At 37.7% G+C, this 72089-nt stretch overlaps 1 protein-coding gene across 1 annotated transcript; it reads right to left on the minus strand.

Annotated features, from left to right (window-relative positions):
* Nucleotides 1-621: 621 nt before the first annotated feature.
* On the minus strand, nt 622-36161 carry SLCO4C1 (solute carrier organic anion transporter family member 4C1). The gene is made up of 14 exons (XM_014055624.2): nt 35684-36161; nt 35046-35352; nt 27899-28162; nt 19560-19754; nt 17379-17475; nt 15910-16031; nt 14075-14181; nt 10448-10592; nt 7760-7955; nt 5598-5751; nt 4260-4441; nt 3448-3512; nt 1864-2001; nt 622-893 (listed from the first exon to the last, which is right to left on the minus strand). Exons 2-14 carry the CDS (start codon nt 35263-35265, stop codon nt 772-774), a joined length of 2007 nt encoding a protein of 668 aa, XP_013911099.2. The 5' UTR covers nt 35266-35352; nt 35684-36161; the 3' UTR covers nt 622-771.
* Between the last annotated feature and the right edge of the window lie 35928 nt (nt 36162-72089).

Genomic DNA, 72089 nt, shown 5'->3' on the forward strand with positions numbered 1-72089 from the left:
GGATGGTGGGGAATTCCACCACTTGGATGAGAAGTGAAACATCTTCAAAGAAAAACCAGAAAGTCCAGTTGCCTCTTGAAAAAGTACCTTTAAGACAATCGTGACCTGGATGATTGATAATCATAGACATGATTGACATTTGACATTTGAACAATCTGATATTTTGAGGTGGGGACATTAATTTTGAAAGCTGCCTCTGAATACATACCAGAGTAGAAATGGAGAGCTTAATAAAATACTTAAAGGGATAATTTTTAAATGTATTAATATGAAAAAAATAGAAACTACTTGGTTAGTAGTCATGTTAACAGATTTAATTTTATTTCATTTTGTTTTTATCTTGGTCCATAATCCTTTAAGTGTTCTGAGTCCTAATAGGCAAGATCGTGGCACTCAGATTAAAAGATTGAGCTTCCTTTTACAGGCCAAAATTGGAGGTGTTGTGTCTTATGTGACTACTGGCATGTCCCATGGAAATCTCTTATCTTCCTACAACCAATTCAATGAGTTTCTAAAATTGATTTTTGGTTAAAATATTTAGACATTCTAAACTACAAAAATCATACTATTCTCTTGAGTGAGTAAAAAGTTTCATGTGACTGAGATACGCTTGAAGTAAAATGGATTTAGAGTAAAAGTGTGTTTATTTTTTTAAAAAAAGAATTAAATGACTTGCTCAAAGTCCTCCAGTGCTGGTACTCAGAAGCTGCCATTGGACATCACTGACATTTTTTCTTTGATGTTCTCTAGAAAGAATAGTTTGTTCCTCATTCAAAGACGTACTGAAGAGATTGTTTGATCTTGTCTCTTCGAATCTGCAATATCTGGGGGAGGCTTATATAACATATATGATGTGATAGTAAAAATTAGAGAAATTACTTTGGAACATGCACCTGCAAAAATAAATTAAACAAAAAATAAATTAAACATTGATCATAATTTATCTTCTTGGTTTAAGAGAGAGAAAAACACAACCTTCTAGGCTGCCATTATATCAATAGTTTTTATATGTATCCAATAGGACCTGCACTGCTTAAAAGTCTGAATAAACAAGACTTGAAAATTATATAGGAGCTCCCATCCTCTGATCTCTGCCAATTAACACTTTTCTTTGATTAAAACTGCCAAACTGGTGTTTGATCCATTTAGCCTGTAATTAATTAATATTAGATTGTTTCAATATAAATTTCAAATAATTATGGTTCTGGGCTTGAATTGGCTCAGTTAGACAACTTACAAGGTGATCTCTATTACAGGGTAGCTTTCAACTTATGACTGTAATGGTTCCTCCCATTGCAGTCATAAATAATTGCAGTCATTGAGTGAGATGCCCACATGATTGCCTTGCTCAATGATCACTACTGTGGCTCTCCTAAGTGTGGTCATTAAGTGACTGTGCAGGTCATTAAATGAATGAAGCAAAAGATCTACCTACCAAAGGGGAGCAGGAAATTCTGTTCTATGCACAGAAGGAAATTACTTACTTAAGTCCATCTATCTTAATGTTGCCAATATTGACAAACACTGATTGATTTGACGTGTATTTTGTTTATATACCAAAGAAATGGGAGAATGAAGTAAATTGAACTGGCTCGCCCGTCAGGCCTGGGGATAGGATAGTTACCCCTCCCGAATGATGAATGTATGTTGCTTGCTATTTTATTACATGTTTCTGTCTTAATGTTTGTATTCCCCCTTCCCAGTTTTGTGTGAGCCGCCCTGAGTCCCCTCGGGGAAAAGGGCGGCCTACAAATACTAATAAAATTCTAAAAAAAAAAAAAAAAAAAAATTCTAAATTATAAAAGTATAAGCTAATCCCTTCAGCATATTTTCGTAATGTTTATGGAAAACAAAGACACTTACTTATACCAAAGAGCAAATATGCCATTTTGGAGTTGTTATAGGTCCAACATGCTCCTTTACGTCCACATCTATCTATAGACCAGAGAGTGCAAGAATGGTCTATTGAGACCCCAAAAAGGATCGGGCCAGGAATAGTGCCTGCAAAAGATGGAGTGATACAAAATTATAACAAAATACCAGCCTCGGATGAATGAAACTATAAAATAGAAAATAAAGATTTAGAGAGTTTTATAAATGTAAACATGCAAATTATCTCAGCAAGAAACCCCTTGTGAAGGTTGCAGGCAAATCATTTACTGGGTTTTTGCGTAAAATTTTATGTGCCTTAAAGGTAGCCATTTTTAGTTCTCCCCCCTCCTCCCACCAAGTGTTTCATAAGAGCTAAATCTTCAAAGTGGCTAAAATATTTAAGATGTTGGCAATCTCATTCCTAAATTTTGCAAATTCTCATCAACAAACAACATTTCATGTGGTTTCACATAAAATTGTCAACATTGCAAGTAAGGTGGTTTTGTGGATACTTCAAAATCTTTTTTTGTTTTAAATCTCATTGTTAGGGAGTCGGTCTAGGTATTAGCTAGGGATGAATGAATCCTTGATGCTTCCTTAACCACTGATGTTCCTCAGGAACTACTTATACAGTTTTTCTGATACACAGTCTCTTTTTATGGAAACCAGGTTTTCCTGAAATGTGAAATACGTTTTCCTGGCTGCAGTTTATTTCATAAAGGCTGTGTAACCACCAGTGATTGCTTACTCGACCTTTTAACCCTATTCAGAAAATAGATCAGCTTCCTTTTAAAAAGTACTATCTTTTTCAGTTAGGTCAAGACCTAGAATCTGTTCTCCTGTTTAACTTCCTCTTCTTCTTCCAGAAAATATGGCACAAATAATGCCAGCAATTTCTTACTGCCTCTGTGCATAGTTTGACAGCCCAGTTTTTTTGGCCAACAGAGAAGCTAACACAGCAGCATGATTTTGGGGAGATTAGAGAAAGCTATACAGGCTTTTGTGAGTTGCTTTGGAGAAGAAGAAGATGTGATTAAGAAGATTACTTACAAACAGAGGTCTTTGAAAATAAAGAATGCATGCTATAGAATTATAACATATTGCAGTAAAGTTGTATTGTATAGTTTGACATTTTATTATAAGGAGCAAAATGAAAAGCAGACTATATTTTGGGGATAAGAAAAAAAAACTATCTTCCTGTTTTTAGCAGACTTGTATAAAGCAATGCATGTTTTAAAAAATGGGAACTTGGGCTAAAAGTTCTCAATGAAGGATTTTCAGTCAAATTTATGGTGGTCAAAGCCAACCAGGAAGGGATGTATTTCCAATAATAATAGTAAAATTTGGAATAGTTCTCTCTCTACTATAATCTTCATAGTACCTAGTAGATCAAAACAAGGGCAATATTTTAATAAACTATTACTCATGTGTACTTTGAAGAAGAAAAAATGATGGTCAACAGGAACCACTTTCAAATTTTTCATCAAATTTGATCAGCCCCTTAAATCTATAGTCCTTATAGATTTATAATATTATTCCTACCATGAAATTTCTTTCGTGAAGTTTTAAACTTACCTAGAATTCGTAGAAACAGCATATGAACACCTAAAGCAAATGATCTGTGATTTTCTGGCACACATCTGTAAATCAAAGTTAATTTCAACATTTAATATGATATATACTATCCTTCAACGGATACTATGATATGATTGCTATTATTTTAACTATGCAATGTATTTCTTGAAATTGCAAGGTTCAAACAGAAGGCAAAACTAATACTAAAGAAAAACTGTCTTCAGGGGAAATATCATTATAGAGACATTATGCAAGACTATTATGCTGACGTTTAGAACAATTAATCAGTGTAATGACTTGCCTCCAGAAATTTGGGTGCCACAACGCTGAAGGTTTTTAAGAAGTGATTCTATACCATTTGTCTGAAATGTTATAGAATGTCCTGCTTGAGCAGGAGGTGAGACTAGAAAACCTGCAACGTCCCTTCCAATTCTGTTATTCTATTATTCTTTTTGGTTATATTTTAATTCTTAGCTATAGTTAGAAATTCTGTTTGAATATATTCAGCTCAATGTTTCAAATAGCTGGACATCCCAGTACTTTTGTGGAGAATCTACTGCTGACCTTTGCATTCTTGAACACTTTCTTCAACACTAGGTTGTCAATTTAATTTCCCAGAATGCCCTAGCACCAGGAAGCAGACTCAGGTTTTCTCATTTGCATATTATAGAAATAATTTCCTCACTGTACAAATAGTTTGGCGTGTTTGCAAAGGAATGGTAGAAGAAACAAGTTCATTCTTTTTAATAAAAATCCTACACTGTATTCCGTTTTACAAAATTTTTAAAAAATAAAAGTAGCCTTATAACTACCTGAGAATGGCCACAGTTGTTGGTGTAACGGCCATAAACGTAAAAACAACCGCAAAAAAGAAGAAGCTAAGGAACCAAGGTAGGACTGTGCACTTAGATTTACATTTTCCAGAAGTGGCTCCGTGGAAGGTATTCTCAATTTCAAGTATGGGATTCCCAACACAGGAACAATTGCTGTAGTGCTATAAATCGTGCGTTAAAAAATACAGATAAACAAAATAAGTAATTTGTCCAAAATTAATTGAAAATTCATTCAATGGCAAAATAAATTGATTTCAAAAGGTTACAGATATACACAGACAACATATAGCAAGACTGAATAACTAACTATTCAGCCAGTTGTAAAATAAAAATTGTTCTTGTAGCAGGAGAGTTCTATTTCTAAAAGTAATTGTGGAACATTTGGTGATCATGGATCTACCTTCATATCAAAATATACTGTATGTTCAGCCCGTTCAGTGGCCCTTAAATAAACCAATGGCACCATATCTAAATTCTAGGTATGATATCCATTTCCATATATGGATCTTTTCTCTAAAATCCAAATAGCTGTTCTTCAGTTCTCCACTTTGCATTTATGTCAACAGAGAATATTAGGAACACATTAAGTTCCTGGCATTTTCTGATCTTGGTTGTTTTCCTGCAGATGTTTGGTTACCAGGCTATAGGAAAACAACCAAATTTAGATAATACCAAAAAACCAACAGTTCAACACTGAGTTACATATTATTCTCTGCTAAACTGAAATAAAATGTTGCAGCTCTTAATATAATTGCTCTTATTCAGTAATTAGTCTAGCAAGTCATGCCCTTATTAAGTATAGATATTTCATTTGTCTTCCTATGCCCCCTTGTTACTGTCTGGGGTATTTATCTGATTTTTTTCCCAAGTAGTCCAACTTAGCTACTGACTTGCCCAAAGTTCAATGTATTGCTAATGATACCAACTGATAATTATAATGATTTGGTTTATTTTCCAAAGCACCAGCAGGCAAAACAAGAAACAATGGATGGGAACTAATCAAAGAGAGAAACAACCTGGAATTAAGGAGACAAAAAGTGAGGACAATTAACCAGTGGAACAGCTTGCCATCAGAAGTTGTGGGTGCTTCATCACTGGAGGTTTTTAAGAAGAGACTGGACTTGTATGAAATGGTATAGGTTCAACTTGTTTGAAATGGTATGCTTGAGCTAGGGACTGGATTAGAAGACATCTAAAGTCCCTTCCAGCTCTATTCTGATTGATACATTTTAAACCAGACACATGGCTAAGTCATTTTTAACATTCAGAACTTAGATTTGATGTAGAGTGAGCATCCACTTTCATAGCATAACATACCCTTCCATGCTTTTGAGGAACCACAGCAGTACATCCTGCATAACATGGAGAAAAATACTGGACTTCATCTGCACCACAGATGGGCAAAAAGTCTGAACGCAAACATCTACAATGGGTATTGCAGGGTGCTGTTAAGTTTGATAACATGCCTGTCCTGAAACAGAGAAATAATACATATATGAAATAAAGAATAAACTTTCCATAATAGCATGTTTTCATTCATTAATAACCATGAACAATTGGAGCTAAATATTTCTAAAGTCACTGCAATGTGCATGAGAATTTTTTTTAAAAAAAAGTTATATTCTTCATTTTGTAAAGAAATGGGAGACTACTGAAGTTCATGGAGATGGTTTCTAGGTAGCCATTGACTTAAGATGGCAATTGAGACTGGAGTTTTTATTGATAAGCAACGTGGTCATAAAACATGTCACATGATCACATCACTCAGCAATGACAAGACCTACAGTCCATCTTACCATTGCTAAGTGAGGCTCATGAATCACTAAGTGAGCACCTCTCATAATTTCCTACTGGCTTCCAACAAGCAATCTCAGTGGGGAAGCCACCAGGAAGTTGCAAGTCTCAGGCAGTTAGCATAGCAGGCCATCAAGCAGCTGGTGGCTGCAACAAGATGGGGGCAAGGGGATGAATTGGTGGCTGGGGAGCTGTGGCATGAGTGAGGCAGGGCTTGGGATGGCTGCTGCTGGGTGGGAGAGGGTGTATAAGAATCTGCAAGTGGCCAGAAAGGCACAATACAAGCACAGCAAGGCTTGTGAAGGTTTGCAGAGTGGTATTCTACTGGTTCGGACCAGTTCACCCGAACCAATAGCAGAAATCCCAGGTGGCCCCCACCCACCTGCGCCCGGCTCTATGGCATCCTATTTAGGCCATTTTTTCACCAAAAGCACATGTGTGGAAGGCTGTGCACATGTACAGAGGTGGGGCTTGCAAGCAAAGTGAGCATGTGCGCAAGCTCACATTTGTGAACAGGTAGGGAGGTACGCCCTGGAGTGGCGTATGAGTGTGTGGGTGGCAGGGGAGGCATGGCATGAACATAGTGGAGATTGGAGTAGGTGCTGCTGGTTGGAGGAATGTGTGTGAGGATGGACGAGTGGCTGGTTCGGAGGTGAGTGCAGCAAGGTTCAGGGAGAGTGTGTGGGTGAGGGAGACATACCTGAGCAACTTCCTTTTCCAATAAGAAAGCCAGCAGGGAAGATCACAAATGGTGATCATATGATCACTGCAACCATCATAAGTATAAACCAGTTGCCAAGTGCCCAGATTGTGATCACATGACTGTGGATATACAGGTAGTCCTCAACTTATAACAGTTCATTTAGTGACCATTCAAAGTTACAACAGCCCTGAAAAAAAGTGACTTAGGACAATTTTTCACATTTATGACTATTTCAACATCCCCATGTTCATGTTGATAAAACCTAGATGCTTGGCAACTGGCTATTATTTATGACGGCGGCAGCGTCCCAGTGATTACCCTTTCTGACCTTCGGACAAGCAAAGTCAATGGGGAAGCCAAATTCACTTAACAACCATGTTACTAAGTTAATAACAACAGTGATTCACATCTGTGGCAAGAAAGGTCATAAAATGGGGCAAAATTCACTTAAATGTTTTGCTTAATTGTAAGTTGAGGACTACCAGCATTGGGGCAGCTTTTAAAGAGTTTGAGGACTGATTATAACTCCCACCTATTCAGCTTTGTTCTTACTTTGAATGGATGCTGAATGGGGGATTGTTAACTGAGCACTACCTGTAGTGTCATTGGGAGAAGGAATGAGAACTAATTTACAAAACAAGCATGCAAATGAAAAGTGAATGGATTCACAAAAATAATAAGCTCTGATGATGTAGAGTATAATGAATAGTTGTAGTTGTTTTATTTGTCTTATGTCTTCTACTTTTTCTTATTTGTTTTCTATGCTTTGCATGATGCCACTTTTCCCACAAAGATAGTGTGATGGAAATATATTATGAATACTGTTTTCATCAACATCAATACGAGCAATTTTGATTTAATGTTTCATGTCTGAGATGTATAAAAATATAAAGCATAAAATGAATTCTGAAGAATGTTTGATTTAATTCCCCATCCTGTGGCCGTTATATATTTCAACATATACTTTTAATCATATACTTGCCCATTATATGTTTCAGAAACACCAGCAAATGGTTCATTCCCACAGTTAGCAAATGCAAACACCATGTTTAATAGTAGTGCCAGCGTACAAGTAGCAATAATAAACTTGATTATAGTTTTGCAATTCATTTGCAGCTTGGAAATTAAGGTACCACTTATGATTTGGCCAATTGCTGCGCCTGGGATTAAGACAAGTCCTAACAAGAAAATAAAGGAAAACAGTTATCAAAGTAATAATTTCACTTAAAATAAAACAATAAATATATTCACTACTAAAAAGAGAACTAAACATGGTTATATTGTTGTTATGATAAGCAATCATTCTTTTACTTTTCTATCTCTGTGCATTTTTATTTTTTTATTAATTATGACTAAAAAAGAAATGGGTTTGGAATGCTAATCTGTGAAAAAAAATACATTTTCATGCAGTTACTGGTTACTTATATAGCTGTGTCACACAAAGAAGCTTAGCATATCTATATGACTGAATCAATTAACCCAATTTCAAAATTTATATAACACACTGAACCATAAACCTAGCTCTCACACTGTGTTTGCACAACACACTGAGCTAAAAAGTATCCAGTTGGCCAGTTTATAGTTCAATGTTTTTTGAAAATAGTTACTACGGTGAGATAAAAGTACAAACACCAATATCCCCACTGTTAAATAATCTCTAAATACTTATTAAATTCATCTTTCAGAGTTTATGGGCTTGATTGGCACAAACAAATTTTATTTTTGCTTTCCATGTGCTTGGCTATTAAAGCTTCATTTCATATATGAAATAATTATGCCAGTTCACTTAACTGGTTGTTTCATGAGATTACACATGTGTGAATCAGCTTTAAGATATAAAATGCCAAAGATCTGATCCTCTGTGATCACATCTGTACTTCTCTCCTGACTGGCATGTTCTCTCACTCAGTAACATGTTCCTGATTTTAAGTACAAGAAAGCAGGTAGAAAGAGCAACTGGAGGCAGTTCCAGGCTCCTTACCTTCCATTCAAGATGCCATCCCAGTAAACCAATTGTTAATCAAGGGTGTCAAACAATGAACACGGCACTGAAATGCCATTTTACAGAAATGTTTTTTGTTTGCTCAGAGTGCTTAAAAAAGATCAACTGATAGTTCACAGAACCAGATGTGAAAAGATGGGCCAATCCTTATCATTGTCACTTGTTTAGTTAATATTATTATTGGGTTTTTTGCAGATGGAAATATTTATATTGGATTTATGCAACCTAATTACTTTCAAACCTGGTTTTCCTTAAATCTATAGTTCTTTTTGTCAACCTTATCAGAAGTATATTATTCATTTGTACATTACAATCTGACGTGTAAAATACATGTGCTAAATCTTGCACTTTTTGCTTTACAATGCTAAAAATCATTTGCAAAAATAAATCTACATGCTCCCATTCATTATCATTAGCATATGGTGTTGTTACATTAGCCAGGAGACCACAGTGCTATTGTAGAGCTGTAGTTTGACTACTACCACCAGAAAGAAAGACAAATGGTTCTTTCTGCAGTGTTACCTGAGGCCCCCTCCCTTCCCTTAAGCCATCTTTCAAACAGGTATCACAATCAGGAAGGTTCAAGAGCCAGACAGACTCTGACTGCCTGCATGGAGCACCACTCTTCTCCCCAATGAAGTGCTAGAGTCTCAAACTATAAGTATCCATTTTAATAGGGTTTCTTTTTTTGTGGGAAGCCAATCCAAATAGAAGCTACAACAATATATGTTGCATCCTAAGAGATACTACTTTTCTATCTGCTACCTCATATTGATTTGAGTTTTATGGGGACGATCTACTTAACAGTTTCTGACCTTTTTTTTTTTTTAGAAACTGCATCCTTTTCCCAATTTGATTACCATAAATGGAAAGGCAAGCTTGAAAATAAATATTTTTTAAAAATCAGAAAATCCTGTTATAACCATTAAGCAAAAACCAAATATGAAATTATTAGGGCCTACTTGAAACATTTTATGAACTGAGGATCCAGGCTTCCTTCACTCCCCACCCTGAGTCCAGAATGGGACAACTTTCCATAATTAACTCATTGCCACAATTCACCATGGCTAACTAGCTGCAGGATAATTTGCCATGGCCAACTCGCTATAGGACAACTTGCTGGTGGACAATTTAACAATTCTATTTAATTATTTAAAATGAAATAAAAAATATTTTAATTTTTGCCATTCACATTTCATTCTGCCCCTCCTTTTGCATCCTTTCTTCAATAATTCTATTCCACTATTTCTTTGATATTAGTGTAACTCTTCTCTTGCTGCGAGTTGTCCTGCGGCGAGTTGGTCATGATGAATTGACCATGGTGAATTGTCATAGACCTCCCCGCCAAGTCAGTGCCCCTCAAGGGACAATAACCTGAAGAACAGTAAATATTGCTTGGATTCCCAAATTATTCTGATTAGTTTATCAAAGAAAACATATTTTTCTGGACATAAAATCCACAGAATTCAATAGGATAGTTTCTAATAAAACTCTTAAAACTCTAGCCTTTCTTTCCATTGTTTAGTTTTCTTTTTTCCCAAAGTATTAAATCCCATCATTAACAAAAATTAAAAGGGTATTTGTATTTGAGTATTTGAGTATTTATTAATACTTATAGGCCGCCCTTTTCCCTGAGGGGACTTGTGTAGAATGAAGCAAATACATTACCTCCTAAAGTAGCTGAATAGCTAGATGTAAATCCGAACTGATTTTCTATAAATTTAGGCAAGAAAGTTGCAAAACCAGTAGCGACTAAAGCTTCTAATGCAGCAGCGATTACAAGAAACATCAACACAGGATTTCTCAGTAGCATCTAGAAAAGGAGAGTTGATTAAGTTCCATCTACGTATTTTAGTTAGATTCCTTAAATCAATGTTATGTTACATACATAGTGCCTGCTTAGATTATTGCACAAAGAAATTGATCTATTTTTTCAGAATGCATTTCATTATAACATCACTTTTGCTATTCAATCTATCATTTTAAAATTGTAAGAAATGTTATCTCCTTCTCCATCTCTTCAATGAAAAACAAGAGAACATTAAGAAGAAAAAAATCTTCTTAGTGGACTATTTGGCCAGAAAGACTCCAGGTCTACCTATTATCATGCTGATTAATCCAATTATTTGAATCTATATCCTGAGTTTCAGCTACTCAAATTCAGTTTGAGATTTAAAATTCATTTAAGCCATTCTAGAATTAATATTTACCCCCATTTTTATATGACTACCTTGGATATATTTATGAATAAACTTTAGAAACATTCTGTTCTTTTCAAAACAAAACAAAAATCCCTCCTGCTAATCAACTACCCTTTTTGTTGATTTTCCACATATCTGAGCCACTATTTTAGCTTCCTTGATCCTGTCAAGAGATAAAGATGTCAAGATACAGGTGAGTAATGCCTAATTTTCACTTTTGCACAAGTTAACAAAGGGGGGGGGTCAAACAGAGGTAGAAAAAACACAGGGTTTCTGACTGAAACATGGCAATTTAACCAGATTTTTTTTTTAGAATCCATGACAATAATCCCACACAAATGTATACACATACAGTACATATATATATATGAAGAATTGCATTAGCTAATATTTTTCTCTTCTTTCTTCCTTTTCTATTTGGTTTTTAAAATTCAGCAAGTTGCAGGCCATAGAGCTACTACAGTCTTGACAAATCTCTTAAAGTAGACTCTCAAACTGTTTCATCACAAAAGGTGATTGCTTCAGAACTCAAATATTAAAATGTGTAGAAATCTGGTTCATGGGCCACAAACAAGTTGTCGGAGGTTTCCTTTTATAAATATACTTTTTATAAATATAGTTTGGCTGGTTTGACAACAGTGCGTCCATGAAAACAGAAAAATGTTGGTCATTTCCTCATCTAGGCACAGCATACGGAGCCAGGATATTAGGTGGAGTTACCCCCCTCACTCCCGTAATAACTTAGTAAGATTAAGCTATCATTGCCTCTTTTCTTGAACAGAAGCTTTTACTGCCATCAGTTGCAGTAAGAAATCATCATGAGGGTGTCAACTTCTTTCTGCTTGTGCTGATGAAAACAGCCAACGGCTATGATTTCTATCAAGGCTTGCAGGGGCATGGAAGGAAATGAGATGAAACTGTCAAACTCATCCCTTAGCTGGTACTTAATTTTAAAATCATTTAATTTAGTATCTAACCGGCCCTCAAGAAGTGTTGAAAACAAACATTATTAGAGTGGCCATAAACTGGAACAGGCAATTAGAGCTGTTGATGTAATCTGCAAAGATATACTGGGTAATAAAAGTTATTATTCATGGTTAATACATTTATCCTTTTTATTATGTTTTTAACTTATCTTTTTTTTTCAAATAATGTGCCTTAGTGATCAAATATCTATTAAAAATCAAAGGATAATTGAATTTTAGAGCTGCAAGAGGTCTAGGGGTGGCATTTAGTTCAGTCTTTTGCTTAAAGCATCATTTACAGTTCAGGAATCTTGCAACACACCATCCTTAACAGATGGTCTTTATTTAAATGCCTTACAACTTTCTGAAACAATTTATTCCACTCCAACTAGATCTTCCCATTAGGAATGTGTTCTAATGAAGAGCAACTGTATTCCCAATGCCAAACTCCTCTGGCACTTGTCAGAAGCTTTGGTCTCATGTTTTGGTTCATTTTGAGATCTTTATTTTTTTAAAAAATAAGAAATTATATCTGCAAGTAAACTCAGATTCTAGCATCATTTTGATTTCCAAAAAATACTTATCAACCTTGTATTTGTTCTTTAGGCATACATAGGAAATAAAAATAGGTGACTGCAACACCTGAGTGTTTTTGGGGGGAAATGTGACTACTTCCCAGAAAAATATATATACAAGTTTTGAATTGATGGGTTTTATCTATGGGATGACAGATAATGGGGAGCAATCTCATCAGTTTTTTGTTTGCTTATTTTCTAGTTAATAAGTATTTTGTGATTGGACACATCTTTGTGGCAGCTGTTTTAATCAGCACACATATATGAAAATCCAAACATCTATCAACTCAAAAGGCAGGGGTCCTGTGCTTAAACCTTTCAAACAGAAGCAATCTTCATCACAATCACCCCTCAATAATCTGTCCTACAACAGACCTTGCAATTAGGCATTTCTTCTTAACACTTTGCCAAATCTGCTTCCCTATTAGTTCCATTTATTGGTTTTAGAGCTCACTTCTAAAATCATATAAAACAACTCTGTTCCATCTTCTCCATAAAAGGTCTTCAGACATTTGTTGTTAGTTGTGAAGTCATGTCCGGCCCATTGCAACCTCATGGACAATGTTCCTCCAGCCTTCCTGTCCTCTACCATCCTTTGGAGTCCATTCAAGCTCACTCCTACTGCTTCAGTGACTCCATCCAGCCACCTCATTCTCTGTCATCCCTTTCTTTTTTGCCCTCAATTGTTCCCAGGGTCTTCTCCAGTGAGTCCTTCCTTCTCATTAGGTGACCAAAGGGTTAGGGTTAGGGTTTTGTCGGTGCGCTTTTGTCGTTTGCGCATTTGTCGGGTCACAGACCAAAGTATTCGAGTTTCATCTTCAGGATATGGCCTTCCAAAAAGCAGTCAGGGTTGATCTCCTCTAGGATTGACTGGTTTGATTGCATTGCAGTCCAAGAAACTTGCAGGAGTCTTCTCCAGCACCATAGTTCAAAGGCCTCAATTCTTTGGCACTCACCTTTTCTTATGCTCCAACTTTCATAGTCATACATTGCAACTGGGGAAATCATACTTTTGACTATACTCACTTTTGTTGGTAGGGTGATGTCTTCCCCAAGAGCAAGTGTCTTTTAATTTCTTGAAGATGAATCCCTTAATCTTCTCTATTTAAATTTCACCAATTCATCATAAATCTCATTGTTCTGATTGGCAATCACTTTTGCCTAAACCTCAGTTACATATAAAATATGACCATGGACTTGAGTTATATGAGACTTGAAGAAGCTTAGGAGCAGCATGTTCATTTCCTTCTCAAAGCATCTTATACTAATGCAATTCTCTTTCCACTCATTACTCTTTGGCTATTAAAAATCAATATTCAAGTAAGTGATAGTGAGGAAATCTACACTACTTGATGTTTGAATCTGACTTTAATCATTTATTGCTTTGAATGTAAACTACTGTCTTATCTAACCATTTCAAACATTGAATAATGCTATTATCCTTCTTGCATTCTGTTAATGAGGCCTTGCAAGTATTATTGACACAATTACTCCCAAATGTGGCCAGATTCAAATTAACTACAGATATTGATTTGAATGTGTGGCTTTTGTTACCCAGAGAGTCATAAGAAAGTCCGTAACACTCCTCCCAGTATATTCACAAGTCTGTTTTCCATCATGATGTGCTTCAGAAATCTTCTCTGCTCGTATTTTTTTTGTACCTAGAAAAAGAAATAATTTACTTTTGACAAAAGGCAATTGTAATTGCAAGAAGTACATACATTCTGGGGAAATCAGCTGTAATTTTAAATGTTTGGTCAAGTAACTTTAGTAAGTCTGTCTGCTTGGACACAAATTTGTATTCTTTATGGTTTCAAGATCATTTTTCTGTCAGACATTTCCCACTTAAAATAGTTTCATCCTCTTGAAGAATGCACTAATAGGATACACTAACAGGGCTACCAGACTTCCAGCAAAAGAGTTACCATGTGGTACGATGGGCCTCTAAATAAAAGGACAACAATCCTCCCTTTTGTCCTCATGTCCTTTGTCGGACAGGCATAGCCTTAAAATCAAACATTGCTTTTCAAGTATCTCTTCCATAACAACTGTTCTCCATGGCACACTATTTCCTTAATAAGTGCTAAGGGCAAGTTAAAAAGCTCTATTTTGTAACCTTAATTAATTGAAGAGTACTTGCTCTGCTCTGCTGCCTGAAATTGACAAGACTTTAATTAGTTACATTCGGAAGGCTTTTGCCTCCTAACTGATTCTAGCACATTGCTGCCATTGGAAAACCTGACACTGGAAAAAGTAAGTTCATATACATGTACAACTAGAGAGTTTTATTTTATTATTTTATTTTTTATAGATTTGCACTGTAATTTTTTACAGATGTCAAGAAAGTTAACAATTAGTGTATCCCCTTCTCACCCATTTGTCCTTCTTTCCAATTGTCTAGGTCAGGGGTGTCAAACTCACGGCCCAAGGGCCGGACATGTCATATGCTGTCTCCACCCCCACCCAATTTAGTGAAGGGGGAAAAGGTCATGATATGTCACATGATGACACCCTGACGCCGCCGTGACGATGTGAGTTTGATACTCCTAGTCTAGGTCCTCCTTTGCCTGTTGAGATCACTGGTATCTTAATGACAAATAGTTTCAGAAAATCAGTCTAGATAAAAAATATGTATAGGAAGGTATTTAAGTTTGTTGAAAGCAGATTTAAGATTGGAATCACCATAAATCATTGAGTTATAATAGCATTTATTCATACCAGCTGTAATGAAGTAGGATTGGCTAATATCCAAAAATGGATTGAGTCTCCCTATGCCTGTTCAACCGGTTTTGTCTACTGAAAAGTAGAAATGGGGATTTTGAAATAAAGCTTTGTCTTAAAGAACTTTGATCTTGTGCCACAGAAAAATTCTGCCTTAGCTCAGGACATTATGAAGGGACGACTTCTCGCATCTTTTTGAAAGACTGATTCTTGTAATTTCTTTTTTCAAGCATTGGTTAAAGAATAAGACATATAAGAAAGGATCATCTTATCAAAGATTGAAAGACTATCAAGTTTTTCCTCATACATCCTTATTTTTATTGCAATTCAATACATATGTTGCATTAGAAATAAGTGCTTGGCCTTCATTTGTCTACATCCAATTGAACATTGTGCTTCTCTTAGTAATTGTCTCCCCTCTTTTTTTTAGAGGAAGCTTTATTACTTTGTACCCAATGCTCCTTATACAATTATACTACTGCAGTAAGAATAATTAAAAACTGTGATAAGCTATATGAAAGTTGCAAATTCCAGAATATTTATTATAGTACATCCATCCATCCACTCATTCTATATTTTACACTGTAACTTTAGGAATCCTAACAACTTATCTAAGGCTCAATATATTTAGTATTATACTAATCACTTATTTTAGAATACTTATTTACCTGGCAAATGCTTTGGGAAATATGAAAATGGTGCTACTAAAAGGCATGTAGAGAAGCTGCATATCACAAAGCCTATCCACCATGCTCCAACCCAGCGTGGATCTTCTGGAGTGAGGTCTACACTAGAATAATATTATTTAGTGAACACATATTTAACAGAGGTATTATGAATTAAATAACAATACTTTTGCAAACATATTCTATATGATAAAATATACTTTTTAGCTTATTTATTACAACTGTGCTGACTTCTTCCCACATTTATGCAGTTATACAAAAATTAGTGCTGTTTTACAAAATAGAAAATTGAATATATTTCAGTTAATAATGAGTAAATATTATTGTTCAAGACTAGAGAAAGCTTGAAGGAGTGTTTTGCTTCAAGGAAGATTCAAAAGTAGCACCACTTTATAAGTTTTGCCTAGTAATATGAGCACCATACTTATGAAGGTAAAGCAAAAGAGAACAGCACCTTTTCTCTCTTTCTCCTCCTCAGAACTCAAAGTACAAGAAAAGGTTTTGAGAAATTTACAACATTGACTGAAGTGCTTTCAAAATGTGTAGCTTCACTACAAGTAGTGGGATTGATTACAGTGTACCCTGAACCTGCCCAGTCTGGAACTACCTTAATATGTGTGAAACCTAGAAGCATCTTAGTTAACACTGGAGAAAAGAAGGCTAAGAGGATCCTTCTTCCACAGCAGAGGCCCAAAGAAGCTTCAAGCAACCAGACTGCTTCATGAACTAAATTGGTTGGCCTTTCACAGCATAAATGGTTTCATGTATATCTATTTACCAAATAGGCCTATTTTAAAGATAAAACAATCAAAATCCACATCTAGCAAATTGACTAAAAATTGTTCATTGTTCACGACTGCTCTGGTGTTTTAATCCAGGTTTCCCAAATACAAATTATTGCTTGGTTATTAAAAACAACCCCTTCCTCCAGTAGTGGGATTCAAATAATTTAACAACCGGTTCTCTGCCCTAATGACCAGCTGGGTAGGCACGGATGGATGGTTATGTGATTGCGTGGGCATGGCCAACTCAATGTCACGTCAATGGGCACTTCACCTTAGCTGTTACAATGTAATGAGGGTTAACCAGAGAGCCAGTTTCTGTAAGCAGGGGGTTAAAAATTAGGCTAGCAACGACACCAAAGGTTTTTCTTCCTGCCTTCCTTACAAAATTAGCCCTATAAAGTGGGAAAAAAAGAAAATGAGATTTCTTCCAACAACCGGTTCTCCAAACTGCTTAGAAAGTTAACAACTGGTTCTCCCAAATAGGTGTGGAAATCCTACCACTGCCCCCCCCATCCCTATCAACCAAACCCATTAAAATTATTATAGGTAACTAAACTATATGTATTTCTGTATGAACTATTAGGATAATGCTTTTCAAAATGATGTCTTACTATTAAGAAAACTGTACATTCTTATTTATGCAGATGAAAAACAAAAAGTTCTTGCCTTATATTACGATTGAAATCAACATAAACATTCAGCAACTGTCCTCCTAAAACATAGCCAATGGCAGGACCCAGCAGTGACATGGCATATCCAATTCCTGCAGGGAAGACAATAGTTTGCATTTTGAATATTGAGCACAAAAAATGCATGATGGATCCCATATCCACTGTATAAATGTGTAAGGTGATACAAGATTGAGAATGTTAAGTTCATGCATCCTAAGTAAATTACTGCAGGAAAGACACTGTTTAGAATGAGAGGAGGATGGCCCAGTTTCCACATGGTTCTTCCCAGCATGCCATCTCATTTAAAAATGCATTAAACATACAGCTAAAGACAAATGATACAACTTATTTTCAGGACACAAAGAATCTTAATCACATTAATGTAATTATGGTAAATGCCAGACATTGAATTCAACCTTACCCTAGCCTTAACCCTGTTCTAGGGTCTACTGCTTGATCAGGAGGTTGGATTAGAAGACCTCCAAGGGATCTTCCAACTCTATTAGTCTGTATTCTGTAGTCAATAGAAAAATATTTGGAGACTGAAAGGTGGCATATAAATATCTCAGATTAAATCTACCCATTCAATAAATCTATTGAATCATCAGGCGAATGCTTTTCCATTTATCAATTGTGTCATCAGCTCCTGTTGACACCTGATCCTCATTTGAAGGCTTCCTCCAAAAGGGCCAAATGCTGCTCAGAGGAAATAAATGATTTAGGATAATGAACTTCTTTCAGATTTTGTGCGTCCTTTGCCGGAAAGAGATAAAAATGCAGAAAGACTTTCTGCAGTTCACCTGCTGAGGAGGAATCTCCAAGAATGCACAATGTTCTTAATGAAGAAGAATGGACTTTCCAAAGCTTCCAACTTCCTCTAGACCAGAAGGCAGTAAACTCAGAATATACTGAAGGGATATGCTGAAACCTCCTTCTCTTTCACAATTTTTGCTACATTTTCTGGATGCCTTAATAGACCAACAGAGAGTTGTTTTCTGTGGCAAGGGGAATTTTCTGCATTAATGAATGATGGGTCTAATTGACACATTTGTTACTTTTGCTGGTTATTCATTTGTGGTATTCACATGCTGGTGGCTAAAATGATTATGAGACTGGTTGTGGCTAGGCAAACGAAAGGGAAACCAAGGTCAACCCTGCAGGAGCATAGCATCTGATTCTTATCTACCGATTCACACAGTTGAGAAGGAGCAACTGCATTTGTGAAAAGTAATTCTTCCCAAAATAGGATCTAAGTGCCACCCCACTCTCTAGAAAACATAATTCTGGCCAGGTGTTCAATTAAATGCTTGTGATTTGAAGTGGGTAAGCAGCAGCATCAAACATGCCAGCTTTAATTCTTTGCACACAGGTAGTCCTCAACCTACCACAGTTCATTTATTGACTGTTCAAAGTTGCAATAGCACTGAATAAAGTGACTTATGTCCATTTTTGACACTTTACAACCTTTGCAGCATCTCCATGCTCATGTGATCAAAATTCAAATGGTTGGAAACTGACTCATACCTATGACCATTGCTGTGAACCTGGGTCATGTGATCACCTTTTGCAGCCTTCTGAGAAGGAAAATCAAGCAAAAGCCAGATTCACTTAACAACCAGGTTACTAACTTATCAACTACAGCAATTCACTTAACAACTGTGGCAAAGAAGTTTGTAAAATGGGGCAAAACTCACTTAACAAATGACTTGCTTAACAAATGGAAATTTGGGGTTCAATTGCAGACATAAGTCAAGGACTACCATTATTGAACATATAAAGGTATGAAGTGGGAAGGTACATATGGATGAATGTTCACATCACTTAGATAAGTATTTGCTTGGGAAGTTCCCAATATGGGTGTGTGCTGACTTTCAAGTGCATTCAGTATAACATACTTACGAGGCCCCTTCAGGTCTTTGTGCTGATCATGAAAAGGGCTGAAGCTCCCTTTCATGGGAATTGAGACCTTAGGGATAAGGTTATCCTCCATATTCCTGAACATGAACATAGCCCTACTGTAAGCAACTGTAAAAACACATCCTATATGCCAACCAACTAAAAAAAACCTTACAAGCAGTTAAATAAGCAAATAGAAAATACAAATAAATATTACCAAACTTGCTAGATGCTCAAGGTAAATTTGGCATTTCAAGAAATCAAAATGAATTATACCTACCTATGTAGACTGAAGCTTGGTGCTTTGGGACACTATCGTCGATGAAAGTTGTACCCAGTGTGTACAGAGGAGTTCCACCTGCTCCTAAGAGGAACTGACCCAGCAAGAAAACATAGAAGTAGTTGGAAAGTTTAGATTTGATGCCACGGCGGCACGGCCTGGTTGGGCCACCAGAAAGAGGTACTGGACACAGGTCTGGAAATATAGAAGCAGTAAGTCAATGGAAGTTCTTTAACAGGAGAAACTGTCATATGTTTGCAATTGTTTGAAATAAATCTACTGGGTCTAGGCTGTAAAAATCTAGCTGATAGCAACAAAGAGTTAAAGTTTTGTTATCTCTTTGCTGCCATCTCATACCATCCACAGCAGTTATATAATCCACAATCAGAACAGTCATACGATTTCAAAACCTCTCCAAAGTTTCAAAACTAAGAGCCATTTTTCAGACAATATGGGGAAAATAATAAGTGCATTTTCTTTAATGTAATGCTTCCAAATACACTGGGATTTCAAATCCCCAAATTCTCAGTTAGAATGCTTAATAACCGCTTGAGATTTGGGGGTGACTGGTCATCCCTGAACAATCGTTACTCAGAGATTTTAGAAACTAGAAGCCGGCTCACTGGAACTACTGAGACTATAATTTACCTTTATTGTTTTTATATAACTTGGGTAGCTATGGTGTCTTTAAACATAATTCATTAATAAATAATAACTGAGCAGATTCACTCATCCTGCTAAATTATAATCCATGATTTACAAGCCACAATGATCATTTTAATTCAAAATCAATCAAAACCCATTATAGCTTAACAATACTTAAAAGAATAATGAAAGAAGATGATGCACTATTAAGAGATACGAGTAGTAACTAAACACGGCAAAACTTTCTCTCATTTTAAAAGAAACACCCCAGTTAGGATTCTATCCCAACACTTCCTCTAATCTTAACATTCCACTCCTTGGATTTCCTGAATGCTATGTTTTTCCAATTCTCAGCACTACTGAATGTGCTCAGACTTAATATAAAGATTGTTTTATATTACTGTTGGCTGTTTGCTATATTGAAAATCTTAAGATTTTCTAAATGATGTTGATAATCCTTTGAGTTTTTCACTTGGGCTTTGGTTATTTGAGTGGCATTCAGTTTACTCTTAGAATTGCAATAATGACATCCAGTAGAGGGTGCTGACATTTAATACATCTGAAGAATGGAACTCATTCCTAAAGCAAGCTAAATAGTTTGTGACATTGTCTGTTTTTTTAAATGAAGGAGAATGGTCAAAGTTGAACCAGAAGCGGGTTCAATTTTACTTTGATCTTTGTTGTCAAATGCTTTATTATATTGAATAAACAAACAATAGTAACCATGTTAACAATGCCACATATTTTATTTCCAAAGAACAGGCCTATTACTATGGTGCACAAAATATCCAAGGACTTTTATATTGTAAGAATCATATAATGTAGAAGACAACATTTCACATAAGTCATACCACTAGGGAGTACATCCCTTAAAATCAAAGATGAGCGATTGATTTTATAACTTTTGATTGCTATACTTCCCCCCATATCTATGGCAAAATGTTTCTAGCTGTATAAGAATACAAAATTGTCTGTCTTTGGCTTTCAAGCTCAGTTTATAAAGGAACTCATGTCTTCCCTCCAATCCTGCCTGCTGGAATTTATTTATATTGGCTCTTCCTGATAATGTATAGAGCACTATTGTGACACTACCTCAAAAATCCCAAAATTTCACATCTTCTAACCTTTTCCAACCATCTTCTATCCCATTTCATCAGCTACACAAAGCTCAAATATGAAAAAGGCTGTCTTGAGACATATGAGCATTCCTCCAGGCTAGTTTTCATTAAAAGCAATTCAGGAGATTTTTAACCATGGTTTTTAAAACAAGCTACAGTGGCTTGATTTATACACCATGAAAGATTAAACCATTGTTGCCCAGACCACAAGGTCCAGGTGGTTTAGTACAATTTATGAACCTAGCTTTAATCTTTCTCTTACTGAAAGTCTACTAAAGCTTCATTTAAAATATTTTTATTCTATTTGGATGCTGAGTAACAGGTCACCTTTAAACACTGAAATGTAATTAGCAGCCTGATGCTTATTGTATAAAATAGAAGAGAATAATATAGCTCAGGGTTGAACCTTGGAGTCCTTCGTGATTCCAAGTCACCCTGGAGTCCTTGGTACTGATGACATTACCTAGTTGGGCCATGAAACATCTGCAAACAACCAAAGTCCAAAGACTTCTAAGGGTAATATTCTAAGGGTAATCCAAGGACTTCTAAGGGTAATATTTAGAATGAACCAGAATTCTTAAGTCTTATGCAATAGTTCTTAGTTTGTTTATTTATTTCAATTTAATTCAAGTATTATACAGTGCTTCACCAAACAAGGTTCTAAAAGCAATGATTTCATATAAAACCCAAAATAATATCCTTTCAAAGAGTATAATGATCCTGGAGCTATTTAGCTAATGCTCTTTTCAACTCCTATGCATAATCTTTTTCAGTATTCATTAACTCTCATTGCAATAAAGAGAAACAAGATTGTTTCCCGTTGATAGAATCATAGAAGATAAGATTAGACATGATACTTTAGCAATCTATTTGTAACAAAAAAACCCAACAAAACTAATAAAAGCTATAACATCCATGGACTTTATCTTTCCATAGCCAACTTTCATTGTAACAGAAAACAAATGCACATAAGTCATCAACATACAACCACGATTGGGATTTTCATTACTAAGAAGACAGTTGTTTAGTGAGCCACACTTAATGTTATGATCTTTTAATGCTATGGTTATTAAGCCAATCATTGCAGTTGTTAAGTGAACCAGGTGGTCCTTAAGCAAATTTTCCCTGACTGACTTTGCTTGTCAGAAACCAGCTGAACCAGCTGAGAGGGTCACAAATGGCAGCTACTGGATGTACGTTTTGAGTAGCCCAAATTTAAACAACAGATAATGGTTGCATATAGACTTTTTCTTTGTATGTTATGAGTCACCACCACCCATGGCTCTACTTCAAGGGACAGCTCTTATTATATAATATAATACAGTTCCATATGAATCTTGTGTGATAACGAAGATGTTAGTCTATAGTTCACATTAAACATAAAACCAATAAGATAAGAACTATAGCTGCCCTCTGTCTCCATTATTGTTTATTATAACCTTGGAAGTATTGTTGAATAAGATACGGGGCTTGAGCAGTCTAAAAGGGATTAAGATTAGACAGCAAGAATACAGAGTCCGCGCATTTGCGGATGACCTGGTTATAATATTGGAACAACCGCAGGAATCCAGTAGGGTCTTAATGAATACGATTAATCAATATGGTCAGGTTTCGGGATTCAAAATAAATTTAGGAAAAACCAAAATATTAGCTATAAATATGAATATCAAGCAGAAGGAAGAACTGGGAGCGATGTTAAGATGTGAGGTAGTTAAAAAAGTCAAATATCTTGGAGTTAATATTTTAACCTCAAATGGGAAATTATATAAGCATAATTATGAACCACTTTGGCATAGTATACAGTTGGAGTTGAAAAGGTGGGAGAAACTGCATTTGTCTTTGCTGGGTAGGATAGCGGCAGTGAAAATGAACATTTTACCAAAATTTTTATTTCTTTTTCAAATGTTACCAATACTTAAAAGAGATGTGAATCTTTTAGAATGGCAGAAGGGTATCAACAAATTTGTATGGGCAGGAAGGAAGCCGAGGGTAAAGATGAAAATAATGCAAGATACACGTGAAAGAGGAGGATTGAAATTACCTAATTTAAAATTATACTATGATGCAGTGGCATTATCTGCAATTAGTGACTGGACTCATTTAACCAATGATAGAATATTGAATATCGAGGGACACGACTTGGTATATGGTTGGCATGCTTACTTGTTATTTAACAAAAAATTGGATAAGAATTTTAAAAATCATATTTTAAGAAATGCTTTATTGCGGGTCTGGAAAAAATACCAACATAAACTAAATGATAAATTGCCCATGTGGGCAATTCCTAGACATGCAATTGAAAATATGAATAAAGAACAAAAACACGATAGAACCACCTATAGACAACTTCTTATTTTAGAAAGAGGGGTGTTGCAATTAAAATCTTTAGAGGTACTTAAAGAAGAGAAGGTAGTTCAAACGTGGTTTCAGTATGGTCAACTACAGGCCAGATGGAAAACAGATCAAAAAATTGGCTTTGTAAAAGTTGAGGATAATTTGTTTAAACAAATAAGAGATCAAAGCTCAATGCATATAAAGAGGAAGATAAGAACTATACACCTTGGATCAGTCTATAACACCCATATCAATGGATAGATTAGATTTAGATTTAGATTTTATTAGCATTTGTAGGCCGCCCTTTTCCCTGAGGGGACTCAGGGCGGCTCACATAAAATCAGGGAGGGGGAATACAAAGAATGACATAGACACATATAATAAAAGTAATAAGCAACATACATTCATCATTCGGGAGGGGCGGCTATCCTTGTCCCCAGGCCTGACGGGCTAGCCAGTTCTTAAGGGCTGTGCGGAAGGCCTGGACGGTGGCCAGGGTACGAATCTCCATGGGGAGCTCGTTCCAAAGGGTCGGGGCTACTACTGAGAAGGCCCTCCTCCTTGTAGTTGCCAGCCGGCACTGGCTGGCCGATGGAATACGGAGGAGGCCTAATCTATGAGATCTAATTGGTCGCAGGGAGGTAATTGGCAGAAGGCGGTCTCTCAAGTATCCAGATCCACTATCATGCAGGGCTTTATGGGTGACTAATAGCACCTTGAAGCGCATCCGGAGATCGACAGGTAGCCAGCGCAGCTCGCGGAGGATAGGTGTTATGTGGGTGAACCGAGGTGCACCCACAATCGCTCGCGCGGATAGAAACTAATCAAGGAGAGAAGCAACCTGGAATTAAGGAGCAACTTCCTAACAGTGAGAACATTTAACCACTGGGAAGTTGTGGGTGCTCCATCACTGAAGACTTTTAAGAAGAGACTGGATAGCCACTTGCCTAAAATGGCATAGGGTCTCCTGTTCCAGCAAGGGGTTTTGGACTAGATGACCTCTAAGGTCCCTTTGTCATTCTATGTTCTATATTCTTAAACACCAATAACAACAAGTCAAAAAATGTACACCATGGGTGAAAAGCCTTAACTAATGAAATCCATGGAATATTTACAGTCCTGAGCATGCAACATATATTCAAACAAGTTTGCATTCTATTCAAGACAGACTGCCTCTGTGTTCAGCACTCTTGTTTCTCTGAACTGTACAATAAGTTTTAGTTTTGCTGTAGTTTGAGGTATGGAGGAAGGAAGCTACATAAGTTCTGCAAAATTGAGGATATTGTTGAATTATAACATCACAGAGAAGTACTGGCTCAGATGTGGCCAGGTGTGTGTGTGTGTGTGTGTGTGTGTGTGTGTCTGTGTGTGTGTGTGTGTGTGTCTGCGTGCATGCATGCTAACCTATTTATTAAACTGAATAACGAAGTAGGGAGAACAAGACAGGCAGGAACTGAGGCAAGGCAGATTGAAGCTAACACAACCTTTATTAACAGTTTAACAAGGCAAAATGCAGGGCAAACCTCGAACCGGCCAACAGCAACATTTGACAGCTGACAGCCCTATTATACCAGAGCTGTCAGACTCTGAACCAATAGAATGGCTGCATTTTCCCGCCAGCTGGCTGCTCAAGTCTTAACCAATCAGGAGCCGGCAATGGTAGTCAATGGTGTCATAGCCTCAAGGACTTAACAGAAGATTGAAGGCAGGTTTTTTAAAAAACATTTTTAATCAGCACCCTCAACAGAAGCCATTTTTCAATAAACCTCCCTCTCAGAATTTCAACATTTCCTCAAGTCTAGTTCCTTTCATTTTTCTAATTTGCCATTTCCTTCTGAGAAGAAATATTAATTTCTTCTAGTTAATGATTTTTTAAAAATTATTTTTGAAACAGCTTGAGTGGCTGTGTCCCGTCCACCCCACCCCACCCCACCCCGGGAATCAGCAGTGACAGTGTGTTCACCATACCTTCAGGAAGAGAGCAATGAGGACATATATGTGTTGCATAACTGCCGTTTCCCTTCAAAACAGTTTCACTGGAAACAGACTAGAAGGCATTGGGAAATAACAGTTCCGCCCTTTCAGGAATTGTTCGGCAACTGGATGCTACATCACAATGTTTCCAAGTAACCTCTTAAGTCCTTCTGAGGCATCAGTGTGCCAAGCCAGATTTCATTAGCAGGATGCAAAATAGATTTCAACTTGCATTTCAAAAATAGGTCAGTTAGGCAACTACTTGTATTACTCCACCCACTACAATCAGGGTTCAGCTGCTGAGGGTTCACACAGGTTCAGGCAATCCTCTAGCTAGGATTCTGTCGAGTTCGGCAAACCCCCTTTTGCCACCCCTGGCTAGCAATGCCCACCTCGCCCCTCCCACCGCACCCTGCCCATCCCAGGAGTCTCCATGCAGCCTGTTCATCAATCCAGATAAGTTCAGGGCCACAAAGAGGCTCATGGAGCGGGGAAGGGCTTACCGGAGGTTCCAGAAGTCTGGAAATGGGCCTGTTTCCAACCTCCGGAGGACATCCACAGCCCAGGGAAAGCAGTTTTTGCCCTCCTGGAGGCTTGAAAAAAATCTCTGAAGCCTGGGGAGGGCGAAAAACACCACCGACCCCGCCATGATGCAGGAGGCCAACTAGGCCATGCCCACCATGGCCACGCACACTCAGCAATGAGGCAGCAAAGACCCACCCCTGACTACAATGTTTCCTCAAATCTGCTACCACCTGTAGGAATGTGTTAGGCAGATAACAGCAGCAACTGGGGAGACTTAATTCAGTGGCTCATGGTACTCCATGCTCTGTTTACTTAATTTTTGTACCATTTTATATTGCACAAAAAACAAAGACTGTCAAATTCAAAAGTTATGTCCTTGGTATGAGGAAGCTGACATTTTCAAAGACTTGAACATATGCACATAAGTAATGGCATGTTCCATTCTAAGATCTTTTTTTTAATTCCAGATCAGACTTGAATCCAAGCTGATCATAATGAATATGCTAAAATTAAATGATGGCATTGTTCCTCATAAATGAACAATACACAATCTCAGCAGAATTCTTATGCCGCAATGAGAACCCACAGAGTTTGAGTAAAAAGGGGGGGGAAAGTTAGGTTGTTAAAAAATGTAAAATGTGAATATCGCTGTGTATTTAAACCACAGAGATTGGGCTGCAAAAAAGGCAGATGTAGTCTGATAACTGCATGTTATTTATTTCTGATGTAATTTAATCAATTTTTAAAAAATGATTATGGAATCATCATGCAAATGCAAATGCATTCCTCTTTAAAGAAAACGGAGAATAGAGAATCCTGATTATGAAATGGAAAAATACAGATAGTACAGTATATACAGATAGTATTACAATAGTTCATTTAGTGATCTTTCAAAGTTAAAACGGCACTGAAACATTCACACTTATGACTGGGGCAGCATCCCAAGGATCAGGTAATTAATATTTGGACTCTTGGCAACTGGCTCATATGCAGTGTGACAGTTCTTTAAGAAAAGTGACTGTAATTACCTCACTCCTCTAAACACATTTGCAACAATGGTTTTGAATAACTTTCCTAGTCTCTAGCCTATCTAAAGCAGGGTGTTAAACTTATGTCATCACAGCAGCATCACATGATGTATCAGGACGTTTTCCCCCTTTGCTAAACCAGGCATGGGCATGGCCAGAGCATGACACATCCAGCCCGCAGGCCAGGAGTTTGACAGCCTTGATCTGAAGCATTCAATGAAATTACCATTGTAGTATTTTAGTCTGTAATTAGAGCTGTCATTTGAATTCTTTACATGTCACAACATTTCAAGCCATGTTTATGGCATACAAAATATTTGTAATCATCAAGACCTAAAATCAAAGTCTCATTTTTTTTTATTTTGAACAAAACTTCAAAAGCTGTTTCCAAGTAGAAACAAAATTAGAACTTTGTTTTCTTCCTTCCGTGGTGCTGGAGTTAGAGATGATGAAATTTTAATTAAGCAGACAACTTCACCATCTCTAACTCCATCACCTTACCATCCACTCTTCCATTGAGGGAAAGAAAGCTAATTCTATTTGGTCTTTTGTAATGAGGTCTGTTCCAAGGTTGTGTTGTCAATTCCCAATAAGCAACAGAGAAAAAAAATACTTGTATTGATTCCATAAATACATGCTGGGTATATATTTTTGAACTAGATCTATAGAACAACAATAAAAGAAATAATGACCAGCTTAAGATATATGAACTTACCTTCTGCTTTTTCTCCATATGTGTATGGTCCGGTAGTAAAATGTGGCAAAGAAAATACTAATGCTCCTACAGCGATCAGAAAAGAGGACAAAGCGAGCCATCTTGGTTTGTGACCTCTTTCACCATAGAAGGATATGAAAAGGCATAACAAGGAGAATGAAATGTCATAACCAGCAGAGATTACGCCAGTGAGGGAACTGCTCAAATCATAACGCTTCTCAATTGTAGAAATGCTGACATTTATCAATCCATTTACAATAATCCCTAGAAGCAAAAGAGGCAAGCATTAGTTTATTTATTCATGGTTTCAATCTGTCAAATATGTACCCCGCCCAACTCCAAAACAACTCTTAGCAGTGTTATAAATTTAAAACCATAAGAAAAACAACATGGGAAAAAGAAACAAAATCTCCCTAAGAGAGTAAGCAAAACATACTCCTTACATCATCATTAACCTAAAGCAGCCCATCAAATACCATAAACCCGTGATGACTAACCTATGGCACACATGCCAGAGGTGGCACACAGAGCTCTCTTTGCTGGCATGCATGCCGTCGCCCCAGGTCAGACCTCTGTGGCATTTCTTTCGTGACCTTCTGTTTCTCTGCAAACGATGAGACAGAAGCTCACAGAAGAAAAAGATCTTACCTCTTACAGCGCTGCCGGTGTTGGGTTGCCCTGCCTCCTGCCAGCCAGCTGGTCTTTGGGTCTCTGCTGTGCATATGCACACATGCACACATTCACACTCTCACACACTTTTCAGTTTGGGCATGCATGTGCACGCAGTTAGGGCACTCGGTGGATAAAAGGTTCACCATCACTGCCCTAAAGCAAATCCTGGATAAAGGGCCAGGTTATTAGAAGTTGTCTGAAAGTGGGTCCAATTAATCAGATTACATATCTAATTTTGTGGATTTTTAAATGCAGTTTTCAGATAATCCTTTTCTTACTCTGACCAAACAGTTATTTTTTAAAAATTGCCATTTTAAGAAAGAAATACTTCTTTCTTGTACAATACTTTATCCAGAATTCTTCAAAGAGAACTCTTAGATTTCTTAACTTGATGGCCAAAATTAGAGACATCCAATGAATAACTCAGACTTTACAATGTGCATTTACAGTTTCCATTTTTCTTGTTCATTTCTTCCCCAGTTATTGTCACCTGTTAATAAATGGGATGGTTTTCCTTTTCCCCAAATACATAGCTCCTTGCAATATTACACATCCGTCTGAATATATCTAATTTGGGCAGAAGAAAATTTGTTGTGTTTCCAAATAATTGTGCATATGGTTACAGTGTTCACTACCAGATGTTCACCAACTAATTGATTCATTGATTTCTAAATTTTTAATTCTGGGCCCAATTCATATAATCCAAAGAAGGACTGATTGTTAAAAAGCACCTATTTTCCTATTTAATTAGAATATACTTCCACAAGTAGTTCTAGCTCTTTTTTATTCAAGTCAGTATTATTTCAAAAGCAATATCTGAACAACATCTTTATGCAGAATCATAGGCATTGGTAATCATAATCTTCAAGTTATAGTTATTTGATTCCAAATTATCACCTTGGAAGATTTAGATGAATCGGATAACTAGGACAATAATTGCTTAGTTCTGGTCAAACGCCAACTGTCAATATTACTTTTGAATTTAAAAGCTAAAGTTTATGTTTCAGGTCCTCCACCCATTACTTCCTCACACATCATGTGGTAAAATAGCTGATGCACCATTTGACACATTGCTGAACAAGTTTCTTGCTGGAATAAAACCTCATTGATGAATTGAAGCAGATGATGGAACCAGTCAAACGCCATGGGAGTTCACTTAGTTGAATTTAATTTGTTCCTTTCATTTCAACAGGTCTAATCACACTGATAACTATCATATGCATAGGCCATCCACCCATGTAATCTGTACACTGAGATGTATATATTGTGTAACTGATCCCAGTGTACATCAGAATCATTGTACATAAGTCATTGGGCACATTTTACCAAATTATGGCAAATTGACATAGGGTGTAAAGCTTTTCTTGTTGCAGTGACAATTTCTCTTCATGTCAAGGAAACAGAAACTTTTGTACAGGAATTAAGAGACTAGGAAAACAAGGAGACCAATAGGAGTTTCTGTTTTATTACCTTTATGGGGTTCTTTGGATCAAAGAGAATCAAGTCAGATTTTCAAGTCAGATTTTACTATCAAAATAGCTGCTGTTTAAATTTATAAATTTTCTTTCCTTACAAAATCTTACATCTAGTCCTTTCCTGGGTATAAAGCTCTACTCTTTTTTTAAAAAAAACCTAAAATTCAGAATAATAGAACATATATGCTATGTTTGAAAATAATTATTGGTATGTGCCGAGTTGTATTATTTCACTGAAATGAAATGAAAGCTGCCCTAGAAAATATGGCTATGAAGCGATTTGTGACATTTTTAAGAAAAGTGTGATACAAAACACGGTAAAGCAGCATTCAGATCTGAAACTCTTCTTATAAAACACACCTCTCAGTTTACCTCATAGCACAGGAGTGCCTGATATTGGAAGCCATTACCCATAGACAAGAAGCATATTCTCATTGCCGTACAAAATAAGATGGTCAAGAAGATGGTCAAGAATTCAATCTCACTTTAGAAGTAGATAAAGGGCTCAAGAAAGACTTCAAAGGCCACCACCCCATCCCAACACAAAGCTTACAATTATTTTGTGGTTTCTTTTCCACAAGACAATGCTCCACCTGTAAGGTGATTGCCACATATCACCAGCCTACACTAATTTCGTCACATTCTGCAGATGACAACCAGCAAAAAGCCAATTAACACATCTCCCCAGTGTGGTGTGTTTTTTTTTTTTTTTGTTCTAATATACAAGATCTTATAAAATAATAATGTAATATAATGTGCTCAAGATCACTTTACATCACGAACTGTTTGACAAGACTGTTTGTCAAGAGGTTTAGAAGTACTAAAGAGGTTTTGGGTGCATTTTTGAGGTTGGAGAGCTTTTTGTTACTCATATTTCTAGAATAAGAAACAATTGTATATTTCACATTAACACCTCACCCTAAATCCACTTGCATGGAATAAGCAATTAATAATTATGAAACAAAGTTCTATTAAGCAGGATGTAACATTTGTTCTGTTTCCATTCCTATAAAACTGCAGAACTGGGACATTAAGGCCACCAATCTCTACTTCTGTACAGGAAAAATTAAAGTGTTTATGATATATTGCTGTGCTTGAAAATAACCAAAGCCCAGAAACAGACTTGGTGATTTTAAAAAAAAAGAAATTCAAAGCTCTTGGCCTGACATTGTAGGAGGGCACAAATGATCATCCTGTGTACCAGTGGTGGGATACAACCGGTACGCCCTGGTACGGGCATACCGGTGCCTGCTGGGAGCACCAGGTACCGTTCTGGTACTATGCTCTGGAAGGCCCACCCGCCTGCCTGCCCTCCTTACCTGTATTTGAGTTGAATGGGGCTTATGTGTACAGAGAGTACAGCGCCTGTGTGATGCTCCACTGAGCAGCTGGAGCTTTGCAGGTGGTAAGTATGCATGCTTGTGCTGCGTGCGTGCTGTGTGCATGCATGCTGTGGACACCCGGCCCCCTTGCACTGTACCGGTTACACCGGGATCTGGAACCCACCACTGCTATGTACAGTGGAAAAGAAAGCAGCACCAGAGGAACAACATCAGCATATTAATGATTGCAATGATGTTGTAGCTTATGGACCCTGATGGTACCACAGCATCCTTTCTTCTAGTCAAATAGTAAGAATTAGTGGCCAAAATTGTGAAAACCTTTTGGGGAAAATTTATTTTTGAGATTTGATGGCTAATAACACCACTTTTTGTTTTATTAGTACCATAAAATTATATATCAATGAAAAGATAATTTAATCAAGAATGTAATGCAAGACAGTTTGTTCAATTATCTGTATTCTATGAAAGATTATAGCCAAGTATAGCCAGTAATAAAACCCAGTTAATAGGAGCAATCATTCAATCTTGGTTTCACATTAGAACAGCTGCAGAACTAAAAGACTTGGTTCACTCCATGGAAAAACATTGTAAGGCTGTAATTCATGCTAAAGGTTGCCCAACTAAGTATTAATTGACATGGTGATAATTTTTGTATATCTTGTTTTTTTCTATGACAATAATATTTGTATATCTCATTTTTTTCTACGTGTTTCACTTTTCTTCTTTATTATTGTTATTCTAATAGCAAAACCTTCATAAAAGTTATTGCATTACATTCTTGATTAAATTACCTTTCCATTGATATATAACTTCATGGTACTACTCCAAAACAAAATGTGCCATCAAACCTCAGAAATACTGTATACTTTTCCCAAAAGGTTTCCACAATTTTGGCCACTTCTGTATATGGATAGGTATATGAACTACATTATATTGGAGGCAAAGTTTTACAACAGTTACAATCCTTGGAATCTTGGAACATGTCCAGAAGGTTGGGCAGAGAGGCTACTTGTCAGGTTCTTGGAGACAATTGTCTGAAACCGATAGTCATTATCTGCAATTCTTTATTGTTAATGCAGAAAGAATATTTATTTTCAAAGGTTTTTTTTTAGCAAAATATATTGGGAGAAAAGTGAGGGGGTTATAAAAATAGAACAACTCGGTTTTTCCATTTAGGACCAATTTATTTCTTATTACTTTGTTGTTGTTGTTGTTGTTGTTTGCTTTTAATGATGATCTGGGAGTTCCTTTTTTTCCATCATTACTAGAAAAACCTGCAGCTGGTTACTTACATAACAGATTCCTAAAGGTCTATTAATCAGGTCTGGTGGTTTAAACACCAGTGTAGAACCAGGTAACTATGATCTAATCCCACTTTAGGCATGAAATTCAGTTAATAACTTTGAGCCATTCCCTCTCACCTCAACCCACTTCACAGGATTGTTATTGTGGAGAAACTAGGAGGAGGAAAGATTCTTATGGTAAGTATCTTTTCCATCAAGAGTTATTTATAAAAATAATAAAGGCAGCATAAAAAAAAATAAACTGACCTTTATACTATTCTTTGACACTTAGTCTATTGATGTATGGTGTCCCACAGGATTTCCACTTCTCATGGAGATGTTTAATATTTATATTAAATTGCTGTTAAGAGATAATACCAAGTTCTGGAGTGCCCTGTCATCACAATGCTTTACTGTTTCTTGCCTTCCAACTCTAAGGGACTAATCAATGCAGGTAGTCCTTGACTTACAACAGTACATTTAGTGACCATTCAAAGTTACAACAGCATGGAAAAAAGTGATGACCATTTTTCACACTTACGACCATTGCAGCATCTCCATGGTAATGTAATCAAAATTCAGAGGCTTGACAACTGATTCATATTTATGACAGTTGCAGCGTCCTGGGGTCATGGGAGCCCCCTTTTGCCACCTTCTGACCAGCAAAGTCAATGGGGAAGCCACATTCACTTAACAACCATGTTACTAACTGAATAACTGCAATGATTCACTTAACAACTGTTGCAAGAAGGGTCGTAAAATGGAGCAAAACTCACTGAAATGTTTCACTTAGCCACATAAATGTTAGGCTCAATCGTGATCATAACTCGAGGACTACCTGTACTACCCTTAATGCTGTCTACATTACAGAATAGGTTGGATTAGGAAGAATAAACTGAAGTTAAATCCAGTCGGCAATGGCTCACAAGCAGTTAGATTCAGAGATTAAGGTTCAAATGTTTTAGATGGAATCACACTTCCTGGAAAAAATGAAACCTGAAGCCTGGGACCCTCTTTGATTTTCACCTGCCACTGGATTCTCAGATGGTAGCCATGAAGGGAGCACCAAAAGTATTACAATTGGTGCAGCAGCTGCAGCTTTCCAAATTCATCCAATAGTTATATGTGACTCCTCTCTCTCTCCCTCTCTCTCTCTCTCTCCCCTTTCTCCCTTTCCCCCCTCTCTCCCCCTTTCCCCCTCTCTCCCTTTCCTCCCCTCTCCCATTCCCCCTCTCTCGCTTTCCCCCCTCTCTCCCTTCCCCCTCTCCCTTTCCCTCTCTCTCCCTTTCCCCCTCTCTCCCTTTCCCCCTCTCTTCCTTTCCCTCTCTCTCACTTTCCCCCTCTCTCCCTTTCCTCCCCTCTCCCATTCCCCCTCTCTCGCTTTCCCCCCTCTCTCCCTTCCCCCCTCTCCCTTTCCCTCTCTCTCCCTTTCCCCCTCTCTCCCTTTCCCTCTCTCTCCCTTCCCCCCTCTCCCTTTCCCTCTCTCTCCCTTTGCCCCTCTCTCCCTTTGCCCCTCTCTCCCTTTCCCTCTCTCCCCCTTTCCCTCTCTCTCCCTTTCCCCCTCTCTCCCTTCCCCCCTCTCCCTTTCCCCCCCTCTCCCTTTCTCTCTCTCCATGCTCCTTAGTGGGTTCTACACCAAGTTACCTTGAAAAGTATCCCTAAGTTACAAATGAATGACAAATAGCCAACTAAGTTGCCAAAGTGCAAAGTGCAAGGAATGTACAATCCTTGCACTGAAAGATCTGCATTGGTTAACCAATTGTTTAACAGACACATTTTAACGTTTGTGCTCATCCTTATATCTGTTAAGTGATTTTGGACCAAAGGAGCTGTTCTTTCCCTTCAGACCTATCAGGCTGATGCACTCCTGCCTCCAGTCAGAGGCTGGTTACGTGACACACAGGCTGAGGGCTTCTCCTCAGTCCCTCTTGGGCCACCAATAGATGTCTCTGGTCATGAGTTTTGCCTTGTGTTAGGGATGCCTGGAGAGATGAACCTCTTCCACAGGATTTTAACTGCTGGTTAATTTTAGTCTCCGGTTTCATTTTGTTCCACCCTTTGTATTTGTGTTACTGCTAATTGTTTTGACAGCGCACCGGAATCATCATTATAGATTGGAAGGCATTCAAGTTAGGGAACCATCTATCTACCCGCAGCAGAAACATTGGTTAAAGCCAATGGGAATTAGTTCAGGGGCTCGGCGTCTCGGAAGTGGGGTTACTCCGTTCGTAAGTCTCTCCCCCCCCCCCCCATTCGATGGGACAGAGAGCTGGAGATCAGAAGGAGGGAGAGCGGAACACTAACGTCGCCAAGGCAACTCAATAGTCCTGAGGAAATGTCCCGTCCCCGGAATGGGCTCGCTGCTCCCGCTTACCTTGGAAGACCGAGAGGAGGCTGTAGAAAACCAAGTAGCCTTTGACGTTGTTGCAGACCTGCAGGGCGCGAGGAGTGCACCGGCCGATCCCGCAGAGTTGGTCGTCCGGGTCAAAACTCGGCGACTGCAAGTAACTCGGGGTCGCCGGAGGGAGCTGAGCGTCGAGGAGATCCGGGTTGGAAGCCTGGAAAGCCGGGTTGTCCACGCCAGTCTTATTCATGGCGCGATCGGAGGGGACGGGGGAAGCTCAGCCGCCAAGCTCGCCTCAGCGCCCGAAGCACCTGTCGTCGTCCGAGCGCCTGCCCCTCTACATAAGGCAAAGGAAGAAGAGCCGATCAAGGCGGGCCCGCTGTCAAGAACCGGCAAAGTGAAAATTAGGAAGAAGAAAAGCTATGAAGAAAGCCAGCCCTCTTGCGAGAGGACGGAGGTGGAACCCTCGGCGTGGTGGTGACCTGAGGCTTCTCCGTACTGGAATGACCAGTTTGCTCTTCTGCCCAAGGAGACGCGCTACCCTTGCTCTCATCAGCGCCTGAAATCAGCGGGGAGAAAGGAGATCTGCGAGCGGGACAGCCTCCAGGAAGACGAAGCCGAACCGACCGCTCCCCCCCCCGCTCCCCTTTGCCCCCCCCTCCGCTCACCCTTAAATAGCAGTCACCGGAGAGGAAAGAGTAAGCTCATGAATGAATTCGTCAAGAAGAGCGAGCCGGTAGATGTCACCCGTGTCCGTACTAAATCTGGAGTTGCCTTCTTGTTTCTCCACCGGACTCTGATCTGAAGAGTTGGCTTCTTAATACTTGCAGTTTCGGGGTTTGGGCGATTCCGTTCCCATCCCCGATCCCCACGCTTTCCCGAGTGTGGCAAAATGTATCAAGATATTGCGACAGGTGGTAGATTCCACATTCCAGTTTATGGCCGTAATAAATGGCGATTCCAGATAATTGTTACAGCTCATGGCAAAAAACAATGGGTCAACTTAGCCAACCATGTTATTTGCAGGACATCCAACCCATCTGGAATGTTGCAGACAGTCTGCTTTGTGACAGTTAAAAAATGACAGTTGTCAGTGGCACCATTGAAGGTATGACATCACTCTGCCAAAGGTGGACACACTCTTTCTGAACTGGACCTGTAGACATTAACCTGTAGACAAAACCTGGGGACACCTAGGTTTTTTTTCTAAACCTAGGTGTCTCCAGGTTTAGAAGAAAGTGAATACTCTATACTTCAGACATATCTGAGGATTTCACAGGAGTTTGTTAAAGCCAGTAGGAGGGCTGGCTGAATAAATCACTGACTGAAAGGGTTAAGAATGATAGGTTTTTCTCTCTTCCCCTACCCTCTTTTGGGAATCAGTTGAGTTTTCCTTTTCAGTTTAAAGTATTTATAAGATTTGAAATTAAATTTGAATCTTCTGATCCCACAAAGAATGGGATGTCCCAAATAGACAAGTGGCAAAGTGACATTCCTATCTGATGTAACTTTGATTTTCCATTGTGGTTAACAAGAATTTGTTTACACTTTATTCAAGTTGGGGGGGGGGAGGTAATTATGTCTTCCCATTATCCACTGATGAAAAAAGATAAAAGTGAGTATGTTTGGCCTTTATTTTTTTTAAAAAAACCTACTACTTTGCCTTTTTTTAATCGGGTCAGATACAGTTGGCTACAACTCTGTTTGAACTGATGGGAGCACTCACTACTTTCATTTTCAGGATGATAGCAGTTCTCCTGGCCTTGAAATGAAGCCAGCTGAGTTGTAATTACCCCTCCTCCCCTTCCATGGGTTAGGTAGAAGATCAAAATCTACTTTAAAAAAAAATCAGGGCCTTTTATTCTTTCAGGAGTTTTGTGTTAATTGCTTTAATATTTTTAATTGCTTTCAAATGCACTGTGATTTTGTTTTTATAGTGTTTTAAAGCTTGCTTTCTTTGCATTCTTGGATACAGCCCTGAGCCATTATTAGAGTGGGCAGTGTACTAAAACTCCAAGGAAACAAATGAACAAAAATGACTTTTGGAGGTAATAGAAAAGTAGGACTATCATCTCTCTTTTTTTTCTATGCCCAAAGCATGGAAATTGAATATCTCTGTGGGGTACACTAAGAGGTATGGGAGCTAATGAGTTTCCTCCAACTAATCACTGGGAGCATGAGGTATTCTTTGGAGCAATCCCAAAGGTGCTCTTTCAAGAGACAATTGGACTTTCTGGGGTTTTCTTTCTTTTTCTTTGAAGAGGTTTTGCTTCTCATCCAAGAAGCTTCTTCAGCAAGAAGTGAAATATCTTCAAATAAAATTTTGAGCTTGGACAATCTGGAACTGCGCCGCGTGCAGTATGATTGAAGCACAGTACACAAGATTGTCTACTACAACATCTTACCTGTCAATGACTTCTTCAGCTTCAACCTCAATAAAACAATACAAACTCAAGGTAAACCACTCTAAACTCGATTGCAGAAAATATGACTTCAGCAACAGAGTGGTCAGCGCCTGGAATGCTCTATCTGACTCCATTGTTACATCCTCTAACTCTCACAGCTTCAACCTTAAACTGTCTACCGTGGATTTTACTCCATTCCTAAGAAGTCCGTAAAGGGGGGCGTGCATAAGCCCACCAGCATGCCTAACATCCCTGTCCTACTGTTCCCATCTATTTGTATTCATTTCTTATGTTTCTATCCATGTTTATATTTATACTTGCTATCTTGTATATGTTTGACAAACTAATAAATACAAATACGAAAAGAAACCCATAAAGTTCAGTTGCCTCTTGAAAAAGTACCTTTGGGACAACCATAACCTGGATGACTGAAAATTTCCATAGGCATCTTTAGAACTATGTTTTTCCACCTTGGCAACTTTAAGATATCTGGACTTGAACTCCAAGAATTCTGGTGGTTAAAGTTCATACATCTTAAAATTGTCGAGGTTGGAAAACACTGCTTTAGGGAGAAAGAGCATGACAATTATAGTTTCCTCACAACAGCAGAAGCAGCATGACATTGCCCCAACAACCCACAATCACTAAATAATAATCCATTGTTACATATTATGTTACATATGTTATGCAATGGAAACTGACTCAGAAGAGCAAAATAAGGATAATGGTGTTTAGATTTGTTAGTGAACACATTTTAAAGAGTGAACAGTGGAAAGAAATAGCTCTCTTTGGATTTTGATTAATTGAAACCATGTTGATCAGATTTTTTTTAGGCAATTTGAAATATTTAAAAGTTAAAATAATGCTTAAAAAAATAAAAGTAGAGCAACAACATAGCACAAATTAATATAATTACAGATGTAAATATTGTACAAATAAACAAGCAAATCAATTCATGTAATAGTTTATTAGGAACATTCAAAACTTCACCGGCTGTTTATAAAACATCAATGAAGAAAGAAACTAATTAGACAACATGTATACATTGCAACACACATTCTGCACCAGATGTACCTGTGTCCGATATTGCAACTCATGTATCCAAGAGTGAAGTTTACATCTCGTTTTTACAAGGCATATTTCATCATTCTGACATTATAGTAGCCAGCAAAAAAGAAACTATCCACAGATAGCTGGATATTTTACAAGGACTGCTGTCACCACAGAAAAGACTCTATCTCATATATAACTAGCATAGTAAATTAGTAGATTCGAGTGTAGGAATTCCAATCTTAGAGTCTCAAATTTCTACAGAGATGAAGAGTCCCATCTTATTTAGTCATTTCACCCTGTTGCCAATGAGATATTAACCATCACTTTGGTCCAGCAATGTTCCAGATAACCTGGCAGATTTTAATACCCTAAAAGAGTATAAAACCACCACAGGAAATGTATTATAATATGATTAGGAGAGACACTGATGATACACAACTCTGCTTTTGTCAAAATGGTGGAATTTATTATAAAATGAAGTCAAGATATTGGGGGGGGTGAGGAGACCCCATGTAAGGGTTCTTATTGATTTTTTCTGATCCAACGTGGAACAGGTATCTCACCATTAAAAAAATGTCTCAAAGCTGATGTAGAGATGCAAAGGTGGTCAACTGTTACTTTGGATTATCTAAGTTTCTTCTTTTTCCTCAGATCTTTCTTCTGTGCATTAATAATAAACAAACATGCTTCTGCCTGTTTAAAAAAATATCTTGGGTGAGTGACCTAAGAATGAAAATAAATACTGGTATTTCATGTTCTACCTGATCTTTTTTAATCTATGTACTTTGATTTGCTGTACAGTCCATGCCCATAGACAAAGTTCAATTGTACGTGGAGTTTGGTCTACCATATCAGTTCCTGGTTTGCTCAAGAAGTGACTGAAATTTAATGTAACTTCATTCAAGACCAATATTACATCTGTAAATGACGTTGTAAACAATTACTATCTGAAACCTACAGAAAGCAAATCTATCTGGAAAGAGTATACTATTTTTCATTGTACTATATATTGGAAACAAAAAATATCTTGATTATCCTGGCCTAGAAACACAAGAACCAGGAAATGGATGCATAACATTGTTGAATGGGAGAGGTGTGTTATTTCCTTATGTCTATGAGCTATTCAGGTGATGTAAATATAGCCAAAATTGGGAAGTAGTTGCCTTGGGTTGTACAGACAAAGGGATGTGTGCCTGGGCCAGACATCTGTTAAATACAAACCAGCCTAACCCACAGATATCCACCCATGAGGAGTCCAATATGAGCAGGGTGGTACATTGGTAGGGGTGGTATCACAAATGACAACTGTACTGATAGAGCAAACCAAAAAGGGAGGGGAATCATCAATACAAGAAGTTAACTATGAAAATCAGGAAACACATCCCCCTTCCTCATTTTAATAACAATCACATTTTCTATTTTCTTATAAATATGTGACAGTTGTAAATGTCTATGGAAATTATCAATCATCAGGGTCATGGTTGTTCGAAAGGTGCTATTCAAAAAAAAAATCAACTGGTCTTTCTTGTTGTTTTTTTCTTGAAAACATTTCACCTCTCATACAAGAAGCTTCTTTAGTTCTTGGGCGAGAAGTGAAATATTTTCAAGGGGAAAAAAAGAAAGAAAATCCAGTTGCCTTTTGAACAGCATATTTGTGATAGTAGTAGTAACTGCATTTATACAATACTTTTTACTATTGCATGTGCAGAGAGCCCCCCCCCCCACTCAAAGGACATTAGCTGGGAAGAAAATCATCCCAAGAAACAGAAAAACTTCCACAAAATAAAAAGCTGCACTCTCTCGCTGACTATCCCGAAGCACTTTTTCGCAACATCAAGTACAGTAGAACCTCTGGTCATGAATGGTTCTGACTATGAGCAAATCAGGATCCAACCAAAAAATTCACATTTTTTTTCTTTGTGGCCAATTTCTCCTTCAGCACCATTTTTTTGTAAATGCCAAATTTCCAAAATTAGGTTCGGGTCAAGGCCAAATCGGTTTGCAACCAAAGTTATGGAATGAATTATGATTGTGACCAGAGGTTCTACTTTATCCATGAATGAAATACTTTGGATCCATTCATATAAGCGGAACACTTTTTGAGAGGGGATATCAAGTATTTGGAACAGTTCAATTCAGGAGGAGAAAATATTACCGGCTACAGTCTATTCATAAACATGAAAACTTAAAACAATAACACTTAACTCTACATTCTCCCACTTAACATGAAGGGCAGGACATGACCCCTCAACCACAATAGGAACCAACCCAGTACAATTAGAATAGTAAGCAACACACATTCAATTTCATGGTACAATGGACCCAGATATATCAATCTCAAAGCCCCAGAACCTCATAAAAACCCAACCACTCACCAGATCCTTTTGTCAGCTGTCCCAGAACTGAACTGTCTGTCACTTCCCTTCTGAATAAACTGAGCATCCTTCTAAGCAGCTGACTTCAATATCTTTACTTCTGCTCAGGCGACATTTATGTGGCTGGAAGGATGAACCCAGAATTCAACTTCTAACACATGTTTCAGATAAATAGAAACTCATTAAGAATAAATACTAAAGTGTATATAGGTAGGCCTCAATTAAAACTGACAATTAACCCCATGAAATGGTTTCATTATTTGAATTTATGCTATAACTTTCTAGTTAATAGAAAACATGTATGTACATATCATTCCTATCTATCTTCTAGATCAGTGTTTCTCAATCTTGGCAACTTGAAGATCTTCCAGATGCTAATGCTGAAAAACACTGTTCTGGATAGGTAGATCTCATAAATATTTAAAATATATCAAGTGAACAAAAGATAAGCTGGAAAATAAACATATTTCTGCAAGGGCATTTCAGCTGAAATTGGCAATTAGATGCGAGGTTCAGGCTGCGAAAATTCTTTCCGGAAGAAAGAGAAAACTGGACTTTGTCTACATATACTTCAAACAGCTGGTTTTTGTGAGCAGGTAGCAGAAACTGTTATTTTTACAGCCGCTCTTGGGATCAGCTGGAAGTCGCAAGTTCCATCATTCTCTGAGCTATAAATTCAGCCTTTTAGGATTGAAGGTTTGTGTAATCACTTTGGAGTTTTTTTGTAATTACTTTAGAGTTTTACTTATCTTATTGCTCTTCTAAGATTGACAAATCTTTGAAGCAACAAGTTTAACAGTTGTGAGTGGGATTCTCTTTAGTCTGTTTAACAAGAAAGAAAAATGATATTTTTCCAGCTTTCTAAGATCTTTTTGTAATCTTTTGTAATATACAACAAAGAGGTGATTTTAAAGTTTCTCTTAGAAAGCTTTATAAATACTAAGGTTTTGTGAAACTGATTGAAAGCCTGTGAAGTTAATTATAAAGAGCCTCTTGGGTGAGAAAGCTGTCTGGTTTCCATATCAATTCTGAAACAAAACCATGAAGGTCCATTATCAGAGAACAAGATGGCTACTTTTAAAGAAGTGTTTGATTTATAGGCCTGTGAAGTACTTAAAACTTTTTAACGCTTTATTGGAACAAGAAGTTATTCATGAAGATTAAAAAATCTCTCTGGAGACCACTGAGCCATTTAGCAGTTGGATGATCATTTAAATGGTTTTTTTAAAGTTGTGAATTAACCCTTTTTATCCGAAATACGGGAGATTTTAATTGACAACTTATTTTGCACATAAGATTAATGTGCATTATGGTTATACAAACTTTCTCAGCTAGTTCTTATTATGGATGTGATATGATAGAACACAGCATACCTACCTATTGTCTGCTACAGGGAACATTGCATAACTCAGGTAAATATTTACATTTTGTAAAGCTGGAACTGATCATACTGGTTTTCAGCTCCTCTTATTTGAAAATTCTATTTATATATAACCATGTTTCTCAACCTTGGCCGCTTGAATATGTCTGGATTTCAATTCCCAGAATTTCCCAGGCAGCTATGTCCAAAATTACTACACAAACTGAAGGCATCTTCTCTCAAATAATTTTTAAAAATTCATTTTTAAAAAAATATTACTTTATAAAACAAAGTGTACACATAATGGATGTTTGGGAGGTTTTCCTAATAGTGCTTAACTGAATGAAGCAGTTGCTGGATTAGAGTCATAGGCTTTGCCAACAAGTCTTCCTAGCAAGTAAGAAATCATAAAAAAGGCAAATGGAGTGAATTTCAAAAATTAGGTCTGCTAAAATTGTCACATGAAGTGAACTGCTGCTTCAGACTACTTTTTTTCCAAACACATCATCCTAGCAATTAACATGAGCCAACTGTCATGAAGATTTATTATAATTAATAACACATAGTTAATATCTGACATACTAATATCTGGATTGCCAGCTGATTCTACATACATATTCATGCACACTTTGAAGGACATTTTCTACAAATATGAAATGTTGCATAGCATAATAATAAAGTCTCAGACCTATTTCCACATAGGGGCAAAAGAGCAGAGGGTAGATGAATAATGTATTTGGCTTTCTGATATTAGAATGAGTAGCTGGCTGATAACTTTTATCAGATGTGCAAATGTGGCTTATCAGCACTTACGTCTCATCCTTCTGTTAGAATATGTTCAAGCAAGTTTTAATTAGAGAGATTAATATTTATCTATTTATCTATTTTGTGTAAGAGAGGTTGTAGGTAAGCAAAGATGAGAAGTTTGAATATTTATCTGAGAAGAGGCATATCAATCCAGCTGCTGAGCAAAAGTACTACAAGAAGAGTCCACCTTAGTTAACCCCATAAGGCTGAGAAATCCCTCTTAGAGTTTTTACTAGCACTAATGATTCCTTCCAGAAAGCCATGTTGTTCTTGCTTCTTTGGTCTTTCTTGACAAATACATGGAACTGGCCAGTGTGGGACTGAAATACTGTGGTGTGCTTGCTACTGAACTACTACATGCAATATAAAGCCTTTCCTAACAACATAGTGCCTAATACTATGATGGCCAACCTATGGCATGCGTGCCACAGGTGGCATGCCGAGCCATATCTGAGGGCATGCAAGGCATTGCCCTATGTCAGCTCCAGTGTCCATGCATGTGCTTGCCAGCTGATTTTCGGCCTTCCGGAGGGCAGGGGAAACCATTTTCACCCTCCCCAGGCTTCAGGAAAGTCTCTGGAGCCTGTGGATGGCGAAAATTGGTCCAACCAGCCTACCAGAAGTCCGGAGGCTTCAGTGCAGCCTGCCTGCATGCGAGGGGGAAGCATAAGGGGGGGTTGTGCACACATATGTGGGGGAGGGCATTGTATTATGCGTGTGGGCACACAAATGCACACTATCGCACACATGCACACCCTTTTGGCACCCGAGCGGAAAAACGTTCACCATCACTGGCTTAATATATGCATTAGCAGTGCGTATATTAAAATAAAGTTATACAATCAATGCTTAATACAATATTCAAAGTAAAAAATTAGCCTTGGCAATGAGTCATGCTGGCAAGTCTGTAATATTGTACAATATTTATTTTGGTCTGCCAGCCCCAAAACCTGTGATCCTACTATTCCTGCTACTTCTCCTGCCAAAAAATTAAGCAATTGCAGGAGGTTTGATGCATTCTTAATGATCTCTTTTTAAATAAACAAAATCTTGAATAATTAAAATTGCCTTGAAATCATGAATTATATATTCAAACGGAACCACGGTATCTTTGGATCTCAAGACTTTTTAATTGGAATAAAGACCTTGACTCCCTTGTATAGCCTATCTTATCTATTTGCCTCTCTGATCTATTTGCCACCAACTGTTATAGAGCATCTAAATACAAGGAACATTCTTTATATTTGTATCAGAAAATAACTTATCATTACACTAAGCTCAATTCACTGGATCAGAGCTTCAAGAGAGGGAATAGTATTTTGCATCCATTTAAGCATCTAATGCCCTCATAAAAAGAACTGAAGTCTAAGCGTGGACACAAATAACAAGTGATTACATCTCAATAATGGTATATGCTTTATGCAAGTGCCAAATAATGTCACCATCTGAATAACAAACCCAGGTCTAAATATATTCTTATAAGCAAATATGTAAGCAGTTGCTTGAACAGTGTTTCCAATGGTAGTTATTAAATAAATGTATATTTCATTTTCTCCTTCCTTTCTCTGAAATGAAGAACACATTCCCTTCTTCCTGTTATCTTCACAAAATCCCTGTGGAGATGTTAGGCGAAGAGATTATGATTGTCTTACGGTCACCTGGTGAGCTTCATACCTGAGCAGATAATTGAATTGTTTTCTCCTACTCTTAGTCTGACATTCTAGGCACTAGACCATGATGGGAAGCCTGTGGATGTTCAGCTATTGCTAAATTACAGTTCCCAGCAACCCTCATCATAGACTGTACAGAGTGGGGCTGTTAAAACCCCAATTTCAAAATGTCTGTAGGCCCACGGGTTTCCTAGCATTGCATGGGAACATATTGGTAAGTGGTTAAAAGAGCTCATTCATCTAAAAGCAACAACATTTTGCCAACAAAGCAAATAGTGTACCTATTTATAAATTGTTACACATTAATATTTTGTTATTATCTGTTCTGGGAAATGGGAGTTATACAGAATGGCCATGCAATTCTGGAACTGATTCCCTTCAAGTTGCAAGATTCTCTGTGCATTTTCTTAGGGAAACACGTAAGAGTCTGCAGTCCCTCTTACTTCAGATATTACCCAGTTATCTGTAAAATATTTGCACCTTCTCTTTTTCTGTGTGATCATGTATTCAATTTGAACTTTGGTATAAAAGGGCAGGACAAAAGAACTGCAGCAGCTGTTTCCAGGCAGATACTGTGTTACTTTTAAAACACAATAAGCTGAAATACAGTGTATCAGAATTTTCTCGTGCTATACCATGAGATACCATATACCATTTATGATTTATTTTATCACACCTTTCCTTAGGGCAGAGTATAAACTTCTTCACTCTATCACTGCCTTTTTCTTCATAACTCCGTGAGGTAGATTTTGTCCAGACACCAAAGTCATCCTCAGTGTTTTATGGCTGAATAGCAATATGATCTAAATTTTAACTTTAACTCTTCAATTTTAGAATTTTACCAGTTCTTTTACTTGTCTCATTATATTTGGAAATGTATGCTCTATCTTGGAAAATAAGTGGATTAAGGAAAATATAAGAACACAATTTTATTCAGCCATTCTTCCTCTTCTGATCAACAACTGAACAGTTCTGTCCTAGTCTCTGGCTTATTACTCTAATGACATCAGCATCCTATAAACGAAAACATTTTCAGCACACATGCCTGTAGTTAGAAAAGATGTGTACATACAACTATATCCAAATAGATGTTATTGCTGAAAATACATCTATATCTGTAAAAGGATGACTTCTAAAGGTTTAGAGCAAGGGGTTGATATCAACCTGAATGTGTGTGAATTAATGTGAAGAATGCGGCATGCCTGGAGGAAGCCAATGCCATTGCAAAGTTATTGAGGGACCGGGAGTTGTCTGCAGTGCTTACATGTTGAGCTTTCTAAGTCTGAATGGACTAGAAACCCCAATACATGTGGATTATTGAAAATAGTGTATACCTATTACATTTTTGCCATTGTGATGGGTTCCAGGGGTTCCAAGTATATAACTTGTTTAGTTATTTGAGAAATTACCAAAAAATGAGAAACACAATTCAACTAAATATATTCCAGTTCATATCAGGTATGCCATGATTCTAATTATTGGAAGTTACTAATTGAGTGAATGACTATGTTGTTCAGATTAAGCAATAGAGTATATATGTTATTAAATATTGAAACATGCTGGAACTTGCTATGGTGCTACTCTGCCAACACAACAGGAATTTGATCCTGACAGGATCAAGGTTGATTCAGCCTTCCATCCTTCTAAAGTCAGTAAATGAGGACACCGATTTTTGGAGCAATATGCTGACATTGTAAACAGTTCAGAGAGTGCTGTAAAATGGTATGGAGTGATATATGAGTTTAAATGTCACACCTGTCCCAACTTGGGTTCTTAGGAAAGAAAGACCCTCAATTCCATTTGTATGAAAGGCATACTTTTACTAAAAAGCAAAGTGCTTACAGTAGAGCAAAGCCAGAACTAAAAGTTTGTGTATGAAGATTCCCCAGTTAACTTTCTGTTTCCCATTCCTCCCATCTGTTTTCTCCAGTTACATTCAAAGGAGTTGTTTTGATAACAATCCCTGCATCGGCAGGCTAGATGGTGAGCTGTTGCATTCCCCTCCAAGGTCTCTGGCCTTGGAAAGATGAGTTAATGTCTCAGGAAGGCACAATGAGCAGTTTTGATTTCCTCCTTCTGAGCAGCTCCCTCCCTCCATATTGTCTGGCAAGCAGCCATCTAGCAAAGTGAGGCTGAAGCTGAGGATGGTAGTTTTGACACTAAATATTGCTATTGCTACATGCAATTGGTATTCTCTGCTACGCTGCATTTTTAATACAATGTAAACTAACATCTTTGCACAAATATGCTTCAAAATATGGTTCTCTGTATGATAAGCAAATTTGTCAAGCTTATTTTTTTCAAAAAGCTCAAGTAAACTTGGCTTAAATATTATACTGTCATAAATCATGGTGCACCAACAACAAGGGCTCATTGTGTCAACCCAGAAAAACACCATTTGGTATCACATGATCAGAGGGATGATCAGCCATGACATAATTTTTTCAACAAGTATTAAAGTAGACTATCTATCTTAGCTAGCTCGCTCGCTCTCCCTCCCGCCCTCTCTCTCTAAAGCAAACATTCTAACAAGCAAAATAGAATTTAAACAGAAACAGGAACTTTTAATGTATTGCTCATGTGGTAATATTTTTAAAAGAAATTATGTAATTTTTTCAGTTTATATCACCACCCATCTCAAATCCTTGACTCTAGGAAGCTCACATTAAAAATAAATAAAATATATACAAATGTTAAAATTGGAAATAAAACATAAAAATAAAATCAATATAGACAAATATTAAAATAAGAAATAAAAAATACAGCAACCAGAGAGCCATAAAGGCCTCAGTATGACCAAGAAGCAGGAACTATTCCACATATGTATAAACTTTGTATATGCCAATCTTTAAGAAGAATGTGTGTGGAGACACAGAAAGAAATAGAGAATGGCAAGTTGGTAAATAAATACTTGAGCAATCAGCAAAGCTAAATATGCATAACCAATAACCAGTATTACATTTAATTCTTGCTACTCTCTTTTCATCAGTTTAGAATGATCTTAGAGAAGGCAGATTGTGGTCAGTGGTGAAGTTCTAGTTATTAAATAGTAAATCCATATGGATTTCTAAAATTTAATAATGAAACGCCATAAAAAAATCTACACAAAAATAATCTACACTAAAAAATCTACACAAAAATATTTCTCTGCCTGTATTAATAACTGGTTAATTATTACCAACCTGCCTTGACACCTGTTTGTAAGCTCTAAAGGAAGCATTTTTTGTGGTTGCTGCACAACTACTAAATGATGCCCAATGTTAGAATTGGGTTAGATTGCCTCAACTATATGAATGGATATCTAGATTTGTACATGTAATACTTCATACTGCAGTAATTGCCTGAATTCCATCAAGTACCCCCCAACTTCCACATTTCACTGATTTGTAGCTGGTTCTCCTTGGTGGAACTTGAGCAATCTTGCATAAGCTGATGACCCAACAGGACACATCTTGGAAACTGTTACTCAAAGAAACCTGGGCTGGAAAATATTGACCTAGCAGAGTAAATTGCACTTCCTTGATGTCTACACATTTTTCTGTATATGTACTAATAAAGTTTATGAGTGGTATTTATTTAAACTCGAATAAAGTTTCCCTAGGAGTTTTACTCTAGAATTTATCTTTGTTTGCTTTATTTCCTTATATACATTTGAGACTTGCTTACAACTATATAGACTATTTTTCCCAACCTTTTACTTTCAAGTGTAAATTCCATTGTGTAATCCTATTTCATTCTCAGTTAATTTAAATCTGGCTACCCCATTCCTAAGATACCATTATTTTCATGCACCTCTGCCTCCCATTTTGCAAGAATCTTTGCTTTCTCTATGGAAAAGTTGTACATCCTGAATTGTGACAAATGGGTTATTGCTACCTGCTACTCCTGAGACTAGTCTTTGTCAATCTCTGATGGCTGCTTTTTAAATGTGTTGGATTTCCATCTTGCATAGTTCCATAGGTTTAAGATAAAATGTTTTATTATTAATTAACTAACTAGACATCTTAGGCAGTCTGAATATCTTATTTCAAAGCTTTTAAGCTGATAACATTCTCATTACAACTTCATTTTACTTTTCCCAATACTAAAATAATTCATAATGGTGTGATCCAGGCATGTCCAACTCATGGCCCATAGTCTACATGTAGCCTCCATATGATTGTAAACATTGACCATTATTATGTGATTTATATACATTAACTATATTATATGTTTCCTAAGGAGCCCAAGACAATTCCTCTCCACTCAGTGTGACACAGGGAAGCCAAAGGGCTGGTGTCAGCTTCTGCTTTGCTGTTGCTTCAGCTGCCATGAAACGGGGAGGGAGGGCATGGTATTTGGGTGGGGTTACTCGATGTGCTGGAGGAATGTTCTGGAGTTCTCTGGATGGTCAGGCTACGCATGCGTGGGTGTTTCCCACCTGGACTAACGGCGCCGACATTCCATCTTCGTGATGCCTTTTGAAGTTATCTCACACCTAACACTTGAAGGACTTATGATTGGACTAAGCCTATGATGCCAGGGGGTGTGGAATGGGCTATTCTATATATCAACTGCTTTCGCGCCTAATTAATCAGACTTCGCTATGCAACCGCTCTTTAACCATTTTTAATTAGTAAAAGTACATTTGATTTTCCACGTATGGAGTCTCATGGTCTTTCTTTCCTATTATTAAATGGAGAGGTGCTGACAGCTGGACACCTATGGTTATTTCATTTGCATTCCTTTTTGTCTGGAATAATTAGCAACACTTGTGGGCATATGGCAAAAGGCCATCAATAAACATTATACCTCCTATTTCATTGCTTACAGTAGTGAGTAACGATGATTGAATTCCAAAAGAATTGGTTGCCAAGTAAGTTAATCAAGAAACAAAATCAATCTTTTTATTTTATTTTATTAAATTTATTCACTGCCCATTTTACCACATGGTAACTCTATAATATAAAGTTGTGAATTCCAGGTTATGCAAAACCACCAACAAGCTTTAAAATTATATAGATAGATAGATAGATAGATAGATAGATAGATAGATAGATAGATAGATAGATAGATAGATGATAGATACACACACACACACACACACACACACACACACACACACACACACACACACACACACACATATATATATATATATATATATATATATATATATATATATATATATATATATATATATAGAGAGAGAGAGAGAGAGAGAGAGAGAGAGAGAGAGAGAGAGAGAGATGGTGTCCTTCCACAAGCTATAGAAAAGGAAATTCCCAGTCTTGGCCAAATTTCATTCAGCAAGTCATTAAATTATTAATCAAGTTAGAACAGTTTATTTTCAATAAAATAAAAACTAACCTAATGCCTATTATATGGATGTCTCTTAAAACTTCCTCCTCATAATTCATGAATCTGGCAATTCAGCGAATGCTTCATCCTCATCAACAAACATCAAAGTTATCATTAACTGTTACCATAATTGTTCCACATAATGAAATATGCTAAATGGTTTTAGAGAAGCTTATGAGGATTGTTTGAAGTGTCACTCAAATGGCAAGAAGGAATATATGATTTTTATATATGATGAAATGAGATATAGGCAGCTACTTTATTCAGAATTAGATCTTTCATCAGACACCCGACTTTCAATTTCTTTGAAGTGTTCTACCCATTTCACCTCTTGATTTTCCTTTGTGAGCAAAAGCTTCCCATTCTTATTCTTAATAGGAACATCAAGATGCCACTTGTGTTTGTTAGATTGCAAACAATATAGTATAGAACCTTCATATCACACCAATCTGCTTCTTCTTTTGCCTTGATGCTTTTGTGTTCCAGCCACATTCTCTTGTTGACTACTCTGCTTAAACTGACAATCCAAACCTCTGTATTTGTTGCCTGCTGCTATTCTTCCAGTCAATGTCTTTGCTTGATCGCTTTCATAATCCGGTATTGTCAATGAATTTCCAGGTACCATCTTGAATCCATCATTCTCTCCATGAACCTTGACTTCACCCTACTGTTATGTTGGCACTGTTGACAAATGTGTCCACTGGTTTTCAATCTCTACACTGTCTTGAAGTATCTGTTGAAATCTGTTGATCAATGTAAGTGCAACAACTGCAGTATTCCTCAATTTCTCAACTGCAAAATGGCATACTGTTTAGCATTGTTGTACTTTAACCTGAGTTGGTGTGACATCATGACCAGGCAATGGTCTGATTTCACATCTGCACTCCAGTAGGGGACTAAATCAAGTAACATGAACTCCACCTCTTACAAATACATATATACTCAATTTCATTGCTTATGGAACCATCAGGAGAGAGTTGTGTTGCCTTGTGAATGTGCTTATGTGCAAAATAGATGTTCTCAATATATTGAGTGTTCATACCACAAGATAAGTTGAGGAATTCACAGTTATCATTCATTTATAGTGCCAAACTCTGTTGCACAATGACATGTTCTATGCTATATCTGTGTCCATCAATCTGGGCATTCAGGTCTCAATTTGATGTCATGAAATTTCATGCAATATAGGAATTTTATAATATAGGAATTTATACAGAAATTTCCCAGGAGTTCAAAAATGAATCTTCCTGAGTCCTAGCTTAGAAAGGTCAGGACTGAACCATAAATCTTTATTATGCAAAGTCTGACTTATAGTACAATTGAACTTACCAAGATAGTCTACTTAGGAACACCAAAACAATTGAAAATAACAAATGTGGGATCCATGCAAAGATGCTTTAATTGTGCAAATGAATGACTCATAGTCAATTCTGTCCTTTTCTACACCCAAAACTGCCATTTTATTTCAGTGCAAAAGACAAAAGTGCACTTTTCATCTTTTAAAAAATGAATATATATATATATATATATATATATATATATATATATATATATATATATATATATATATATATATATATATATATATATATATATATATATATATATATATATATATATATATATATATATATATATATATATATATATATATATATATATATATATAATGTGTTTAAGCATTACCAGGCATGAAAATCCATCTGTGAGTGGGGAAAGAAGTAAATGATGAAATATATATCGTATCATTGTAATACCTAACTCTGCTTCTAACCTGCATGCAACATTATAGTACAAATACAGAAATGCAAAGCAATGTCACAATGCTCATTTTAGATTTTGGTACCCTTATGTCAGCTGTAGATAATGACACCCACGGAGTTAAGTAACCCATTTCCTTTCAAACTCCTCCACAACTTTTTCAAAGCCCATATTTTAAATGTCAAAAGACTCTGTCACAACTTCTGAATAACTTCATGCTACCTTCAGTCCTCTAAGACTGAAAAGAAAATAGTCCAACCAGTTGCTTATCCCTGCTTTACATGAGATTTACATTAATAATGATTAATGTATTCCATCCACAGGAAAGTGAGGGGTGTTAAATTACACAATGCAATGCAAAACTCTGGGTAGATTTCTTTTGGGGGTGGGCTGCTTATATTTTGAGAAACTGAATAGGAAAAAATAGCTGCTATAGTTATTTGCAACATGAAAAAAATGTCTACAGTTTAGCCAATTTCTTCCACTTTTCTGTAGCATTTGAGCTGTAGAACAAAGTTTAGTAGATAGCAAAACTGCTTCCAATGCAAACTAAATAAACTGATAAACAGACACACAAACAAAGAAAAATAAGAGCCAGAATGCTGGTCAGAACATTGTAAAACATATTCCACAAATAGCAAAAATTGCAACTGATTTACTTTTAAAATTCTACACTTCAGTTTGATTGAATGATGGACTGATTAAGTTCCTGAAGAATATGAAGAGATAATTGTCGCAGGTAGCAACTAAGTATAGACTTGTGACTTAAAGAGCATTTCTCCTCTGCTTATCATTTGATATGATTTAAAGCTTCTAAGGGCTGAAAAATGAGAAAAGGTTTTTGATTGTGTTAATTAAAAAAAAGATATTGTCTGAGAGTGAAGAAGAACATTTTAGTTTTCATTTACATATATTTTATAACCGTATTTCAACCATTTGAATTTTTTCAGTAAAATGTTTTGAGTTGTGAGTGCCTAAAAGCAGTATATCGGAAATATATCAGAAAAAAATATTTTGGCTTTGAACAATAAAAGAAGTTTTTCCTTTGTAAAGCAGTGGCTACAGAAGACTTGTAAGGAAGATGATTATAAGCACCTAACTCAAACTGAAACACCTACTATTCAGTAATAAACTTGGATCTATTTATTTGTACAGCAATAGCAATTACACTTCAAGTTATATACCGTTCCATAGTGCTTTATAGCACTCTCTGGGAGGTTACAGAGTCAGTATATTGCCTCCAACAATTGGGGTTCTCATTTTATTGACCTTGGATAGATGGAAGGCCATCTTAAGACCATCAACATCGAACTCTAGGCTGTAGACAGAATACTGCTTGCATTACTGCATTCTAACCACTGCGCCACCAGGGTTCGCTATTTATATATCCTACTTTTATTATTTTTAAAAATAATCCAAGATGGTGAATATATACAACCTACTTCCTCCTCCTATTTTCCCCACAACAATGATCCTGTGAGGGGAGTTGGGCCAAGAGACAGTAACTGGCCCAAGGTGACCCAGCGTGCTAAATTTCATGGCTTACTTTCTACCCTGGCTTCCTAAACACTACACTAAACTCTCTCTTTCAAAGTAGTAAATAACAAAAAGACAACAAATATATCATATATCTCAAATAAGATCTGCTGCTATAACTGAATCAATCCACTCCATCTTTTTCAGGAATCATTCACAATGACTTAGGAGGAATCATATATTTCATAGCTTATCCTGGATAATATAATTTTGCATCAAAGCATTTAGTCCCAATGCAATCTTTGGAAGATACAATATGAGATTCAGCTCATAACAATTTTCTTTTTCTCTAGTATTGTAGATATTGCAACAACTATTTCTAAACTGAAAATATCAAGGTGTAGATAATTTTCTAATCATATTAAAATATGTTGAAATCAAATACATTTTACCTGATTAAATGATTCTCCTACTTTAGTTGAATACATTTGGAATTTAAAGAGCACGTACACACACAACTCATGTTTTTGGATACTGAACTTCTTTATCTGATATGTAAGTAGATGATGGCAGCTATGCATTATGGTATAAATGATAATATTTTCTTAACCTATTCTTATCTTTCATAATCTGCTGACTTAAGTCAAAGATCCTCTGCAATGTAAGACATGACTCTGTTGTTGAAATACAATTTACCTTACAGGACATGGTATTCATTTTTTTATTGTTTTATATTCCTCTTTCCTGGAACCCAATTTGATGTCAGTTCAAATGTTCAATTTGCAGTGAGGACTATTGCAAACAATTTTTAAATATTGCTTTTGTTTCTTATAGCATATAATGTGACATAACTAGTACTAGAGTACTTCAAATAGCCCACTTGAACAGCAATCAAAAGAGGATTGTTTGTTTTTCCATTTAAACACAATCAAACATGCTTGGCTTCTACATAGCACTTTTTCCGGTGTCTGCTCTGTTATGTGTAGATGTTTTTATGACGGGGTGGGCTGTCCTTCATTATTGCTACGAATGCTGCATTACTATTCTATATTACTTATGCTTTGTTATTAAACCATCAAAAATCCAACTGGATTGCTAATGAAATATTTTTTAGCACTACTTTAAAACTATGATATGAAATGTTTAATATCAACACAATATACCTATACCAAAGTTGAATCTTAATAACCTGCTATCCAGAAGACATTTCAATGTATTTGTTGTCTCAGTCTTATTTTTGTTCGGCTCCAAGGAATTCACATTAAGGTAAATGTACTAGCAAGACAATAATAAATACAGTTTTCTCTTATCTGATTACTCTACATAACAAGTCTACCATTATCCAGCAACTGTAATTTGATTCATTTTAAATCAAGCTCTTAATCTTTTATGTCCACACAGCTTCAACCTTGCTTTGATCCTATCCAAAAGAAAGAAGAAGTGTAAGCTGATAACTACCAATAGATATCAGGAATGCAATTTTTCCTGAAATAACCCCAGTTTTTTTTCTAGAGAACATTGAGTGGGTATTGGGGGGAAAACTATTTTGAAATTGATATGCAGAATCAATCTTATCATGAGACAGAGTGGACTGGCTGTTTCTTGCCTTAGATTTTAGGGTAATATTAGGGGTCGGTAATATATGGTAGGTGAATTATGCAGCACATTTTTGCTATTCAAACAAAATGCCTTCCCTTAGCTGTAGCAGAAGAAAATACAGATTCTTTCCCTTTCCATTAGTTTTTCAATATTGAATGGAAGAAGACTTTGCTTGTCCTGTTCTAATATTAATCTTTGAGTTATTGGGAAGAAAAAGCATTTAAGTTTTATTATCTCTGCCTTCAAAGGCCACATGTGTAATGTAAGTAGATATGGAGTTAGGTTGCTTACATTCTGCTGCCATCTGGAGGTATAATTAAGAATCAAGGTGTACTTTGATTCAAAAACATATAAATTTTGAATATTTAAAAGTGTTCATTGATTCAAAAGGATGTAAAAGCAACTTATCTTAGGAGTATGCCTGTCTGTATGATTTCGTAGAGACCTATCTATAACATCATTACGAGTTGGCACTAACTTGATGACACAGTATTATCAATAAAGCAACGTAAATCAAGTGATAAATAAATGTTTAATTTTGGATTAAAATTTTGATGCAACAGGGCTTTGAAAATGGAGGGAAGGTAGAAATGTTATTATACTTACAATCTTACAGGTAGTCCTCAGGTTATAACCATTCTTTCAGTGACTGTTCATAGTTACAATAGCATTGAACCCAGAGTACTTAAAACCAGTCCTCAAAGTTGTATCTGTTGTAGCACCTCATGATCATGTGATCACAATTCAGGCACTTGGCAACTGCATCACAACAGTTTCAGCCTCCCGCAGTTACCATATTTTTCAGAGTATAAGACGCACCGGAGTATAAGGCACACCAAGATTTTGAAGAGGCAAATTTAAAAGAAAAGCTTTTGCACTCTGCAGACCTCCCCAAAACAGCATGTTTTTCATGAAACAGGCTGTTTTTTTTAAAGGGCATGAATAGCCTTTAGGAGCCTTTTAGAGTGTTCCTGGGGGTTGGGGAGGGCAAAATTGAGCAAAAAAAGTTCCATTTTTTTGTTCATATCTGGCCTCTCCAGCTCTCAGGAGCACTTTGCAAGGCTCATAAAGGCTATGCACAGCCATTCTGGTGAAGGAGCGGAGTTTCGGGAAACAAAAAAAATGCTGTATTCGGTGTATAAGATGTACCCAGATTTTCAGCCTCTTTTTTTGAGGGAAAATGGTGCGTCTTATACTCCGAAAAATACGGTAGGTGATCACCATTTATGACCTTCCCTGCTAAGTTTCCCATCAACAAAGTCAATAGGGAAGCCAGCAGGGAAAGTTGCAAGTCATTCCAGCTTTTTCTCCAGAGGTTTCCCACTATGAAGTATAGGATCCTAGGGAACTCATACTTTGAAGCATAGCCCACCCTCCAACCTGGACTCCAGAACATGCACCCACCCATAACAGCCCATCCACCCACCCACAACTTCTTTCCACAGCCTCCGTCAATCTGTCTCCCTGCCTCCCTGGCTCCCACTGACCAGACCATAAATGCCTATGTCCCACCATATTGCAACACCTGCCAGCCTGCCTGCAACCTCTGCTGGCTTGCCCATGCTCTTTAAGACAAAAAAAACTAGGGAAGTGTTTTTTTTCATTGAGCAGTCCCCATATGGGGTCCATGATTGCAAAACATTTTCAAAAGCAATGTGTTGGCACCAGTGGTGACATTCAATATTTTTTTACTACAGGTTCTATGGGTGTGGCTTGGTGAGCGTGACAAGGGAAGGATATGGCAAAATCTCCATTCCCTCCCCACTCCTGGGGGAAGGATATTGTAAAATACTATGCTCCTGTCTCTAAGATGTCATGTAATCATACTGTGCTGTATTTTATTTGGTTGAAGTCCAAGAACAGCTCAGAAAACTTCATCAAATATAGAGTGATGATAATGACAAAATCGTCGTTCTTCTTATCATCGATAAACTGCTGAGATTATACAATCAGGTGTGCCAGTTGAACTTTGCTGGACTAAGCAAATGATTCAGATAACTTTGGGGTTCTGTTTGAATTTGATGACTTTGGGGCTGTTTGTTTGCTTTTTCGAGAGTAATTGTTTACCATAGGTTGGCCATACTTAAAATTCCATTCTAAAACCTCAACCACCAAAAGGATCCTGAAAAGCACTGAATTAGCCCTAATCAAAAATGAACTCCACAGGAAAAGATTCCTACTAGACCAAACCAACCGGGACCTACTCACTCTTCATCTCAAACTCAGCAACAAAATTCACCCAGTACTCTGGGACAAATCCCTAACCCTAACCCTAACCCTAACCCTAAACCTAACCCTAACCCTAACCCTTCCTTCCCCTGACTTTTCTTAAATTAGAATTGGCTCAAAGGCTAGAAAAGAGCACCAGCCCTACTGTATAGTAACTAAATCACTGAGAGCAAAATTAACTTCATGAGTAGTAAATGCAATTATGAAATAAAGTAAATAAAAATGGATTTTCCCACCAATACTAACTAAAGCAGTGCAAGGGAAAATGACATCGGAAAATAAACTTACTATAGAAAATTATGCAATATATTCTATTTCCTAATGCATTTATGAAAATAATTCTGCCAAGCAGCTGCTTTAAAAAAAAGAAACAAATAAACCGCTTTTCTCCCAGATAATATGGGAAATGAAACAATGGAAGTCATTCAAAATAATTTGCATGTCATTGATATTAGCAAGACCAGAATTTAGAATTTCATGTAATACTTACTAAATCAGCAATGAAGCCTGCCCATAAAAATGAATCATGCCCAGGGACTGATAATTTCAAATACAAACAAATATGTAACAAGTCTATTGTGACAATTGATTCCTTAACATGTTCAGTGCAAATACACAGGAAATGTGCTGCTGCTTATTCAAATTGCTATTTGAAATAGAAAACACTTTTTTTATATTTATTGAAAATGGTCTTGTTCAAATATGCTTCTAACTGATTTTTTTCTTCAATAAATATGCTTAAGTGTGTCAAATTACATTACAAACACTTGTCATTGCAATATTCCAGAACATTAAGATTGAAAGATTGGAGGAGAAGAAAAGATTTCATCAAGCGAGAAAATTCTTCTTCAAAAGATATATATTTTCTTCCAACGTTTTCATTTTATTTACAACCATTGTTTAATAAGCTTTGTAACCACTACCAAAATCAATTACAGAGTTTAAATTCTGTACCAGTGATTACTTAGTCAGTGGCTCTAAAATGTTCATTTAGGGCAGGGCTGGCAAACTCCCAGCCCACAGGCCGGATGCATGATGCGCTGGCCACACCCATGCCAGGTTTAGCAAAGTCCCGATACGTCACGTGACACGACTGTGACAGTGTGAGTTTCACACCCCTGATTTAGGGAATTGTTTAGCTGCAGTAAAGTTGAGACTTTGCTATCAATTATAATAAATCCTATTTCAATCTGTCTTTATACCTAAAACTAAGAAAGAACACAAATAATTTTACGTTTTTACATAGATGAACAACTTTATAAATCAAATCAAATTAAAAAAGAATAACTAGTAGGGCAATTGCTAAGTATATGTGAATTTTGTACCACTTTTCCTATGATTTGGTACTTAATTTTATGAAACCTATCTGAAACTTCTTCTTTTTTAAAGGGATTCCTCTTGTGTGTATTTTATGGTCAAGGTTCTTGCTCAAATTCTATTTGGTTTTGGATTGTGGATTTCAATTCATGTGTTTAAAAATTCAGTCACTTATAAGCCTACAAAACAATATGTAAAATGTAAAAGTCTCAATATGTAAAATTTGGACAGGATATTATCAGTAGTCTCACAAAATAGTTGCCATTGATGAGGTGAACAAACACATAAGCATATATCCTGGATAGAAAGCCAAGTCAAAGGCTACCAGGTCTTCTCAATTTTATTTTCTAAGTGGCTATTAATGTACCAGGGAAATTGTTGGAAATACAATCCAGGTTATATTTTAAGGTTATGGCTTGCATACCACATCTTAATGTAGTTAATATCTTTTTTAAAAGTAAAGCAAGAGTAAACTGATAATAGACATACTGTTGTTACCTCCAAGTGCCACCCTAAAGATCCAAATATTAGAATTATTGTTCTTTTGTTCTCTGGACTTCATGCGGAAATCTTTTTACTCCAATGTTGACCATGATTCCTGGGAAAAGGACTGGCCATTTTAGGTATTGTGTTTTGCATCCTCTATGCCAAAATTGTCTCTTACAAGGTGGCCAAATTTTTGCTGTTATCTAAATTAGGGTGAGTTGTGGAATATAAGCATTTTGAGCCTCATAATGTTATTGAATAATTTAATATTCTATAATAATAGTGTAGTGTAGTATATTGTGTTTTTATATAAATACTAGCTGTACCCGGCCACACATTGCTATGGCCCAGTCTGGTTAAATGGAAAAGAAAGAAAAGAGAAAGTGCAAGTTTCTAATATGTTTAATTTCACAATGTTTGTGGGTATACAGTATTTTTTGTTGTTCCATTGTCTGTGCAGATATAGAGATTGTCTGGTTTGCTGACTCTAGAACACGCAACATATAATTGTCCATGTGAGAAACAATTTTCAATTGCTGAAAAGACGTTGGACCAGGCACATTTACCAACAGCATGCGAAGAAAGAAATATTCCCAGGGTTGTTCCCTCCGGGCAAGGTCATGCCGTTGCCAGCAGCAGCAAGGTTCATGAGGGTCTTGCCCACCTAGTGGGCCCTGCCACTCACTGCACTGGCCATGACTCCCCCAGCAGAGGCAGCCCCCACATGGAAATGAGCCATGGTGGCCCCTGCAAGAGCTGCCATGGAGGACTCTCCCACAGGCCCCAGCCTGGCACCCTCCACTTCCCCATGACAGGCAACCTACGGAATGATGGGCTGGATGGGGTCCCTCCGGCCATGGGGAGGGGGACCCCAGTGTGGGGCATAGGCTGGGGGTGTCCCCCATGGGTGTACTGGGGTAGCAGGTAGGCGCTGCCATTGGTCAGGCCTCGGGGCTGCTGGGCTGGGTGAGGCTGGTTAGGGGAGATGGCGCCGGGGCTGTCAGCCTCATGGAAGTTGTTGAGCATCTCCTCAGAGGAGCTGCACTCGGGCTCCCCCAAGTTGGTGGCCCAAGAGAGCGAGACATCCAGGATCTCGGAGGAGGAGAAGTCCTTGGTGTGTGACTCATCCGGGCCATCGTATCTCTCCATGTCTTCGGTGATGCTATTGTTGGAACTGAGGCTGGCTGAGATCTGCGCTGGGTCATGCTGGTGATCTGGAAGCCGCTCTCCTTCTTCTTCAATTGGGCGCCCGTGGGACCCCCAATGCCTCCTCCTCCCTGCGAGAGCCATGCCAAGCTCTGCAGCAGAGGCGCCCCAGGAGGGCAGGAGGAGGCCAAGACAGAGGCTGGGGAGGCGGCAGCATCTGAGCCAGCAGGCTGTGCGGGAAGTCCTCTATGCTGGCGCTGCTGCTGCTGCCAGCCTGCCGAGGCAACATTGTGGGCTGCACCATCTTTTTCTCTCCTGCGCCTCCGCTGCTGAGTCAGGCTGCTGCTGCTGCAGCAGCTGCTGCTACATTGGGACCGGTAGGAGGAAGGCCCAACAATGCCACCAATGACGATGACACCTCCCTCAGGGTCCCATAGCCAGGTTGAGGAGGAGAGGAGGAGGAGGCCGCCGCCCCTGACCCAGCTTCCCTCAGCAGCGGCGGTGAGAGGAGGTGGCCAACATCCCCTGAGCAGCCCCTGGTGATGTGGACGCAAGGCAGCCCCCGCCGGCCATGGCCTCATCCAGAGATGCCTCCGCCGCTACAATCGTGGCCTCACAGGGCACCCAGCAACCACCCCAGCCCCACTGTGCCTCAGGCTGACACCGCTGCTGCCCCCTGTTGGAGCCACCTTGGCGAGGCCATAGCTGGCTCACTGTGAGGGGGGTGGAGATCACGCATAACCGGCTGGGCTGAGGAGACACTCCACCTCCACCTCCTCTGGAGCTCCGCTGGGCTGGGCAGGGGGAGGCCGGCTTAAGGGCGGGGGTGGCAGTTGAGGGATGGTGCAGGTGCCACACCGTAGCAAACAGCAAAGGCCCAGTGGGAGGGGAGGGGAGAGAGTGGAGCGGGAGGCCGAAGGGATTCAGCTCCCCTTGGCGGAAATGGCTGAAGCTCATCGGAGGAGTGACGGAAAGGGGAAAGCGTGCAGCCGCAGCCCAGCCACACATATAAAAGGACCATCGGGATGAAGCTGGAGAGAGGCCAAACTGTTCTGAATATACTATACTCACAAAATGAACGCTACGGTAAATGACACAGCTTAATTCCAACACAATGTCACATGAAATAATTAAATCAAAATGAAAATAAATTGAAATTTATGAAAATTCAATATAACAATGCAATCAGAAACATTGAAATGGAATCGTAAAATATTTAGTATAGCGTGTGTTGCCTTTATGTCCAACATATGGTGCTGATTTTCAAAAAAGCATGTTTTTACCTGTCACAGGTGTGACATCTATATAATAGTAGGTATATAAAAACTCACATGTATTCGAATGCAACGTTGTATCAAAATTTCAAAGCAATCGGTGAAGAAGTTTTGGAGATTTAAAATTTTGAACAAACGAACATTTACATTTTATTTATATTAGATGAAAGTAATTGTTTGCTAATTAATATGGGTAGTTCTTTAAAGTGAATAAAGCACTGTTTTATTTAATTTTAGACATTGTCAATGATCAGCAAATTGCATTGCTGATGGTACTAAATATCACAGCTGCTCAGGGCTCTGTTGGTGATAAACATTAGATATCAAAGCAAAGACATCAGCAGACATCAGAATTGTGAATGACGCAGCACTCTTAGCCTGAATGAGTTCCTTCAGGATTTTGGCTGCTAGGAAACAAAGAGAAGAAATAATTAAATTGAGGAAACTACTCGTCTGGGATAATCATTCTCAATTAAGACTTAGCATATTTTTTGATAACAACAATGACTAATTTCAAGCTGGATTCTTGTCATCACTTAGATTCTTCTAAAGTCACTCAGAACAAAAGAAATAAAATTCTAAAACATTTAAATGTAAATAAAATATAGTTATAAAAATAGTAAGCAATACCCCCAAACATACCATTCAAAACTATATCATGGATACATAATTTCTAAAATAGCAGTATAATAGTATTATTGAAAGCTTTATATCCATCTCCACTTGGCTTCTAACGCTGCACCCCTTTTTACTTAAAAATGTGTCTCCTTATCTATTGTAACCTCAAATTATCTATATCAATCTTCTCCAACTTGCTGCCTTCAAAAGAGTTGGAATTAAACTTCTGAAATTTGCAAGAGCCATTGACTTCACCGACTGGGAATTCTTGTAGTTATCCTTTCTATAAATTAGTACCATGTTTCTCTGAAAATAAGATGAGGTCTTATTTTCTTTTGACCCCCGAAATAAGTCCTTGGCCTTATTTTCATGGAGGCCTTATTATTTTTGAGGTGCAGGACATGGCACGTGTGGTCACCTCATGGCTGCTGCTGTATTGCCGAGGTGGCGCAGTGGTTAAATGCAGCACTGCAAGCTACTTCAGCTGACTGCAGTTCGGCTGTTCAAATCTCATCGGCTCAAGGTTGTCTCAGCCTTCCATCCTTCCGAGGTGGGTAAAATGAGGACCCGGATTGTTGTTGGGGGCAATATGCTGACTCTGTAAACCGCTTAGAGAGGGCTGAAAGCCCTATGAAGTGGTATATAAGTCTAACTGCTATTGCTATTGCTATTGCAATATTTTTGGGGAGGGCTTATTTTAACGCATGAGCTCAAAAGCCCAATTGGGCTTATTATCTGGGGAGGTCTTATTTTCAGAGAAACAGGGTATTTTGGGAAGATTTGGTCTGTGTTATATACAGAGAGAAATATATCCTTATCTCAATATAAAAAGACTATGTTGTTTTCTTAAAAAATCTTAGAGAGCTGTAGCCATTAATGATATGAGATCAAAACATAATGTAAATGTGAACTTTAGCTCTGCCTATACTTTTGTCTCACCAATCTCCAGTAATAAGCAAGTGGCATGTATACTTTTGTATTTTTATAGGAACATTAATGTGTCTTCACTCTCCAGATTTAATTTCTTCAATGCATTGCTCAAGGAGAAAAATAAATCCATGTAAATAAGAGAAGCATCATAAATAATCCCAGCATTATACCATCAGATTCTTCTATTCTAAATAATGAGAATCAATTCAGGGCACAACTTGAATCTGCATGCACAGTCATTTCACTTCACAAAACATCTCTGAGGTTGCTAGTTTTAGTGCCTAGTTTTCTCTTGTTTCGATTCTCAAGTTCTTAACGATTTTTCAATCCTTATTCTGATTTATGGAACTCTGCCATCTATTGGTCCCAAGGGAGATTTAATAATATGAAGCATTCCATAAATAATAACAACCAGATTGTTCAGGCATTCCTTTGTGGCCAAATATATATTTGCAGGTGAATAATCAGGATTGCACTTACCAAGTAAGCAAAAATCTAGCCTTTCATGTTATGGATCCCAGCAACCGAATATAAAATGGTCACCAAAGGCAGAGAGCAGGGATTGGTAGGGTTGCCCAACAGAGAACATATCAGCCAATTGCATTTGAGCTGAAATACAGCAGGCAGACCACGTTGCCCTGATTTCAACCATGGAGGAAGAAAAACCATTATATAAAAGAGGAAAATTCTTGCTTTCCCAAAAGCCAAGAGATGGGTTGAGGACAATATACTCCATTCCTACCTTTCAAAAATGGTGAGAGGCAAGTTATTATGTTGGGGCATATTGATATATGATCATATATTGATCAGTCCTCAGCAGAATAGGCTAGAAATCTAGTTCCTGTGATGTGGATATTATGTTCCTGTTAATAATGGTTGTCATTCAACTTGTGGTCTACTAAAACATATTCTTTTGATACGTGCTTCTGTTTAAATTGGTTCCCACATTCTGCCTTCTGAGTAAAAGATTTTTTGTTCAGTGTTCCAGCTTGCCACCTTCAATCTATCATGCTATTTTTCTGTTCTGTTCTGTCCCACCCAGTCCCAGTCTGTTCCATTCCATTCCAATCCAATCCATTCTTTCCTTCTCTGACCTATAACTTGCTATTTTTCTGTTCTGTTCTGTTCTGTCTGTTCCGTTCCATTCCATTCTGTCCAGTCTAGTCCAGTCATGTCATGTCCCATTCCATCTCGTGCAATTCTGTTCTGTTCCATTTCATTCGTCCTTCTCTGGCCTATAACTTGCATTGGCTGTCTCATTATCATTGTTCTCTTTTCTCCTCTTCTAAACACATTCTTCTGCTGAAAGAGTTTTTATATAATTGGAACAAATTTGGCCTTAAAGATTAGAAATCTGTGCAGAAGCTTAATTAAAGTAAAATATCATATGGAAAGAAAAGACAGCTTTGGCAGAAGCAAGTTCACCTGCTCCAATTTTCCTTACCTGGATTTAAGACATGCTAGTGACTCAATTTCCACTATAGTTCTTTTGTCGCAATGTGCAAATTGAAGCTTCTTCCAGGCAGTCATTGTGGACCTTTGTATCCCAGAGGCCTCTAAAGTGACAATTTGTATAGCCAGGCAATAGAAAAGCAGTGGCAGTTAGATGCACTGCTGGGTTGCCTCTGGATTCAGGAGAAAAAGGAGAAAAAGAAAAAAGAATTAAAGATGTTTTACCTCTAATCATTTCCCTAAATGCACTGAACCAGTTTTCCTGGAAAAATGGACACTCCAAGTAAATTCAATGGTGGATTTTCCAGTACGAATGAAATTATGTGGACTGGACATCATACACCAAAGAAAGGGTGGGAGTAGGGTGAAGGCAGCCTTTTTTCTTGCAGTAACCCTGGTGATGCAGTGTCATAATATAACCACCTTGAAAGGCCCTGAACTTTGGTCTAATAAAATAGATTATTTCTATTTGTCACAGCGGGTGGGGGGGGGAGGCAGTGTATAAAAGAAAGAAAAGTCTCTCTCTTTTCCCAATACCCAATACCCCAATCATTTCCATCTCAGCAGCTCCTTCACTTTGCACTGGAGGATAAGGCTAAGTTATAAGGGTACTTATCAATCTGAGTCTCCATTGTAAGAATCCCACTCCTCCCAGAAAAATGAAATAGTTTGGGTGATATTAAAAAGACAGGATAGAATAATTCTCCTAAAAGAGAAATGGAAGGAAAAAAACCTTAAGGGAGGCAGAAACCAGCCCCAATTCCCCTGCCCCAAACAGAAATTGAGGAGGCCAGTTTATACAAATGCAGATTTGATAATCCATTCAGAAAGATTGGGTCAGGAATAAACTTCATATAAGCAACACAATAAGCAACACAATCAAGCCAAAGGTTGACAAAATTAGCATAGACAAATATCTAGGATTTGCATTTTCCCTTTCGCCTATGGAGCCAGCCATCATCCCTACATGACTTGATAGGAATCCAGAAGGTATAAAACCCAAACACTCTAAACTCCATTTTGTCAGCTGTCCCAGAATCACATGTGGTTGGTGGTTCTACTTCATCAATAAAGGGAACCTTTCTTTCCAATCAGCCTGCAGCCTCCATTTTATTTCCAGTGCCTTTCTCCCAGCTTGGAACTGGACCTGGATATTTCTTTCAACACTATTATATATCAAGAAAGAAGATATCAGGCCTTTCTCAGTTTTGTTTGCCAAGTACTAATGCTTTTTGATTGGTACCAAAATCCAATGATTCAAGTTACAATCGGGAATTACAAATTCACTTTTCTCTTCTGCTTTTTAAGGTCATCATGTCAGCATCTCTACTTCCATAACAGTGAAGAAGTGAATGCAAACTATGGGCCAGAGAGATGAATCACAGAATTAATGTGTGAGTAGGAGTAAGTGTAGGCAGCTGAAATGAGTGAATAACAGATCTTAAAATGTCTATAAGCAGTAGCAGATTGCCATTCACTCAGGATGTTTTGGAACAGAAGCTAAACAAACACAAGCTTCCCAGCTACAATGAAAATTACCAGCTAGTTTGCTTTTAATGACAAGATTGGAAAGAGCTCTTTGGTAATAAAATCATGCCCAAAAAGAATTAAAGAAACACTCCGTTTCTACCCAAAGTAAATGCAATCAGCTTGAATGTAAAGGAAAGCCAGATTCATCACAACAATGAGGCATGCTTTAGTTTCCATTCAGGAAAATAACCATCTGGCGATGATAGCATGGATGTTAAAACAAATAATAGGTAGATCAAGGAGAAGACGACTGTGGTTGAAAAACACTTTGCTTAATTAGATCAGGAAATGTCATGTCAAAATAATCTACAGTTAGACAAAGGAGATGCCGTTTAATAGGAGAAAAGTTTCTGTGCTAAAGATTGTTACAGGCTTATAATGGGAGATTGAAAAAAAGAGAATCAGAATTTCTAATTCTGAATTGCCATATGTCCAATCTCTTCTGTATTCTAATATATATAGTGTCACAACCCCTGGTATGCCCAAATACGGGAGGGAGTATACTGCTTCCCTTTTCTTTCTATCGGCCCACTCTGGGAGTGATCGATCTACCTATCTATATATCTATATCTATATCTATATCTATATCTATATCTATATCTATATCTATATCTATATCTATATCTATATCTATATCTATATCTATATCTATATCTATATCTATATCTATATCTATATCTCTATCTCTATCTCTATCTCTATCTCTATCTCTATATCTATATCTATATCTATATCTATATCTATATCTATATCTATCTATCTATCTATCTATCTATCTATCTATCTATCTATCTATCTATCTATCTATCTATAGTTGTATTTGTGCTGATAAATAAATAAAGGGAGACTAGTATAGATTTATTTCAAGCTATTTAGCTCTCATCAGCTAGCCATACCCTTACTGGGATTTGAACCTGGGCTATATTACATACTAGGCAGACATCTTAGCCATTAGGCCACAGGCTCTTATCCGTTATCAGCGAAGCCAGGGTGAAAGGTATCTATTAGATTTTTACAACCCCCGGTATGCCCAAATATGGGAGGAAGATCACACTTCCATTCTCTGTCCTTCGGCTCGTCACAAGAGACCATCCAGGCAGAAACCCAATATTTTTACTGTTGCCTGGATGGTCTCTTGTGACGAGCCGAAGGACAGAGAATGGAAGTAGTGATCTTCCTCCCATATTTGGGCATACCGGGGGTTTCTAATATATATATATATATAATTATATATATATAATCTGTCTGGAATCAACCTGGTGGACGACCTATTTTGTTTGCCTTTTAGGATCAACAGGTATATTCATTTTTATTAGGTATAGGACTTTTTAGGCACAATTCTACACAAAGTGTTTTAAGGCCGATTGATTCAGTTGTATTGGGAAATATTGTAAGCTCTGCATTAAGGGTCAAATGAAGAATAATTTAAAGAGATTTTTTTAAAATACAATAAACAAGGATCAAAATTGTTACAATTAACAAAAAGATATAATAATGCAATATGCAATGTTTCAACTACTGCAGTCATTTGTTTTAGTTTTAATATACCATAGCACCAATAATATTATGGTTCATGAAATCTATGTATGTATACACAGAAAATGTGCAAGTGTATAGTAGTGGCAGATACTTAAATACTTATCAAGGGCTTTATTATTGGCAGCCTATATTAATGGACAGTTGGCAATCTGCCATGACTAACAGAACATTGATCTTTTTGATTTTTCTTTGAAGCCTTTCCTTTCTCTCTGGTCAGTTAGACATGGTACATCAAAGTCTGGTCTTTCACCATCTTTGAGGATCTTTATTGGCCTTCATTGGCCTCTTTACTATTGAGTGGTGCGGTAATCAAGAGGTAAACACTCAGCTCCATTCAGTTGGCAAGGGATTATGGGGTTGTTAAAAGAAGAAGATTGGTCTCTCTCTAGAACCAGCAGTTCTTCATCAGCAAAAATTGTCTGAATCAATCTTGATTTTCTAGCCATCTTTTTCTTTTCCATCTCTAGAACTCCAGCAACAGTTATCCTTTCTTGAGAATTCTGTACGTGTGAATGTATTTATCTATTTCATGCCCAGACCTAACAGATGTACTACAGATGTAATTTTAGCAATAGCAGTTAGACTTATATACTGCTTCATAGGGCTTTCAGCTCTCTCTAAGCGGTTTACAGAGTCAGCATATTGCCCTCAACAACAATCCGGGCCCTCATTTTCTCAGTCTAAGCTTTTCATCTTAAAATGTACGTTTTACATTCCATGGAGATCACATGGCAGGCAGTGCTGAGCTGCATCATTCTATTATACACACTGTATACTACATTTATAGAAATCTTAATTTTCCTCCGGATGAAATATTGCAGTATCCATTTTGTAGCAGAATCTGTCCTATTTAGGAAGGTTTCTTCTATGTAATAGGTTGGAATGAAATGGATGCTAAGGTATCATCTTTATACCTTAGTATTGTGAGCTGAGGAGCACAAACAGAAGATGATTGTAATAGAATCTGTGTAGAGCAAGGTTTGGAGAAATATTTAATGTTTCTTTACTTTTCACCAACAATGGCAATTTTAGCCCATACTTCACAGTTTTCCTGTGTTTCCTACATCAAAATTGTAGAAAGTAATTCTTGCCCATTGCAGGATACAGTAATGCTTGCTGCAATTATGGTCCGTAGGGACTCAAATGAGGGTTTGCAGAGCCTGTGGTTTGGGTAGAAAGCATCTAGGCTGAACAAACAATAACCAGGTTTTTGTTTTTGTTGCTATTGTTTTTCTATACTGTGCAGGCAGAAGTAAAAAGCAACAAATTGTCTCTCCTTAACCGCCAGCTAAAAAATATGTGTTCTTGATTATTTGTTTTTAATCCTTTGGATTCATTCAAGCTTCAGTCCTTCACTTCCAGCTGGAGGGTAACTTATAAAAGAATTGCTATCAATTCTTTTTGAAAATAAAGAAAGCACCATGTTATATTCGACGCAGACCTTGACATAATTTCCGTTCTTTCACATTGCTTTATCTTGTTCAGCAGATGCTGAACAATTTGTGAGACTTTTGAAGCACCATCAGGTACACAGAGAGAGATTGCTATTGAAGTACCATTTTCCCGTGATTTTCTCTCACCTTCCTGCTGTATCTTGATAGCGACACCTGCTCTTTTTAGGGTAGCACTGTGCTAGTTGGGTTTTCGAGTGCGTAATCTATCTTTAACAGATAAATTTAATGAGGTTTTTCAAGATACAGGCTGACAGAAATCAAAGCTCACTGATCTAATTAAATTGCTGGCTCACTGATGCAATGGCACCGGAAACTTAATCTTTGGCCAAGTAGCCTGTATTATAAATTCAGAAAAATAATGTCATGACTTATTAATTTCACACTTCATGACACGACACAGACCTAACTGATAGCAAAAACCATTTGACAATTTCTGTGAGATGATTTGTGCTTTTGTTGCTTCTCTTCTTTTAAACACCAATAGCTTTTTTCCAAATGTTGGTTAAATAAACCCCATTGGGATTTCCATTGACGTCAGTGGACTCCTATTGTTTGTTTGCTGCTTTTGCTAAACTTTGTCTAACGACTTTGAATATTATCATATCAACTAAAATGTGCAAGCATCATATGCTGCTGAAGTTAAAAATGCCATCCTAGAATATTTCATTAGAAATCAGTACCTCTGAGTTCAGTGGGACTTGCTTCATAGAAAAGATTCTTAAAACTGAGCCTAAATTACAAAGATACATCATAAAATTAATACCTTTATATTTGCTTGAAAGTGTCTCTGTCCATGTCTATATGCATGCCCAACCTATAATTACTCCTATATGTCCAATAGGTAGGTAGTTACCGTGTTTTCCCAAAAATAAAACATGTCCTGGAAATAAGGCCATGCCAAATTTTTGGGGTGGGCAAAAATATAAGCCCTCCCCTGAAAATAAGCCCCAGTGAGGGGTGGGTTTAGCCAGAACAGGAGGCAGTCCTTCGCTTCCCCAGTCACCTCAGGGCTTCTCGGCCCCTTAATCAGGTCAGCTGAACCGCTCCACAAAACATCTGATTCAAGGATGTCACTCAAGCCTCTGCCTCCAGCAAACGCCAGTCGCTTTTGCAGCCAATTGCAGCTGCAAAAGAAGCCAGAGGCCAAGCAACACAACCCACATGCCTCATGCCCGCCTTACCTAACAGTGACAGTCACATCAGGCAATTCTTCCCATGGAACAGGCATGGAAATAAATACACTTGGGACATCAATGTGCAGGAAATCTCCCTCCCCAACCTGCAGATCATCCTTTCAAAGAGAAGTTTCACCAGGATGAAGGAGACACAAATGGCTCCTTCAGCCACCTCTTCGTCCTGGTGAAACTCCTCTTTGAAAGGACGATCCACAGGTGGGGGGAGATTTCCTGCACTTTGGCAGTGGTGTCTCATAGAAGGGCTTCTTCCAATGTCCCAAGTGTATGGATTTCCATGCCTACAGGAGGTCGCCTCTCACTTGCATATTCACATTGAAGGCTCGAAATGGGGCATTTTTGCAAACGGCTTGAAAATGTGGAGAAGGATATTCCTGCCTCTCATCCTGTTCTGAAGGTCAGCAGAAACTGAGAACAGAATAAGAGACAAAATCCCCCCTCCACATTGTCAAGCAGTTTGCAAAAACACCCCATTCCAAGCCTTCAGCATATTCCCGGATTGCAATATTGAAGGCTCAGAATGAGGCATTTTTGCAAACGGTTTGAAAATTGGGAGGGGTGATTTTGTCTCTTATCCTGTTTTCAGTCTGTGCTCACCTTCAGAACAGGGTGAGAGGCAGGAATATCTCCCTCCACATTTTCAAGCTGTTTGTAAAAATGCCCCATTCCAAGCCTTCAGCATATTCCAGGATTGCAGCATTGAAGGCTCAGAATGGGCCATTTTTGCAAACAGCTTGAAAATGGGGAGGGGAGATTTTCCTTCCTCTTACCTTGTTCTGAAGCTCAGCACAGACTTAGAGCAGGATAAGAAGCAACCCCCCTCCTTTTCTGGGCAATCGTTCTTTCTTTGGGATCTCAGCGCAGATGCACATTCCCCAAATGCTCTATCCGAAGCCTTCTCTGTGTCTATGCAGAGCTCCAAAGGAAAGGATGGTCTATGGGTATGTGCGAGAGAGATCCCTAACCCCCACTCCCAAAGGAACCACTTCCTTCCACTAATCTGCTTTCCTGCCCCATTCTCCACTGCCACAGCAGGGCAAGAAAAGTAGTTTGTGGAATCTTTTTTTTTTTTTTTGCAAGACATTGGAAGGTATTTTATGTTATTTTCTTTATCATAGTTTTTCTTGTCCTGCACTCTTCTTCCGGGAAGAGTCCCCCATGAGGCCAGTGCAGCACAGTCAGCTGTTTGGCGATCAGCAAGCAGGGCTGGCTAAGGCTAGGGTGCAAGGAGAACTAGGGTCATTGCAGCTGCAGGCAAGCAGGTGGTGGAATGGAAAGAGTGAGACCTGTGGGCTCACCGCCTTCTGCACCTGAAAAATAATAAGACCTCCCCGAAAATAAGACCAAGACCTTATTTTGAGGGTCAAAAGAAAATAAGATCCTGTCTTATTTTCAGGGAAACACAGTACGGTAAGTATGTAGATAGTTCTTACTTACCCTCCTAAGGGATATTTAGTGACTCTTAATAAATGTTTAGAAAATGATTTAATTTGTTTTGAGATTAGATTTCAGTTTAATGCTCACATGATTCTTAGATAATGTTGGAAGGTACTTTAATACATAATATTGGTGTTTAACCACTTCAATATTCTTTATGTAAGTCTTTTCTAATTGTGCACTGAAAAAAAATGTGGGAGCACAATTTATTTAATTTCCACCAGAATGGGAAATTATTTTTCCCAGGTTTTAAAAAATATTTTTATTGATATCACTTCAAACTGGAGTCTTTACTGACTTAACTGGAGATTCCAAATATTAAATGCAATATTATGGATCCTTAACAGCATTTAACCTCTTACTACCCTCCATGTTATGATCATTGCTTCAGTTATATCCAATTTCACCTTGGTCTTGTTTCTCTTTGAACATCATCTGTTTCATTTGGCTTCAAGCAACTGCCATTGATTTTGAGACAATAACCTGCTAAATTATCTAAAGAGAACATTCTGCAATATGGCTATTTTAATGGCAGACACATTCATGCATAGGATTTGTCCCTGAATGTGAACACACACAACTGTGCCATCAATATGACTGAGACTTACCAGCCTAGTACCTCA

Source organism: Thamnophis sirtalis, unplaced genomic scaffold (assembly GCF_051295495.1).
Source record: "Thamnophis sirtalis isolate CommonGarterSnake01/CBP01778 unplaced genomic scaffold, rThaSir2_p1.2 scaffold_5, whole genome shotgun sequence".
NCBI lineage: Eukaryota > Metazoa > Chordata > Lepidosauria > Squamata > Natricidae > Thamnophis > Thamnophis sirtalis.

Bases quoted from the DNA above. Each gene is read 5' to 3' on its own strand.
- SLCO4C1 (XM_014055624.2), bottom strand. From the start codon at position 35,265: ATGAATAAGACTGGCGTGGACAACCCGGCTTTCCAGGCTTCCAACCCG. The intron at 5,752-7,759 runs GCAAGTATATGA...TCTCTGTTTCAG, and splicing joins GTTTCTGAAACATATAATGG to GACAGGCATGTTATCAAACT. The intron at 4,442-5,597 runs GTATGTTATGCT...CACGATTTATAG, and splicing joins TTCCTCAAAAGCATGGAAGG to CACTACAGCAATTGTTCCTG.